The sequence below is a fragment of the Prosopis cineraria genome, unplaced genomic scaffold (genome assembly GCF_029017545.1).
Source record: "Prosopis cineraria cultivar Desert tree isolate PC_DT_omini unplaced genomic scaffold, ASM2901754v1 PC3, whole genome shotgun sequence".
In the NCBI taxonomy this organism is placed as follows: Eukaryota; Viridiplantae; Streptophyta; class Magnoliopsida; order Fabales; family Fabaceae; genus Prosopis; species Prosopis cineraria.
The window spans coordinates 33,608,073-33,679,868 of record NW_026555334.1 but is presented as its reverse complement, the minus strand read 5'-3'; the positions used below and the strand labels follow the sequence as shown (position 1 = coordinate 33,679,868).

The 71,796-nt window shown below is 33.7% G+C and overlaps 7 protein-coding genes, 1 non-coding gene and 3 pseudogenes across 8 annotated transcripts; 7 read left to right on the top strand and 4 right to left on the bottom strand.

The window, feature by feature from the left end:
* LOC129306352 (plasma membrane ATPase 1-like) overlaps positions 1-1,428 on the top strand; it is a 6,692-nt pseudogene extending 5,264 nt beyond the window's left edge.
* Positions 1,429-4,377: 2,949 nt separating this feature from the next.
* Positions 4,378-11,028, bottom strand: LOC129304619 (uncharacterized; annotated as a pseudogene).
* On the top strand, positions 11,023-11,096 carry TRNAA-AGC (transfer RNA alanine (anticodon AGC)). The gene has a single exon. It is a non-coding gene; the product is annotated as a tRNA-Ala (tRNA).
* A 48-nt stretch (positions 11,097-11,144) lies between these two features.
* Positions 11,145-11,996, bottom strand: LOC129304618 (uncharacterized). The gene has a single exon (XM_054944340.1). The coding sequence runs from the start codon at positions 11,889-11,891 to the stop codon at positions 11,538-11,540; it is 354 nt and encodes a 117-aa protein (XP_054800315.1). The 5' UTR covers positions 11,892-11,996; the 3' UTR covers positions 11,145-11,537.
* A 14,165-nt stretch (positions 11,997-26,161) lies between these two features.
* On the top strand, positions 26,162-29,741 carry LOC129305529 (protein PELPK1-like). The gene is made up of 3 exons (XM_054945533.1): positions 26,162-26,319; positions 28,442-28,671; positions 28,908-29,741. The coding sequence occupies exons 1-3, from the start codon at positions 26,162-26,164 to the stop codon at positions 29,492-29,494; spliced, it is 975 nt and encodes a 324-aa protein (XP_054801508.1). The 3' UTR covers positions 29,495-29,741.
* Positions 29,742-33,760: 4,019 nt separating this feature from the next.
* On the top strand, positions 33,761-34,839 carry LOC129307035 (protein PELPK1-like). Its single transcript, XM_054947889.1, is given in 1 exon segment — positions 33,761-34,839. A coding segment is annotated over 1 exon segment (909 nt). The 5' UTR covers positions 33,761-33,805; the 3' UTR covers positions 34,715-34,839.
* A 602-nt stretch (positions 34,840-35,441) lies between these two features.
* LOC129307033 (pectate lyase-like) lies at positions 35,442-37,198 on the top strand. Its single transcript, XM_054947887.1, has 3 exons — positions 35,442-35,680; positions 35,773-36,436; positions 36,522-37,198. Exons 1-3 carry the CDS (start codon positions 35,469-35,471, stop codon positions 36,987-36,989), a joined length of 1,344 nt encoding a protein of 447 aa, XP_054803862.1. The 5' UTR covers positions 35,442-35,468; the 3' UTR covers positions 36,990-37,198.
* A 2,039-nt stretch (positions 37,199-39,237) lies between these two features.
* On the top strand, positions 39,238-41,071 carry LOC129307034 (pectate lyase-like). Its single transcript, XM_054947888.1, has 3 exons — positions 39,238-39,451; positions 39,542-40,205; positions 40,287-41,071. The coding sequence occupies exons 1-3, from the start codon at positions 39,249-39,251 to the stop codon at positions 40,746-40,748; spliced, it is 1,329 nt and encodes a 442-aa protein (XP_054803863.1). The 5' UTR covers positions 39,238-39,248; the 3' UTR covers positions 40,749-41,071.
* Positions 41,072-52,739: 11,668 nt separating this feature from the next.
* LOC129304424 (FACT complex subunit SSRP1) lies at positions 52,740-59,485 on the bottom strand. Its single transcript, XM_054944069.1, has 16 exons — positions 59,325-59,485; positions 58,384-58,569; positions 57,979-58,084; positions 57,263-57,399; positions 57,104-57,187; positions 56,923-57,017; positions 56,641-56,749; positions 56,428-56,514; positions 56,246-56,338; positions 55,000-55,197; positions 54,754-54,899; positions 54,530-54,677; positions 54,074-54,169; positions 53,798-53,974; positions 53,252-53,336; positions 52,740-53,120 (listed from the first exon to the last, which is right to left on the bottom strand). The coding sequence occupies exons 1-16, from the start codon at positions 59,376-59,378 to the stop codon at positions 52,993-52,995; spliced, it is 1,929 nt and encodes a 642-aa protein (XP_054800044.1). The 5' UTR covers positions 59,379-59,485; the 3' UTR covers positions 52,740-52,992.
* Positions 59,486-63,904: 4,419 nt separating this feature from the next.
* LOC129305528 (AP2-like ethylene-responsive transcription factor At1g16060) lies at positions 63,905-65,800 on the top strand. Its single transcript, XM_054945532.1, has 6 exons — positions 63,905-64,040; positions 64,134-64,200; positions 64,258-64,389; positions 64,595-64,645; positions 64,728-64,804; positions 64,934-65,800. The coding sequence occupies exons 1-6, from the start codon at positions 63,905-63,907 to the stop codon at positions 65,485-65,487; spliced, it is 1,017 nt and encodes a 338-aa protein (XP_054801507.1). The 3' UTR covers positions 65,488-65,800.
* Positions 65,801-65,836: 36 nt separating this feature from the next.
* LOC129304920 (uncharacterized) lies at positions 65,837-70,290 on the bottom strand (annotated as a pseudogene).
* Positions 70,291-71,796: the final 1,506 nt, after the last annotated feature.

Here is a 71,796-nt window from a genome sequence, read left to right as displayed (position 1 = left end):
GAGACCATCTCCACATCCAGATAGCTGGAAACTCACAGAGATATTTACCACTGGAATTATTGTTGGTGCTTATTTGGCTATGATGACTGTCATCTTCTTCTGGGCTGCATATAAAACAGATTTCTTCCCTGTAAGAGCTATTACTTTCAGCAGCTTTGAAGGTCTTTCAACTTCGGAAATGTACCTGCACTTTTCTTCTTCCTTCCACCATTGACACTTACCATGCAACTTTCAGCGTACATTTGGGGTTTCAAGCCTTCAAAAGAAGGACGAGGGTGACTTTAGAAAACTTGCGTCAGCAATATACCTGCAAGTCAGTATAATTAGTCAGGCCCTCATATTTGTTACCCGAGCCCGGAGCTGGTCTTTCGTTGAGCGTCCGGGTCTCTTACTTGTAACAGCTTTTGTTGTTGCTCAGCTGGTGAGTGATATTTTCCTGCTTCTCTTAGCACTCTTACTTCATGAACATAAAGTGAAGTGACTTGTCACTTCATGGTTCTTCTACAGATAGCTACACTGATTGCTGTTTATGCAAATTGGAGTTTTGCTGCAATTGAAGGGATTGGATGGGGTTGGGCTGGCATTGTTTGGCTTTATAACCTCATCTTCTATTTCCCTCTCGATTTTATCAAGTTTGTGATTCGATATGCCTTAAGCGGCAGGGCTTGGGATCTTCTCATTGAACGAAAGGTATGAACTCTTGTTCTGATCAAAACACAGGCAATTCGATCAGTATCTGAGGTGGTGTTGCTTACTTCTTTTTCCCCGAATGAAATGTGTTTGGCAGATCGCTTTTACCAGCAAGAAGGATTTTGGAAAGGAAGAACGTGAACTTAAATGGGCACACGCACAGAGGACCCTCCATGGGCTTCACCCACCTGATACCAAAATGTTCAGTGAACGTGCAAGTCATGCAGAGCTCAATCAGATGGCTGAAGAAGCTAAGAGACGAGCTGAGATTGCTAGGTATGTGTCTGGTGTGTGTACGAGCAGAGTGGCATGTTATTATTATTATTACCAGTTCTGCTTTGCTGATCACATGCGAAGCCCAGAACTACGGAATCAATCATGGATTCATGGGATAGGACACTAAGAGCGTGTTTGGTTTCATGTTGGAAACCATGTCGCAGTTTATTCGGGGCTCTTAAATACTCATGTTGCCTTGGTGTTTGGTTGTTTCAGACTTAGAGAGCTCCATACACTAAAAGGCCACGTAGAGTCGGTGGTTAGACTGAAAGGCCTTGACATCGATGCCATTCAGCAGGCATACACTTTCTGAGATCACGTCGTTCCATCTTAAGGTTGATTCGTGCGTTGAAGGCTGCTGTATTGAGGAGTGAGAATGGATATGAAATTTGAATGGCCACTTCCAGTTTTGGTGGATAATCTGCTTACTGTTGTAGTTGTAGATATATATATATATATATATTTTAAAAAAAAAAAAACATTGGGGGTGTTCTCATTAGTTCATTGATGAGCAGTTATGTGTTTAAATAATATTATTAGCTTATTGCATGTATGTGAGAATGTTCTTTTCTATAACTGGGGTTATTAATACATTGTGTGATTATTCAAAATTTCCAATTTTTTTAGCCCAAAATTTCTAGAAGATTATTGGATCTTTGTTCATCCCCTTGGACGTATTTGACTTTGTTTTGTATATATGCACGAATGAAATTTAATAGAGGAACTTGTAGCCTGTAGGCTCGTAGTTGTCCAATATCGTAAGTTCATTACAGAGCAACCCAATCAGCCTATCAGGTATTGCTACTGAAGTGAAGAGAGAAGAATTTGGTAAGCTGGGGCTCGTGTTCGTCCCAACCATTATATCCATCTCCTTTCGCTTCTTCTTCAACACACATGTCGGCATCGCCTCTGCCTGGAATTTCTGAGCCACATCCCAATGTGTCCCAAGAAAGGGGAAAATCGAAGAGGGCAAATATGTGACTGAGTGGACAACGATACTCAATATAGAACGAAAATTGAAACTATTGGCTGACACATGGAGATTTTAACTTATCGACGTGGATGATGAAGAATTCCACGCCGGGTCTCTACCAATGATAATCATTCAGGGAAAAGAAACCATAGGAAATTCAGGGGCACATGTTAAAAAAAGAAAAATTGCGAGGATGAGAGAACGAAAGAGATGGAACTGAATAAAAGATCCAAAATGAGAAAAAAGGAAGCCTTGACTTTGTTGAAATCAAGCTGCCATTGCTCCGATGCGGGAACAAGTGAACCGATACCAACCGACATTCTCCAACAAAGTCAATGACGATGGCATCACGGAGGGTTTCGGGAAGTGCTGTTTGCTTGTTAGGCTGTTTCCTAATCTCAACCCCATTGCGTTTTTTTTTTTTTTTGTAGAACCCATCACGTTTTTTTTTTTTTCTAGTGAAAACTTTTATCAAAGAAAACGAAGGAAAGGAATGCAACGAACATTAGGTATTTATACAAATATGAGTTTTTGCTTCTTACAATATGTATGTTTATATTTCAAAAAAAAAACTTAGCTTTTTTATCCCAAAAAAAAAAAAGTTACTTCTACAAGTTGCACGAACTGTGAAAAATTAGATTTGTTGAGAGTTTTTACGTGCAGAGATATTTAGATTAGTAAAACTTTCCTTGGTCAATCCTAAACACTATTATTGCGGCTCTTAAGAATTATTTATCAGGTAAGCAACATTTTTCTCAGGTCTAACACAGATGAACAAATTTCTGTCTTATTTTGAGTCAATATTACGAGAGAATAACTACTGTCAACTCAGATAAATCAATGGCAATTGAAAATCAATGACTACATTCAAAAACTTGAATGGAGAGGATTGGCTTAACTGTAGTATGAGAAATGAGATTGGAAAGATATGACCAAACAAGTTCCTTGGGAGGTGCTGTTTGGGTATATATGCTGGGAATGCAACAAAACTTTCTCAGACGAGGATGCAGAGAGTTTCCCCCGTGCCCCGGCGGGCTTGCAAGGCTACATAAGGCCAGAAATGATCTTCAGGTGCTGAAAAAGTCCTCCAGTCTGCAATATCAAATCCAACCATCTGGGCAAGGCCACATTATAATGCTATGTGATGGCTCCTATAAAGAGTGTTCGTAAGTGTGGTGGCATTGTCAGAGACTACAATGCTAATCGGGTTTGTAGTTTTAATGCAAATATAGGAAATTACCTGCCTGCTATGTTGGGAGAGAAATCTTCGTAATTTCCAAATCTTTACCAATTGCATTGAAGTGCTGAATCTGATTATTAGAAGTGATATGACTTTTCATCTTTACAAATAAATTATCAACCAAGCTACATTGTTTTTTTATAGGAATTCGAATATTTGTTTGAATTTCATGTTTAGTAAGGTTAACACTTGTGCTCACTTGTTGGCTACTCAAACTTTTAATAATTTTTTCTGTTATATTATTTTTTATCAACCTCACCTTATTGTATTAAGATGGTAGATAATAAAAGGAGATTATCTAGCCGACTTGGCTAGCTTATAATCCTTTTGTGGTATTGGATCAATTTTCAATTTAAAAAAAAAAGGTTACTCCAAAAAAAAGGGTCATCAAGATGCCACTTGACCAGTTTGGTTTGAGTGCTTATCAAATGATAAGAAATCTTTAACAAGTTTTATTTTATCTTTTATTTTATAATTATTAAAATAGAAATTATAAAAATAATAAATCTATTTCATCCTTAATCTAGATTATACATATTCCCTTGGTCCCTATATATAAGATATTTTTAACCAAATTACCTAAATCAATAAAAGTTGGTTATATAACTAAAAGCACAACCAACATTTTAATTTTTCTCTAATTATTGTAAATAAAAAAATAATTTTTTAAAGTAAATTAATGATAATACTTATCTTTTTTTCTTTTTAATTTAATAAGAATATAATAATCTATTCATTAAAAAATATATTAACAACTTCTTATATTCAAGGACAACAACAAATGCTGTAAAAGACCTCTTATATATAAAAAGAGATAAGGTATTTCATCTTATGGCCTAATTTAATATTACAAGTTTTAAAATTTTATAAATTAACTATTTAGAATCGCTTTAGACAATCCAATTTTAAAATTTTTAATTTGTAACTTCTTTCTAATTTTTTTTAAGTATAGTTTAGATATTATCTTTGTTTTTAATATTACTATTATTAAAATAAAAAATTCTAAAAAATTATGTTAATTTAAAGTGTAGCGTATGCATCTAAACAATAAATTTGTAAAAAATATAAAAATTTTATTTTTTTTTGGGTATCAAAAATAAAAATTAAATTATCCAAATTAAATCTGTATTATTCAGGTGACTGATAAGGTAGATTTATTAAAATTTTGTAATTTATTTTAATGAATATTAAATAAAAATAAAATAAAATTTGTAACATGGATTGTCCAGATTTCACATAACGAACACCATGACCCAAACCAATTCTGCCGCGGGACAGACACCCGCTGCGACCAGAATGACTACTTCTATTTTTGGACCTGAGACCAGAATGAAAACAAACTCTTGGCTTGATAAATTATAATAGCATAATTGAAGAGAAGAGCAGATGAGTTGGTCTCGCAGTTCCACATCTTTATCTTGCATTTTATTGAAATGGAACGGGAACACCCTGCTTCTTGTTCACTATAGCCATGGCCAAATAACGAGTACCCATGCCAATTGGAGCAGAATCATCAGGTCCTTCCCAGAAGGGGGCTTCACCATCACCCACAAGACGCCAATATCCTGATTTTAAGGATTCAGCTTGTTCTTCTGTGCAGTTCTGAAGTAGCGCTTCAACACGGAAATTTATTCCAAGGGAACCAAGCAATTGAGATTGAGTAATTGGCCCATGGACAGACACAGCCCCTGCATATGTGTTATATTAGTATGACCTCAACTCGTTCCCTCAGTCTATCATACCTGTTAGCACTATTATTTGCAGCACAAGGACAAGCACCTGAAGCTTCCTCAGCAGAATGTCTGATGGAAGCGAAATCAACGTACGCACTAAGATCAGCTGATCCTGGATTGTCAAGAATGTTGACAAACTCGTGTTTTCTGATTGCCTGTGAAAGTGCAATATTCATGAAACTATCAAGATAGCATGAAGGAAGTGCACGCAAAAACATTTTGACACATTTACTACCAGACAGAAGAAATGTTCACGAGTCATTACACATACTGGGAGATAAAAGGAAGATAATTTCCTAATACAGACACCTATTATTTGCCTATACATACATACATACATACATACATACATATATTAACAAAGGAAAAAATATAACTTTGGATCCCTGCAATTTATTTGAATTTTGTTATAAGTCCTTGCACTTTTTTTAAGTGTTTTAAGTTCATATACTTTTGTTTTTTGGTATTCTAAATCCTTCCATGAGCATAAAGGGACTTATGGCAAAATACAAGTAAAATACAGGGACCTATAGCAAAATTTGAGCAAAGTACAGGGATCCAAAATTATGTTTCCTTTAAAAAAGAAAAGAAAAGAAAAAAACAACCTTGCCTTTGCTTAGGCCATTTATGTACAGTTTTCCAACATATAACCACATGGACTTTTTTGACAACTCACCATTTAACTTGCTTATCCTCCATTGGCTATTAAAATTTTACAAAAATTTAGAAACCTGTCTGAGAAAAAAATGCCAATCTTTGTATTTTTTCCCCCTCCCTTTATCATTTTCTCTTGCCCTGCTTCTTCTTATGCTGTTTGTGACTAGGTTCTTCTCCAGCACCGATAGCGCCTCTCAGATTGAATGCAACCAAGTAATTTATTGGAAAATTATGAACATGAAGACAAAACAATGAATAATCTAAACTCTTCATATACCATATCCTCACACAGCAAAGACACAACGAAGGCAAGATGCAGAGAATAATTTGATGATTTGTGGAGATTAACAAGTAATCCAATAGCATTCTTTGGTGGTCAGTTTTGTTTATTAAGCCATTGGTGATTGAATTAAAATGTTTCAGAGTTCCTCTTCACTCAAGACAGTTGCCCTCTCTTGTTTCCTTCTCTAAGATTTATCCTTCAATAGACCACAGTTCTACATCTTGCTGCCAAGAAAACAATCCTGCATCTAAATATGTTCAGGTAACAGCTTTTTTTTTTTTTTTTTGGGGGGGGGGGGGCGCCTAACATGTCTGATATTGTAGACAAGTACTCAAAGACGTGGTGAGCAAATCCGCAAGCCATCAACTTGGAAGCTAAAAAAATAGTAGTGCTCATTTGACCAATTTTACACAAAGGGATAGATTGAGAACATTAATGTGAGAAAGGACTTGCAGACACAATGCTTGAGGAGGGTGAAAAGGAAGATCACAGTAGGGATAGAAAGCAGTGCAAAGATAGGTTCTTGATTTTTTGAAGTTGTTTTAATAGTTAACGGGGGATTATCATAGTAAGTAATTCAAGTGCTAACATGTTTAAAAGTATGAGCAAGTCAAGTGCTGAGATATTAAAGAAGACCATGTGGCATTATTTTTATTGGGAAACTGGACACAAAGGATCTAAGCACAAGTTTTCTCCTCTGTAAGAGTGTCAGTTGAAAAACGAGACATGAAACAATGAACCTCTGGCCATGGCCTGCCCAAAGAGAGGAGACACACAGGACCTACTTGGTACAGTATGGGAATGGTCGAATGGAAAATCTCTCTTCCATAAACATGGAAAACTCTCTACCAAAGAAAGCCCTTTTGCCATCTACCAAACACAACGAAAATATTTTCTCACTCCTTTTTACTCTCCCAAACTTCTTTTCCATATGCCAAACATAGCCTAAAAAAAGAGATACTTCAAGATTAAGCTACAGACCTGGAGACTGTCCGAGACAATTCCATTCAAGCCATAGTCAATAATTAGAGCCCCACCTCCATCAGAACTTATCCTTTTGCAATTGCTTGAGTCAACTCCATAGCTTTGGGGCAAACTTCATTTGATTAAGTTTTGCAGTCTCCCCATTTGCAGCCCACTTAAACCGCTTTACTAGGTAGAGAGTTGCAGGTGTAGGCTGGGAAGATAGTACAAAGCGAAACCTGTGCAATATATGCAAGTAAATATTAATTAAGCTATGAAAAAGTACAATTTCAAGCGGAAATGCAGAATGCACTCTAATGCTTACGATGAATCTTCTGCCACGTCAACCATTTTCTCACACCAGCCACGAGATGATTTCTTCAGACAGGAAACCACACAGGTTTAGGTAAATTTAGCGTGCCAATAATGATACAGAAAAAAGTGAACACAGAAAAATTATATTTCATTTTTTGTGACAAATAATGCATGATGGAACTCAACTGAAATAGTGTGTTTGCAAAGAATGATCCTGGACTCATTCAAAGCAAGATGACAAGCAACCATTTGGGCTTACAACATATCACTATGGGTTTATTGAATATCACCCACGTTTATGATTCAAACCTTGCTGGTTAACTGTTACTTTTTTCCCACTATTCATATCCAAAAGGGTGAAACCTGTATGACATGGTCATAGTTCAGACAGGCAGACATTGGGAGACAAAGTGCCAGTCTAGTATGACTTTATCACATGGAAAAGAATCACTGTTCTATTCTACGTATAGTTAAAATATTGCTCAAATTTGTGGTTTTTCTCCTGTTATAAAAAAGACAAACTATTACCTTGGCACCCAAAAAATGATAAACTATCAGAAATCATGGAAAGAATAATGAATAAAAGAAAGCTAGAGACAAACAGCCAGGGCACAGAATATATTGTCGGAAAAAGTATAGGCATCATATTGAATTAGCAGCTTGATGGATGTCTCGAAATTCAATTCTCCAAAGCAGCACAAGCATGCTATCATCTATGGTTCAATTGTTCACAACAGCTATACATACATTGCAGTGTCCAGGCAAAGTGATATTGTGAGACAAAATCAAGCACACAAACCTGAAATTGATGAATGGGTAGGGCATCAAAGAATTCATGTGCTATGATGATTGTTGGCACTGGAGAGTAAAAACAGAGAAAACTTACTCAGACAGTTTCTCAAATATGATAATGAGATATTTCCTGTCTACACCATACATAATTCAAACTCAGACCTCGATATATTCTGTTGGCCACTTGGCTTCTTCATAATTGACAATGATTAATACAAGTCATAGTTGCTTATTTTGTCATTTCAAGTAAGATACAAATAGCTTAAATTCTGATTCACCAGGCTAACAAACTTATCCCTAGCACAGACTGACGGATTGATTTGAGCCATCAAGAGAAATAACAGGCACCAGCTGAATGATGTCATAGAAAGTTTGAAACATAATCATCATAATTCCTAAAGTCAAACAGAATATATCTTAACAAAAATATGTAGCAGCCTAATATTCAATTTCTTTGCCCAGCATACTGCATCTCTATATTTAACTAAAGGATAACACACAGGTGTCCATAATGCAACACAAAAATAACACACTCCATGATCTCCCTCAGAACTTTTGATTTACAGAAATTACTTGATTCTGGAAACTATTTTCAGTAGAAAACAGCTGAAAACATGGAAAACACTTTATAGTTAACCTAAATGTTATCAAGAATGAAATTAGAAACTTCACATGAAAATATCTTCAGCTAAAATTCAGTAGAAAAATCTCTATTATGAACTTCCAAGTTCTCCTTCACCTCTTTAAAAGGGAAATAACGACTAGCTGAAAATATTTTCTGTTTTCATTTTATGGCATGTAAATTGATTGATAAATATTAAGAAAAAATTAATATTTTAGTCCTTCAACTTTAATTAACTTAAAACTCAATTCTTTAACTATAACTTGTTGCAACTCAATCGCTCAGCTTTTGACTTGTTTATGAGTCAGTTCTTCACTTTTGTTTGCTCTCTTTTTTCATGTTAACTTAGATCTCATATCAAAGAACAAGAGGAGGGTATTTCATGGCAGGTATGAGCATTCTTTTATCCCTCTTATTTGGTAAGGATACTTTTAAAAAAATTTTGAAAAATAAAGACCGAGTTATAAGTAAGTTAAAAGTGAGAAACTGAGTCGTAGCAAGTTATAGTTGAGGACTGAGTCGCAGCGAGTTATAGTTAAAAGATTTAGTTACAAGTAAGTTAAAAGATTTTTTCAATATTAAAACACCACTGTGAACATGCAGAATGTTTGTCCTGGCCATGCCAATTCTGACATGAAAACTACATTCAGAGAAAGCAAAGTGAAGGAAACAAAGAGAAAACAGATTTCTAACTAATGCATGCACATAATGACAAAATGAAATGTCACAATATGGTGACAACTGCCAATTAAAAAAAATCGAGGTCCTTATTTGTTTCTCAAACTAGTTTTTCCGTTCTATAGCACGGTTTTTGGGAATAAAACTTCACATACATCGAGGCATAGAAGGACAAGAGACAAAAAAATAATGCTACTCTACTAGAACAGTAGTGTCTAAAGCCAATATTCATTGGATACGCAATACATACATCCTGAAGGAACCTGCTCCATTGTAAGCATGCCATGATACAGGGTTACCAGCCAAAGAGCTTACAGTTCTTCTCTCAGTAGGTTCAGCTGCATTATCTTGATCAATGCATTTCAGGTTTTGGTGTTTTGTGTTGAAGCTTCTGCAGTGTTGGACTACACCCACCAGGTGTACATGCAATGACTCAGTGAACTTTTGAATTTGGAAGCACCCTACGTGAAAGTTACAATTTCTTCATCTATCATAATATCGGAGCAGCTTCTTCGTAAAACTCAATTGACAAAGTAAAGAAATGGTCTAGAACCAGAAATTCCAGAATTAAATGAAAAAAAAAAAAAAGGATTGTGGCATCATACCGAAGAAGATCAGCCATAAGAGTTCTCGTCCTGGGCCTAGCTCAATTAGATTTACTCTTTGTGGCTGTCCCATTTGCTCCCATAGACATATGACCCCACACACCAATAATCTAAATTCACATAAACAAGCCATCAGAATCCTTCTTTCATCAAACAAAATTTTGAATAAACGAAGAAGATATAGAAATTCAAACTAGTCCATGACTCAGATGTGAGGAATTAAAAGTGAATAGCTCGTTTACCTCACCAAACATCTGGTTACTTCAGGAGATGTTATAAAATCGCCTTCAGCTCCAAAAACATCCCGATTGATGTAGAAACCAGCTCTAGGATTAGTTAAAACTTCTTCCATATACTCAGCTACTGAGATTGGGCCTCCACGAAACTGAGAAATCATAAAAATAAGTATCTTCTGGACATGAAAATTTTATCCGCTGGCCTCAGAACACCTTTAGGGCAAATATCGTACTTGTAGTTGCTTTGTATAAATGATAATAGATTTATCAGGCCAAGTGCAGTCACATAATAAAGACAGTTCAAACTACTTAAAATGGGCTCCAAGTACAAAAGCAATGGCAGCTCAAAACTGTCTTGGAAAAAGTGCAGAAACAAACCTTGATGATCCCTTTGAGATGCTTGACAGCTCGGATCCACAGTTGGCTCATGAGAATGCTCTGCCACACATAACAATAAAAAACAAAAGGGTAATATACACACATACAACATATATATACCCGAGCCGAATGTGACTATAGAAGAAAACATGGAGGCCGAGAGAGGAAGAAAAACTCAAGTAGCTAACCAGGTGGATTGTACAAGCCAGAGCGATCGATAGAAATTGCAGTGGCAGTGGGCGGAGACGGAGGCTCATCTGCATCGTCCAACTGTTCGACGAAAGGCGCGTTAGGATTTTGGGAAGACGAATGAGTAGAAAAGGGAGACGAAAGCCCAGAAGCCACCGAGGGTGCAGCCAGTTGCGAAGCCAAGTGGGCATGGGAGAGCCGACGATGAAATGCGAAGGATCGAGACAGCAGCAGTTTCCTCAGCATTTCTGTCAAACTGTTACTTTTACTGCACAGACGCGAGCCCGCGAGATGGCCGAATTCCTTTTGACGTTAATTGAACTGGGACTTCAAATGAGCCTATCCTGCATTTTTGGTTATTAATATATTCACTTAAACAATAATCAATAATCGGGGATGTAGCTCAGATGGTAGAGCGCTCGCTTAGCATGCGAGAGGTACGGGGTATCGATACCCCGCATCTCCATGTTGTTTAATTTCCCACTTTTTTTTTTTTTACCAATTAGTAATAAAATAATAAAAGTATATTATATTAAACTGAAAGTAGTGTACAATGAAATCATAATATAATAGCCAGGCTCACTTAGCATCAAAAGCCAGTGTAGTAATTAAAACAAAAGCATTAGGACAAAAGGCTTGAAGTTGAAGGTTACATCCTTACATGAGTTTTTTTTATTTTTTTTGACCAAAATCCCTTATATGAGTTTTAGATTCCATTATTTTATATTGTGACCAGGAGTTCTAGACTTTAGCTACAGGCTCCAAAGGCTTCTTTTCCTGTTCTTCCGCGTTTGCAGCCTTATTAGCGTGTGCGCTCTTCCCCTCACCATCCCAAATGAAATAGACATAGAAAGCAGGGAATTGCCGCAGAGTACAAGAGTAAAGAAGGAGACAGACATGGCCAGGCTCAAAAAAGTCGAGAGTTCGTAAGCGAAGAGCCAACATGATGGAGCTTACCAAGACCCATATGCCGATTTTCAGGTAATGGCGTTCCGAGGGAATGCTCGGATGGGGAAAGCGTACTGTACAATCGGAACCAATAATCCACCAAGAAGGTGCCGAAAAACACGTAAACGATGAACACTATCATCGGAATGTCTCCGTTTATGTAGGCGCGGTAGATTGTTGTGGCGCAGCTAATTGTCATGTTGATCACACCGAAAATTGGGAGCACGCTGCGAATTTTGATTTCGGGATCGGAATTAGTGATAGGGAGAGGAGCTGATCTCTTTTCCTCAACGATTGCCATTGTTCTCGGCATTGTTTTTAAGGAGAGTGGAGCAGAGAGATGGTTATGAGGGTTTGGCTATGGAACTTGTGTCTGTGTGCCAGCAGGGACAGTGTGCTCGGGGACGAGCCTTTCGTTGCCTTTTAAGAGTGCCAAGGTGAGATTTGTTTCAAGTATCTGGAAATTGCAACGAAACTTAACCCGACTTTCTCAACAGAGAATAGAAACATCTCAGAAACCCGCGACACTCGGTAGTCGAAACTGCCAGGATGCTTCTCGGGACTTTTGAGTTTGACGAGGACCATAGGAGGGCCCACCAAGGGCATTTCGGAGCAAGGGCACCGCACAGATTGATTAAATAAAGTTCGAGGATGTTTCTGCTTTTAAAATATTTTTTTGGAGGGGCATTCAACATTTTAATATTTTTATTAAAATAATTTTATTTTTAAAATTATTAAAATAAAATATTTTTATTTTTTTATTAAAATTTTATTGTTGACCTTAAACATTAAGTGTTAAAAAATTTAATAGAAATGACAAAAATACTCTATTTTAATAATTTGTTATTTTATGGGTAGAGCTAAAAAGTGTGAACTGTATAAATTAATAATAACATTGATTAAATGAGATAAGGGGCTTTGGTGTATAGAGAGGACGTCGCCATTTAAGAAGTAACCGTAAAAACAGTGAAATTCACTATTTGTTTATCCATTTCTATTCAATTGTTAATTGAGTATGCTTTTTGATACCGATTATCAATACATTTCTTATTTTGAGATTAAATGCTTAGAAATAAAAAGAAGAATAAAACTGCTTCAACAAAAATGTTAAAGTGTTGAGTGCTCCTCAAAAATATTTCAAGAATAAAAATGCATCTTTACCTATTAAAATAGGGACAAAAGACACTTATGTCTTGGTATTAAATTAATGACAGATAAGTACTTGATAAATTTAAAAAAAGTCAAAAATATTAATTCAAATAATTATAAATTTAATATTTTTAAATGTAAATAAGTATTTAAATATTAAATATAACTCTTAGATTGTAACAATAATTTTTATTTATAATTATTTAAATTGATATTTATAATTTATGTTTTAAAACATTTTATCAAAAATTTAAATGTCATTAATTCATTCTTTCATAATCTAACTATCATTCTCTCCCAAACAATAAAGGAAGACAGCTAACAGAAGACTCATAGTTGAATGCCACCTCATATTCCTTTGAAACAAGAAGGTTACGAGTTCTATACCTCATGTAATGAAAAAGGTGGTTGCATAGGATGTTTGTATCTGCTCCATTTTAGGGGGGAAGGGGAGAATATAGTTAATAGGGAGAATTATTTCATATTTTATTGGGCCTATAAATATGCTATCTTTTGGGGCTTGCAATGCAATTCTCCCTAGTTAATATTTCATGCTTCTGAATATATTATTAAAATCAATAAAAGATAATCAAATCATTAATATTATTAAAAATAATAGGCAGAAGGGAAAAAATGTCCTAAAACTTTTCTTATACAGGCGCTGTAACATCCTAGGAAAATTTGACCCTAATTAATTAAGTTTAATCATGATTATTGGTGATTTGACATGGTGTATAGTTGGAGAGGTCCAATAAGTGTATTCAAAGGTGATTTCAGCCCTAATTATGCGTTCGAAGTGAAGTCAGACTACTCGAACATTGAAAGAAAGAGAAAACATGAAGGAAATATCTTTATGCCACATGTTGCAATACACAAATGACAAACGAAAGAGAATGACCTCTTTGTGTCATGCATCACGGCTTATGGCCAAATTATATAATCTTTTAGTCATGAATAGATGTGAAATTCAGAAGGGAAAGAAAATAAAAATGAAGAGCAAGCAAGAAGCTTTAATCTCCCTTTCTCTTCCATTTTCTTGAGTTTTTTTATTAGGTTTTAATAGTGGGAGGTTATTGTCAATCCATATAAGTTATGAATTTGAATCTATTAACCTAAATGGAGTTAATGGGAGTTATTTATAGTATTTAAAATAATTATTAATGGTTTTAAGGTTGTTGGTTGGTGAATGCCATAAATATCAAAAAATGGCATTAATGAAGGTTGTTGGAGGAGTTGAAATGTCATTAATAGAGGTTTAATGATTCATTAATGATAATAAAAACTAAAGAGAGTTAATAAACTTAATGGTAGGCATAAATATGAGAAATATGGCATTAGATATTTTAAAAATGGAAATAAGAGTTAAAATATATTTGTAGCAATATTAATTGAGATTGAATTTGACTAATTGTAGATTAATCATCCAAGCACCACTTTTGGCTTAAGAAACAAGTTTGGAAGCTAATTATTAAAGAGTAAACTTTTAACCTCTCAGAGGTTTGAGATAACTAAGGAAATCCTATTTTGAGTAATTGTTTGTTAATTGAATGTTAATTATGAAAATGTGCATATTGGCATGTATGATTTAATTGTGAACATGAGAACATGTCATGAGCCTTGTTGACTGATTGAATTGTAAGTACGCAATGTTTTATTTTGATTTGAAATGTGCAATTAAAGTTAAAGTGATTTTCAAAATTTTGATTATGTACATGTTTTAGGATGAGAAGTATGATGTTATGTGATGTGATAATTATGCAATGATGGAGAAATTGATGATGTAGTAAAGTGAAAAATGTTTGTGAAAACAATATGGTTATCATCTTAAGCTTAATGTGTTAATATTGAATAAATAGAATTGTGAAAATGAGTGAGTGTTGTATATTGCATGATCAATTGGTGAGAGTTTGCCTAAAGAGAAAAGTAGTTAAAATCTATATAGTGTTTTTGACTGCCCTCTGGTGCATGAAAGTATAGCCTTGTCCCATAATTTATCAAGAGATTGTTCCATAATTTGTTGATGGACTAGAACCTAGCTGTCTCTACCAATTTATTGAGGGGGTTAGCTTAGGGTATGTGACATCTAAGAGATTTGAGAATGGGGGAAATTATGGTTCGAGAATGAGTCTTGTGATCTTTAGTTAGGTCATACCTCACAATTGATTAGCTTCAATAGTCTAGTCATACGGACAGAGCCTTGTTTGACATTACAAGCCATAATTTCAGTGAGAAGATATAAGGAGGGTATAAAGTGGTTTGATCATGCTTATGTAATCATTTGACATGTCACATGATCGTTTAAGTTTGTGACAAGTCGTCATAATAATTTGAGTCATTTTCATATGTCTGTGTGTCTTATAGCAATGTACTCTATAACAGAGATTATGCATGTGAAATTGAAATGAATTGTGAGATTATAACTTGTATCATATGCAATTTTATGTTTTTGAGTAATTAATTCACTTTATGTGTATTTATTCAATTGATATATAATTACATAGAGTAAGTGTACCTTGGTTGCTAAGTGACTAGACTCACCCCTCTATTTCAATATTTTTTAGGCTCTTGCTCATGTGTGGAAAGGGAAAAGGCTTTAAAAGGCTTAAGAATCTAGGGTTCCTATTGTAAAACCTCTCATTCTTAATTATTTTATGCAATGGATAAGTATATAGATCAAGCTTATAAATTCTCCCATTTTCACCCATTAAATAATATTTAAATACTTGAAAAGTTTCCTTTAAATTGTCAAGTTGCAAATATTTAGTTATTGAGATCTGATTATGAGTTATTAAATGGTAAAATGAATAAAACTTTGCAACTTGAAGGGCTATTCCTAAAGGGCCTAACGAATTCCTAATTGGAATGCGTTTTGTTTATACTTGAACTATATAGTTGTTTATTATGTTTAGAATGTATTTTAAGCCCTGAGATATTGTTTATGTAATTTGTAAATATTTATAGGTTAAAATAGTAGTACAAGTGTATTAAGATTGATTTAAACATAATATGGATGACTTATTGTAAAATGCAATGCCCAAACCTCCTTTTTTTGCTTTTGGTAGTAAGGGGTTAAGGAGTGAAAATTTGATATGGTGGTATATACATGTATATGGTGTATTGTATAGGTAGTTCTAGGTTCAATAAGTATGGTCTGGGTATTAGGAATAGCTTTTGACACAAGTTTAGGGTTTTGGACACCATTTAATTGTGAAAGTTATGAAAATATATTTGGGTGTACAACTTCATTGTGTGACTTAATTTGGAAGTAAAATCCATGCTATTATAAAACAAAAATCTATGCCATTAGCTAGTTTATGTTGAGAGTTTTTCATAAATACATAGATCATCTCATTCAGATATTAAATGAAGAAATGGGGCACACCAAAAGTTGTTTATTGTGTTGTTTGATATCGTGCAACACATCGTAGTGCTTGACACAAAGAGTGGCAATCCACAGTGCACTGTGTACAAGCTGTGGCACATTACTCTGTTTTTTTTAGATTGTGATGTTTTTCTATTTTACCCTATTGCATTCTTCTAAGGTATCTCATGCTTTTGAAATATTATTTTACTTTTATTAAAAGTTTAATGAGTGATCTTGATTTACTTTAAAATATGAAAAACTTGAGATCCCATTATTTCAAATTACAAACATGATAATCACTTAAGGGTTAATTCCTTGATTACCACGAATTTTGGAGTTAATCATGATATGATTAGGAACATATTTCAGGCGTCCGGTATTCTAAACTTTGTTTGGAGCAATGTCACCTAAAAACTTTAAAAAATGAAGCAATTTTGCCTTGTTGTTGTGTCACCATTTTACAATAATTTCTTTTGACTTTATTAGCCATATGATGCTCTATTCTCTCTAACTCAAGGTTTCTCCATATGGTAGGTGTTTTCTCTTTCTCCTTCTCTCCTCCTCTTTCATCCTCCTTCCCCATCGCTCTTCCCCTACTTTCTAGTTCAACATCAATAAGTGTGTGTGCATGTAAATGTTCATCATAGTGCTGCCTACAATCTCAATTTAATATACCAAAATCCTCTTCTTCCTCCTTCATTCTTTCCATATGTCACTGCTAAGTCTACAAGGAGTCGATCTGTTGCCACTAAGGGGTTCAATTTATGAGCTCTTCCCTTCTTTATTCATGCCAACAACGTCTTTCTGATATTTCATTAGTATTGTTTGGGTAAGTGAAATGTCAAAAAATTTTGAGGCTTCACACTTTGAAATCTTTCCCCATACCCAAGCATTCAGAGATGCATTGCAATATTAGAGGATCACAAGATCACAATGCATCGCATTGGAGGAGGAAGGTAGTTCGTGTGCATGGCCTTGTATTCATGAGAAACCTATGTTTGGGGAAGTTTATTTAAATAGGAGGTGGTATATGTTGCGCTTCGCAAGTGCACAGGTCATGGTAAGTAATATAGAGTAAGTAGAGTATCATTCCTATGGAGATTTTTATTAAAAATATGGTCAAATAAAATACATTGCAAATTCAATTAAGTTGAGCAAATTCAAAATGTGATTGGTGTTCAAAATATAAACTAAATGAGTGAAAAAAATATGAAAACAAAGACAAGACTTTTTGAAAGTAATTAAGCTTAGGATTATTTATTCTCCCTTATACTTCAAGAATACTTAATCAACCCCTATTATATTTTGCTCTTAATGATAAATTATGCTAATCAAAGATACTAAATTACCCACAAATGCTCTCTCAAGTCTCCAAGTAAGTATTCATTTTAATTAATCCCTTAATCTGTTCATTAACTAATTAAACTCTAATTTTCCTTGCAAATCCTATATGACTACGTGAGGTTAATAAGTGTATCTCTATCTCATTAAAAAAAAACCATCCATTCAACTTGTAAACTTTAAGTTCTCACACAATTTTACCCGAGCTCTACATCTAAACTAGCTCCTTTAAGCATTACCCAAATGAACCTAACATCTAAATTATGACCAAACATTTAGAAGCATTAAGTATAGAGAAAAATTAACATAATCACATCATTAATCACACACAAAGAGAAAATGAGTATCTAATCCATACAGAGGGTTCAAAATAATCTCAAAATCAAGGGTTTAGCTATAAATGTTTATAAAACCCATGAGAAAATACAAATATATCAACACAAACATTAAAAAATAGAAAAGGAAGGAGAATGGAGAAGAAGAACTAAGATATGCAGCCAAAATCTCTCTCAATCTTTAAACTCAAGCTCACTTTCGATTAAAATCCATGCCCTAGCATACCCAAAGCTCCCAATAAGTCCAGAATGGTGGCCAAAGTAAAAAAAAATAGGTCATATATACTCTAAAATCTTAATTTTACTAGCTAAATAAAATGTTTTGTTTTGTTATCATGTCAAAAGTCATGACACAAAGTTGTGACTTTGGGATGACTTTAATAATTTTACACTATTTTCACTGTTAATTAAACTTAGACTTTATGCACTAGATTTCTTCATCCAAAAGCCTTCCAAAAAATCAACAAAATCCAAAATGCATCCAACTAGACCTTAAACCAAAAATATTAATAAATTAGCTTCAAAAGCCATGGTTTGATTTTTCAAAACAATATGCACATTTTTCTAACTTGAATATTTAAAATATGTATAATTATGCCAAAGTATATTAAAAAACTAAGGAAAATGTGCTTAAATGATATGAAATTTAAAGGTTAACAGTACGTGAATGATAACTTTTACATATCACCCTATTGGTTGCTCGCGACTTGATGTTTTGGTTCTTGCTTGATCTTAGCCAAGGTAACTCTCCCTTGCTATTTGCATCTATTCCATAGGCCTAGGTTGTCTCTGCATGTTTTATTTTTCTTGCATCTCTGTTGTTTAATCCTTTAAGCTTTAGTGTTTCACTTATACTTGTCTACATTTCCTTTGGCTATAATAGTTGCTCGTTGCTTGCTCTATTTTATCTTAGTAGTGCTTATGCCCTTGATTTATCTTATGGGGCTATTTTTGGCTTACTCTTTAGCTGGGAAAGGTGTTGCTAGAGAATTTTAGAAGTAGGTTTTAGAAGTTTCAATTTTGCCAAATGAGTTGTCTAAAGAAGAAGGTCCTATTAGACCTAAGTTGAAGACAAATTAGAGTGGAGATAAATGCTGAATTTAAGTCTTAAGCTTTTTATAGCATTGCATTGCACTGAATTCAATATTGACTCGGGAAGAAGAAAAAGAAGAATGAGGGAGGTGATGAATGAAGAAGCCTATGACATGTGTAATTTATCGGTCAAATCATTTGATTTAACAATCAAACATTTGTTTAGGTTAATACTGTAAGGTCTTAGGTCTTCCTTACTGATTCACATTTATTTATGACACTCCTAGGTAATCATGGGATTAATCCCAATGAGTTACCCTACTATGGTTACTCATTCTCAAAATACTTTTGAATTCAAGTTATATTCTTTTAGAAATTGAGATCCCAAGTTTTCAAACCATTCAAGATCATTTCCAAGGACATCAATTGATCTAAAATAGAATTTCAGATAATTGTGAAAGCATGGGATATCATTTTACATCAAAAGTATTGCAAGAAAATTTAAAAAGTCAAGACTCTACGAAATAAAGGCAGGCTCTGCAACATGGCAAGCACATGCCATGACGTGCTCCTCTCTGTGTAACATGCCACGATGCGCCTCACAAAATTGATAGCAGCAAGGGGCATTTTTTCATCCGACATCTGATTAAGGTGAAATAGATGTTTATAAAAGTTCCATTCAAAACCTAGCTAATAGCATAGGTTTTACTCCTAAATAAATTTACACAAGAAAGTTGGAAATCAAAACATATTTTCTCCACTCCTCACACTTTTCATATCACCTAGGTGTCTAAAAAACCAATACATGTGCCAAAAACTACCACTAATACTTGAATCATACTCAATAGACCTAGATAAACTTGTGCAAAACACCATATACATAAAGTAACATATAGATCTTATTTTCAACTCCATTCCTCACGAACATTAAATAGAATGAGAAGATCTAGCATTACATATATGTTATAATAAATTCTATTTCATGCATTCACATTCGTACCCATCTCTCATGCCTTACTTGCACTAGTAATTTTGCCCTATCGATATTATCATTTCACATTACATAATACTAAGGGCCTAAAATATAAATATCAACTCAACAAGTAATTGATGCAAGTAAAGTGCATGAACTCAAAACATGAAATCCTAGTTAGCAATATCAATATTACATTACACATAAAATAAACTAAGTTAAGGCCTACTATAGGAACATATAGTCCTATGCCTCAAGTGCTTTTCCCTTTTCTCATCCTAAGCTAGAGCCCATAAAATGTTAAAAGAGAGGATGAGTACAAACATTCAATAACCAAGGTTTTGCTATCCTATGTAATTGTATATTAATTAACATTTTTAAAATAAATAAAATATGAGACGTACAATCACATATCAAACAATTTCACAAATATCTCAAGTAATTTCATATAATCATCATATTTTCATCTTTCCATGAATCAAATCACAAAGTACATTGTCATAATACTAATACTTATATGACAGTAGCTAAATCAAATATACAATGCACATTGCTACAATAATAACAATCATATGACAATGGCCAACTCAAATATTACAACCCACTACAAACTTAACAACCATGTGACATGTTGGATAATATGTATAATCCAATCAACTTTATATCCTCCTTATATCTTTCGACTGAAACTATACGCTATCAATCAAATAGGGCTCTGTCTATGTGAATGGACTACTTAAGCTCATTAATTGTGAGAAGCAAGCTAGCTAAGGTCACAATTCTCACTCTTGAACCATGGCTTCCCCCATTCTTGAATCCCTAGGATATTGTAAACCTTAAGTTAGTCTCTTTAACAAACAGGTAGAGATAGCTAGATTTGAATCCCTCGATAAACAATGGGACATTCACTCAACAAACAATAGGACAGTGGTTACTTTTTGATTCCAACAGTAGATAGTTAGGCTAGCTTTTGATTTCAATAATAAATCACTAATACCAAGTAGGTTTTTATCTTTACTCCTCTAGCTTGGCAAACTCTTGCTAATACAATCATGCAATCACTCATGCTCACATATCCACATGTTTACAAATCACAATAGTAAGCTTATTCTCATATATTCATCAAGCTACAACATGTGAGCATCATATACAAAGCCACATATCATCATTGCATCAAACACATATACTACACAGCATTCCATGCGTCATAAGTTCATTTTTCATTTTATCATCATATATTCACATCATATCGCCCACAATATCATATCATCACTTTTCTCACATACATATCAAGTTTTTTCCCAACAAAGTATAGCTATTCATTATCATGATATAAATTAAAAACTTATTATAGCCTCATTTATGTTTTTCAAAACATGATACAAATTAGCTAATAGAAACACGAAGGAACCCTCTCTGTGTTATATGCTACGTCATGGCACACTTACAAAACTTGATAGTAATAAGGTCATGAATCAGCTCTAAAAAAAATAAAAGGAGGTAAAGAGGTCTGAGACAAGGAATGAAAAGCATAAGTTTACTTTATTAGGGCTTAGAGATTCAAAGCTGTGGCACATGCTGCGGCGTGCCATGCACACGCTACGACATATGACACAAAGCCATTTTCTCTTATTTTTCTCCCATTATGAGATTCGAGTGACCGACCTCACTCCGAACCTACATTTAAGGTTGAAAACACAACCTAAAATACTCATTAGTCCTCTTTGTCCACACACTACACTAATTCTCATTTAATTATACTTAATTAATTCAATTAATAGGAGGTTAAATTTTCATGATGTTACAAACAGTAGATCAATATAAAAAAAGCATGGTTATTGTTTTAAAAAAATTATTTATATATAGGACTGAGATTTTTTTAATATTTCTTTGCATAAAACAATGGGTAAAAATAGATTAAGTTGAGTTAGACTTTAGCCAAATAGGCTTAACTTGTGTGGTCAGTAAGAGGCCTGTGTTTAGGCTAAAGCTTATATAAGGCTATTTTTTATGATTTAAGCATGAGCCTACCTATAACTTGACCTGGCTTGAAAGTCTATTTAAAAATATTCTTAAAAGTAAGCCTTTTAAACAAGCTTATGTATTAGTTTTAAACATCTCAAATATGTTTTAGGACTATTAAAATATATAAATAACATGATTTATTAATTTCAATATATTATAATTAAGATGACTTACCAATTACAATACAACAATAAAGTAACAATGTTAACATTAATATATTAGTCCAATCTAAAACATAATTAAAAATAAAAAAGAATATATTGATTAAAAATCAAATAATGAAACTAATGTATATGTAATATATTACATAATAATATATAAATAGGCTCGTCTATTAGGCTTGTAGGCTAGGTTTTGTAAAAATAGGCTTGGCTTATTAACTAAATAGGTCTAATAAATTGCTTGAGCCTGACCTGAGTTTATTTAGTGAATAAGTTAAGTTAGATTTGAAGTAGGTCATGTTATAGATCCTTAACAGAGATCTAGCACAGTTATACCCCTACATGGGACAAGTTTTATAAGATTATATTGTAGCATGTAAGTATTAAATAATATATTTTCTTTAAAAAAACCTTTTTAAAATTGTAATTAATATATTTTTTAGTTGTAATTAATATATATAATTAAAAGGACAATGTGATGGTACTAAATGTATTGAATATGTTAACATCTGACTAACATTATTAATATATACTGAAGTGGAATTGTGATTCAACATAATAATATCATTAATTATTTACTGTGTTCTGTTTCATGTTTCAATCCATTCAATAATATTTCCACTATTTCAGCATAAATATCAATCACGTTAGTTGCGTATCATCATATTTAATATTGTTAGCGTCCTTTCACCGTTCTTTTGGGCATATTCATAGATAAAGAAACTAAAGTTGTAGATAAGATAAATTAGAAGGACTAGAAGTAACACTCCTATCAAAACATGTTAAAACTACGAGACCAATAGTTGTATTTTTCCATTGAGAAAAGTGCTATCTAGGAAAAGATGGGATGATTTAAAAACATAAATTTTTTTCTTGAATTTAAACAAAGTAGGTAATTTTTTTCCCTTATGAAACAACTGAAATCTAGTAATATCAGCAAATTAATATTACTAACTTTAGATGTAACAATCGGGATTCTTTATGTGAATAAAATTACAAGTGTGACATTACATTCTCTTGCTAATAACTTGAAAGAATCGATTGCTTTCATTAAAAGATTATATTTTGGCCAAAAAGAAGGAATTAAAAAAATTATATGTAGGGATGAAAATAGGTTAGGTCAAGCTAAACTTTAACTAAATAGACTTGAGTCTATATGGTAAATTAAAGGCTTAAACTTGGTCTGAAACTTGCATAAGCCTTTTTTCACAGCTCAGATTTGAGCCTACTTAAAACCTAATTTAACCTAAAAGTTTATTTAAAAGCCTACTTAAAAAAAACCTACACTTGCATTTTAGTTTTAAATGTCTTAAATATATTTTAGGATTATTATAGTATACAATATATAACATAATTTATCAATTATAATATATAATAATTAAAAGGACTTATCAATTATAATACAAGATAACAAAAAAATAACAACATTAAAATTAATATACAAATCCAATATGATTGAAAATATAACTAAAAATAATAAAAATAAATTAATTAAAAATTAAATAATAAAATTAATGTGTTTGTAATATATTATATTATATGTGTGTAAATAAGCCGGCCTATTAGGATCGTAGGCTAAGCCTTAAATAGGTTTTGAAGTAAAAGTCTGAACTTGCCTTGAGCCTATTTATTAAGTAAGCTACGTTGAGCTTGGAATAGGTTAGGTTATAGAACCATGTTAAGAGCTTGACTTACTCCTACCCCTATTTATATAAATGTTATCAAATAAAAAAAAGATTATATGAATTATTTCAGTGACTTTTATAAATTGTATATTCTATTAAAATAATTAGATAATTTATAATTAAACTTCCAGAGATTCTGGATTAAAGCTTTTAACCTGAAACATTAATATGTTTTCATTTTTTGGGTGAGAAATAAGGTTTTTTTTTTCTCCCCTTGGCCAACAGAAATAAGATTTTAAATGCTACAATTTATTAGACTCTGTACATAAAAAATTTAAAAATATACTGGGACTTTCGAGATACGAATCTAACCTTGAACTCCAACAAGGGTCGAAATTTGCCATTGCATGTCATATATATCTACATATGTATACTCCTTTTTTTATGAAAAATAACTTACAAAAAAGATTAAATTTTTTTCTCTAAAAAGCGATTTATAAATATGACTAATATACTTTCTCCAATCCTATTTATAGGATAAAAAAGATTTTTTTTCTATTTATAAATCATTTTATTAAATTTTTATCATAATTTTTTATTTATAATTGCTCAATCATCCGCATAACTTAGAACTATGTCAAATAAAAATTTCATTTTTTAAGCTTCAGAATTCATCCTTTCATGTTCTGAAAATAAATAAAGTATTTTAAAATTGAAAGTGGACACTGAATTTATAAAAATTGATTAATCAGGTTTTAAAAAAGGAATTTCATTGGATAATAATTTTTTTATCAAATCTATTGATATTTACACTCCACTAAATGTTAAAAATAGAATATATTATTAATATATATATATATATATATATTTAATAAGGATAAAGTTAAAAATTATTAAATTTATAATTTATAAATAAAAACTAATATATATGTATATATATATTTATATATATGTATGTATACATAAAAGGGCTTATAAGCCCATGTCATGCCTTGTTACGAGCTAAGCAGCACCATGCGGGTCCATTTTACGAGTCTTCAATGTGAGAGTTGAAATATTTTATTAAAAATGTTTCTTATGACCGGCCATACTTATTCCTTTATAAATGTCTTGAATTTGGAGATATACGGTGATCTTAATAATTTTCAAGATTCAACTAACCTAAATTTCTTATTATATTAAAAAAGTATAATTAGCTCTTCATTTATTTTCACAGCATTCCACAAATGGGACTAATGTTTAAAAATAGAGTTATTGATTTTTTTGCTCTTCAATTTTATCTCAAAGTGATTGAAAACTCTAAATTCAATTATAATTCAACTCTGTCTTTAAACGTTAAAGATTTTTTCTCTCATCACTTTACGTTAAAAACACTTAACATTCTTTTATCATTAATGAATCCCACCAGTTTTTATTTGATTAATGATCATTTTTGCCTTTAACTTTTATCTAAAGAGTTAGTAGGTATCATCAACTCAAATTGTATAATAAAAATTATTAAAAAATGTAATATGAAGCTTACCAATAGTGAAAAGACGATGATAAAATAATAATGTGATAAGAGAAAAGAATCTTTAATGTCAAATGATAAAAATCAATTCATAATTGAATATCCATTGACCTTTCAAGTAAAAGTAATAGACAAAAATAATTTTAATTCTAAAAATGTAATAGTATTTTGTTCAATGAAGTAATACTTTAAGCCAAAAGTCATATGCATATACATAAGCATCAAAAATGTAAATCTAGATTTATTTTATCCCATAATGCAAATCTAGAATCTAAAATGGACGTGCGACGTCCTGTTAGGCCAACACGAAAGCCAGAAGAACAAGGCTTTAATCTATTATCATAACACCGATTTCACACGGCGCTGAGCTTGAGTTCCCTTCATCCCTTCTAAATGAAGTAAAATTATCTCTTTCCTGCAAACGATGATGCATATTCTTCGTCTCTATTTCTTCACCTCAGCTGGCGGGAGCGAGATTTCTTCCTATTTCTTGATATTTCTCCTTATAAAACTCCTCGCCGTAATCTCTATGAAACATCACAAAGCCTTCCTCAAAGCCTCTTCCATCCACAGTCTCATCCTTTCTCGCACTCCTTCGTCGTTTTGGTGGTGACTTCCAGATGACGACAGGGTAATCCTGGAACCCCGCCAATCTGATCCGAACGAAGCTCCATTGTTTTCGACGGAGGTCGAGAGGATGCGGCAGTTGATGCTCCGTTGATGTAGAATTCAAACTACTCGGTTAGCTCTTGTGGGCGGAAACCACATCGCCGCTAGGTTTTTGCACTCGCAAAGTTTTTTATAGCCTTTTTCCCCCCACCATCTTATAGCAATCGTCGTCTCTTTTCTGCATATCATTTGTCTTCATTTTCGTCTTTTGTGAAAGGGTTTCGCTCGGTGGTTAAGGGTTTAAAGGAACACTATGGATTTAAGTTGTGGGTTTGTTGAATCCACGAACAGAACCCATGTGAAGAAGCACTGCATGGTGGGAGAATTGCTTTGAATTCCGGTATTGTTTTGGGAATTAAGATTCCTTGTACACGCTTCTTCCACATTTTGTCTCGGGCAATGCTTATGGCTATGATTCTCGTCGCTCTGCCTCTTTTAGGGTTTATCCTCAAGGAGGGATTTTCATCAAGCTCACGTCATGCAATCTATTCTGGGGTTGAAATTGCCATGAATGGTTCTGTCAATGCCCAAATGCTGAATTCGGAATCAGTTTCGCGGTGCATAAACACTGCCGTTTGGCAGTGTTTTTTTTTTTTTTTGCTTTTTTAAACTATAATTTATTATAATAATAAATAAATATTATACAATTATTATTTTAATATTTAATAAACAAATAAATATTAAGGTTAAAATTAAATATGAACAGATTAACTCATTAAAATATAATTTGAACAGTTTATATATAAATTTTGATCTGAACAGTTCAAAACTGTATTGAAAATATTAAAATTATAAATAAAAATATTTTTATTTTATTATTTTGCACAGTTATTTATCTATGAAAGATAATATCATTCAAAACATAGTCAGGTATTAAATATAAGTACTTCTCTCTATAAAAAAAATTCAAATATTGATTTATTACAGTGTAAGAATTAGCTTATTTCGCTAGATTCAACTCTTTTTTAAATTATTCAATTATTTTATCATTCAAAGTATAGTCAGATATTAAATATAAGTACTTCTCTTAATAACAATTCAAAAATTAATTTATTACAATGTAAAAAATTAGCTCATTTTACTAATTCAATGCACTTTTTTTTTTAATTATTCAGATTATTTTGTTTTTTTTTCAGTACAGTTTTCAATACTCAAACCAAATTTTCATTCAAACTATTTAGGTTCAATTTTAAACATCGTAATATTTATTAGTTTATTAAATATTAAAATAATAATTTTATAATAATTATTTATTATTATAATAAATTGTGGTTTAAAAAAAGGGAAAGCCAGGGGTGTCTGTGACATGTCAGCCATGTAGGGCCACCTGTTTATATTGTTTGGTCAAACAACTTGTTTAACATCAATGTGAGCTTGAGACTGCGGGCATAATTGCTCCATTTTTTAATTCTAACGAAAATAAAGTATCCAATTGTCCCTCCAAAAGAATTTACGAATATTTTTACCCCTCAACCCTTAAAAATATAAAGTGCGCCACTACTTTCAGTGCTTATTTTAATTTGTTTATATATATCCCTCCTCCAAATTGCTATGTGGTATGATGGATTATCTTGTATAATAATTAACATCATGGAAGATCTATATTGATTGATATGATTCCCGTCTGATCCTTTTTGAATTTCGGATTGAAGATATTGTTCAATAATACGCCTATGCTAATAATGTTCATGCAGTTGCATATATACAAACTAGAAGGGAAAGGTTCAATCAGGATAGATGTTTACTCTTCAAACCGTTTTGCTGGATATTGACTTCATGAATTCATTTACAGGTTGAACTTAAAACTGAGTGCCCATTTGAATTTTAATTGGGTATAATAAATTATAAAAGTAATTAATTAAATGATAAATTTTAATTATAATTAATTATATTATAATACAATCTGTTTGGGATATTATTTTTTAAAATTAAATTTAACAGATTAAAGATATTTGATAATTTATTATTAATTTTAATTATATAAATTATCACAAAGGACATTGCATTTCAATTAAATTATTAATAAATTTATATTTAATATTATTAAAGTTGTTACATTTTATTTAAGAAGTAAAATATATTATTGGTTTTATTTTTATTATTAATTTGAACTTTTTTCTATAATATTTTTGAATCATTTTTTTGTAATCTTTTTCACGCTTTTGATCGATTTTCTACGGAAGCTCAAATTACCAGCTTTTAAGAAAAATTGATTTTAAAAAAAATTAATTAAATGAAATTATGTGTTTGGACATTTTTTTTGGTTAACTGATTTTTTTACTGAAAAATCGATTTTGCCTAACCAACAGGCACTGATTTTATTTTTTTTTTTCTGTGGGAGACTATAATAAATTAAAATATTCATATACACAAAATTTAGTAAACTAAATACATAATATAATCTTTTTTTTTTGGTAATTCATTGAAGTTCTGTCAGCATTTGCCTGTAATATTTTACAAACAGTAAACACATGTGAAATGTTATTGCAGCAATCTTATTATTATTATTATTATTATTGTGAGCAGTAGCAGCAGGAGCAATAGGAGTAGTAGGAGGAGTAGCAGGAGCAGCACCACCATTTTTTACAGTACATTCAAATTGTGGCTTGAGATTAAGAAGGAACATAGACTTATGCCTTGTTTATTGCTGAATCTGACTGATAATCAGTATGTTTGAAGATTCTGTCCAACTACGTTACCTACTATGCCCCTTTCTCTCCTCCTTCACATTGAAAGAGTTAATCCCTTCTTCACAAGAAATGAACAGATGAGAAAGTTGGTGGAATCATCTCCTCTGCACTTGGAACTGGAAAATGCAAGAGTCAAATTTTGTTCAACAGACAAATCGACAAATCGACAATATGATTATTTAAACAGCTATTCTGGAAAGGCTGTATTTCCAAGTAAAGGTTTATAATTGTCAATACAATATTTAGATAAGAAGTTGAACTACCACTTATAACCACGTATATATCCTTCATAACTATCAATGTGCTGCTGCTTCCATCTATAAAAAGCCCCCATGTATCACCTCAAAATCACAATCACAACAACATCGAAAACATTCAGAAGTCTGAGTAATTAAGAAGTTGGAAATTCCAATACCATGGCTTCTCGCGTTTCATCATTCATTTTATTACCAAAGTTCTCTCAATGACCAGCCATGTGATGGCTGAAGGAGCAAGAATTCTTCTTGAATCATCTTTGCCAGAGCCAAAATTACCTGAGTTGCCTCCACTCCCTAAGCCAGAGGTGCCTCAAGTTCCTGAATTGCCTAAACCAGAGTTACCTCATGTGCCTCCTAAGGTTGAGTTGCCTCCACTTCCAAAGTTAGAAGTACCTAAAATCCCAGAAATTTCCAAACCAGAATTGCCAAAAGTCCCAGAAATTTCTAAGCCTGAGTTACCAAAAGTTCCTGAAATCCCTAAGCCAGAGATGCCTAAAATTCCAGAAATTCCTAAACCGGAATTGCCCGTGGTGCCGAAGATGGAAGCATCTGAAGTCTCAAAAATTCCTAAACCAGAGTTGCCCGAGGTGCCAAAGGTAGAAATACCTAAAGTCCCAGAAATTCCCAAGCCGGAATTGCCTAAAGTCCCTGAAATTCCCAAACCTGAGACACTGAAAGTTCCGGAAATTCCAAAGCCAGAATTGCCTCAGCTTCCCAAAGTTGAGTTGCCACCTTTACCCAAGCCAGAAGTACCTAAACTTCCTGAAATTCCAAAGCCACACTAAACTGATGCACTCTTCACTACATTGTGTTGTTTGAGATAATAATGGGCAGCTACCTAATAGCTTATACTATATGATAGATGGGTTTATAGCAGCTATTCATGGGATTATTTATTCTTCCGGGTTCCGATCTCATTAGCTCTATTGAGCTCTGTTTGTACTTCATATGTCATTAAATTACACGCTATGTTCTCTACTGAGCTCTGTTTGTACTTTACATGTCATTAAATAACACGTTATGTTCGTTTGAGATGTTTCCGTCAATTTTATTGCAATATATGTATATTGATTGATTACGAATTTGTAATTCATCATGCAGCAGACTAGCAGTCTTTAGTATAGTGAAGTTGAATTCAAGGTTAATTGCTGTATGAATTTTGATAACTTCTCCAAGCCCTGCAATTTTGAAGCTTAGATTTCACCTCCTATAGCCCGAGCTGAATAAACTAAAATACGCCTGAATTGTTTTTGATCAAAAATCATGGGAACAATATTATTATTACTATTATTATTATTATTATTTATTATTATTATTTATTATTTCAGGGAACCTTTTCCCTAAATTTATCTGACAAACAGGAATATTTATTTTTCTTGAAAGAAAATCGGGTATAAGTGAAACGTGAAGACTACTATATGAATTTAATGAAAGCTTGAGTTGAGGGCTTGAGGCAGACAAATAATGAACTAGAAGATTGAGTGAGGATAATCAGGACCATGCTATACACCCTCCAGTCCTATTGTTCGCCACGTTCTAAAATATTTTCTTGATCCTTTATCTAAGCCGCCTTTTCTTGTTTTGTTTTTTTTAACTTTTGATGCATAGTGTCGAAGATTTTTTTTTTAACAAATTTTAAAAAGAAGTGTAATTTACTAATTTTCAAAAAAGTTCTTACCACATATCAAATCATTTTGTTGAAGAAATTTAGGGACAAACTTAAAACGTAATTTAGTTTTAAGAAAATTTTATTATTCTAAAATGTGACTTATGATTATAAAGCCTCTGTAATACCCGTCAAAGGCTAATTTCAAATTGCGTATGGCCCACGCAAACTTCGTTTCTAGTGTGCCTGCAAGGAGAGAAAAGTGTGGTGAAAGAAAAAGTGGGAAGAAAATGATACTGTTTTTGCTTAGAAAGAAAAAAGGGAGAGAGAGAGAGAGAGAGAGAGAGAGAGAGAGAGAGAATTGAGAAAAAAAATAATATGTGCGATTCACGTGTTTTTATTTTCAATTTTTTCTCTTTAGATTTGTTGAGATTCTGGAGGAAAAAAAATTCAATTTTAATTTATTTATAAATTATTGTTTATATAAAATTAACAATTTTTTACTATTTTCTCTCACCTAGCCAAACATAAGAGAAGACAATTATGGCCCTGTTTAGAAATCTGATTTGAGAACAGTTTTCTATTTTTCAGAACAAGAGAATAAAAAAATTTATTTGATAATATGTTTTCAAAAAGTGTTTTGAAGAACAAAAAAATAAAATATTATTCTAGAGAAGAAAAAAATGAAAACAACTTTTACGTGTTTTGTGATTATTGTTTTAGACAATAAAAGAGAATGAGAAAAACATTTATTTCTATCATTTTTTTGTTCTTAGAACATGTTTTACAAAACATTCAATTTTTAAAATAATAAAATAAAAACAGTTTCAAACAGCCCGAACACCTTTTTTTTATTATAACTTCACTTTTCTTTTCAGAAAAATGACAATTAGGGACCCCATAAGATTATCAATAACAATTATAGACATTAAATTATTAAAATCTTAATAAAAGATCATAATTTTTACATGTAATTTAAAAAATATGAATATTCAATTAAAAAATATACTAAACACACTTGAAATTATTTATGATATCAATTGAGAAATTATGAAAGTTAGTTAAGAATCTTAATTTTTTATTGTTACTATACAAATAAGTCATTTGAAAAATTAAGTAAATATATTTAAAATTATTTGTAATGTTAGTTAGGAATTTATGAGAGTAGTTGTGAATCACAAGCTAATTGCTTACAATTTTTTACTTTCAATATATAGATAAATTACTTGAAAAATTTACTAAATACATTTGAGATTATTTGTAACATCAATTAAGAATTTATAAAAGTTGGCTATGAACTGTAAATTAATCACTTGTTATTTTTTTCTATTGCTTAAAAATTCAACAAAAAATAGTTGAAAATCTCTGTAACATTAATTGAAATATTATTAAAGTTTGTTGTAAATCTCAAATTAATTAATAAAATATAATTTATTATAAATAAGAACCATGAACTATTATTAAAATTTTATTAATTTAAAATTTGTAATTCTTATTAATATTTTTATAGGATCCCTAATTATCATTTTTTTTTTTCTCTCTATTTTTTTTCATTTTCTTTTGTAAGCTAAGCATGCGATCAAGGTCATTGCTAGAGCCGTCAATTAGGGCTGGTCCTTTTAAGTTCAAAAAAATTGAGAGCCAAACTGCTGCTTTGATCTTTAAAAAGGTAAATTGGACTTAAAAGGGTTAAGTCCGAAAATAAAAGGGCCTGCCTTTTAGGGTCAGGGCCAGCCCTTTTAAGTCTTAATATATTTTTTTTGAAAAAAACAACCTAAAAAAATAAACAAAAAGAAGACATCACATTACTCAAACTCAGCACTCACTCTCTAATCCAGATAGTAGACACGCACATTATTATTTGCTTACTTTGAATATTTTTGCATTCTTTAAATACATTAAAATTATGATTTTGTTTTATTATTTATTGCAAATAATGAGGATGAAGAAGGAAGATATAAAAAGCTTAATATATTTGCCACTGGTGAGGATCCACAAGAAGAAGGATCAAATCATATTAATGTTGATGATAATGAAAATCATCAAAATTTAGCTGATGATGCTACCAATGTGTAATTGATTTTGGAATGTTATTTTTTTTTTATTAGACTTAAAATTTTTTTCTATGAATTGATTTTATTTTATTTTTCTAGACTTAATGTAATGTGTAATAACTTTGTTAAGATTTTAAATATGTTTTTAAATTTTTAAATTAAAAAATTTTTTAAAAAAATAGGACTGAAGTCCTGAGGGCCGGTCCTTCAACCCTTAGGGCCAAGACCGAACTGCTAAAAATAAAATCCTAAGATATAATCAAACTTAAAAGGGTCATCAATTTAAGTTTTGACTCCTGAAGGGTTAGCCTTAATTGACACCTTTAATAGCCATTTTTGTTTGTGTTAGGTTTATCAACATGCAATTGGGTCTGCACACGTGTCTGTGTCAACATAAAATGTATACGGAAAATATGCGTGTACATGCATACATGTATTTGAATTTGAATAAAAAAATTCAGATTAAAATATCAGATGACGGACGCAAACAAGACTGATATGTGATTCCGAGCTGAGCTAAGCCGGACGACATTTAATGATAAGGTCGACAAGTGAACCAACCCAATTACCGGGTCTAAAGAAAGTTCGTGTGGATCATGTAGAGTTCGGTATCCCGATGGCCATGATTGATGATAACCCATTTGATCTAAACTTCTCCTTTCAATCCTTATTATAATAAAGCCTTTCCTCGTGACCCTTTGTGTGTGTGTGTGACACCTTTTATTTATTTTGAAGTATTGATTTTTTTAATATTTTTTAACCTGCTAAACAACCTCATAACTAACTAGTTAACCAACCTCATAATTAATATTTTTTATTGATGGTAAATTTTTAAATTTTCAATACATTCTGATGGCATTTTAGATCATACTCATGAAAAAGCCATATATACATATAGATATATGAACCAAGTGCCAAGTGTGGATGAGGTCAAATTCCTTTTCCCTCCTGTGAAGTTCCTCACGTTTTAGTTTCCTATTGCACTGTTTTTAATAAGTAAATATTTTATATTGAAATAACCCCACTAAAATATATTTCTCTAGCATGAGAATATTGAATTTTTCTCCTCTAAACCAGAAGTAGTTGTAGATGTCACAGGTCAAGACTGTTCAACTACACAAACCCATCACCTGATCAATCCCATGCATGTATGCAAGCGTAGTCTCAATTGCTTCCAACTGATATCTCGTCGGCTTTACTATTTCCAAAATCTATGATTAAAATTTACAAGCCAATTTGGTTTCTGGAAAATATTACACTTGTAAGTTTTTCTCTGTGTGCATGTTCAAATGATATTTAGGGCGAGAAGTTAAGCTAACAGTTTATCACACGATTTTTAGTACATGTGTGCTTCTACTTCATCTATAAAAGGTCCTCATATATCATTCCAAAAACATAATCACAAGCATAGAAAAACCAATTGGGAAAACGATTACATGGCTTCCGACAGTTTTTCTTCTCTCGCCATATTGTTACCCCTTCTGCTTTTGAGTTTCTCTTCAATAACCAGCCATGTAAAGGTTGAAGGGGCAAGAATTCTTGAATCATCTTTGCCAGAGCCAAAATTACCTGAGTTGCCTCCACTCCCTAAGCTCGAGCTGTCTCAAGTTCCTGAACTGCCTAAACCAGAGTTATCCCGTGTACCTAAGGTCGAGTTGCCACCATTTCCAAAGCTACAAGTGCCTGAACTTCCAAAATTGCCTGAAACCCCTGAAATTCCTAAGCCTCCAGAGTTACCAAAATTTCCTGAAATTCCAAAGCCAAGGATGCCTAAAGTTCCAGAAATTCCTAAATTACCTGAGTTTCCTGTGATGCCCATGGTAAAAGTACCAGAAATTCCTAAGCCAAATTTGCCTGAGGTGCCAAAGCCAGAAGTAAAAAGAGTCCTAGAAATTCCTAAGCCAGAATTTCCTGAAATCCCTGAAATTCCTGAGCCAGAGATGCCAAAAGTCTCTAAAATTTCCGAGCTAGAGGTGCGTAAGGTCCCAGAAATTCCCAAGCCAGAATTGCCTAAAGTCCCAGAAATTTCCAAGCCAGACATACCAAAAGTCCCAGAAATTCCAAAGTCAGAATTGCCTAACGTCCCTGAAATTCCTAAGCTAGAGTTACCAGAAGTCCCTGAAATTTCCAAGCTAGAGATGCCTAAAGTCCTAGAAATTCCCAAACCAGAATTGCCTAAGGTCTGAGAAATTCCTATGCCAGAAATGCCAAAAGTCCCCGGAATTCCCAAGCCAGAATTGCATCAACTTCCTAAGGTTGAGCTGCCACCATTACCAAAGCCTGAGTTTGCCGCTGTGCCAAAGCCAGACGTTCCCAAGATTCCTGAATTTCCAAAACCCCACTGAACTATCATTTCTTAAACAAGGATATTACTTATTTCCCCTAGCTTATATTCATCAGATGTAATAAATGGGTTAAATTGCTCTCGTGAGTCAATTTAGTAATATAATTTCTGTATAACTTGTCGTTACATCTTCTCACACAGTGTTCATGTAGTTTGCGATCATTATTTGAAAGTTTAGTTGAGCTAATGTTACTTAATTCAGCTTCTTGCTGCCGTCCGTGTGTTACTTTTTAGTTTATATCTGTAAAGACGTACGAAAGAGAAATACACTTGGATGGATTTTGAGCAGAGGACGTACTATGCATTGCCAAAAACTTCTGGAAAGTGTTCTATTGTAAACTTTTTGGAAATTAAAGTCAGACTCTAGTTTAGCATTTGAATGATGATTTTTCTTCTGCCTGTATCTGATTCTTTCCCCCCTCGTCTTCATCTTTAGATTTTCTTCTCAATTAGCAGTAGAAGACGATTCCTTTTGTGATTCTTTGGGGAAACTCGCGCGTGAAAGTGTAAGATTCATTACGTACCGACCTGTCGCTCTCGAAAAATAAGGATAACTGTACGTACACTAATACAAACTTGTGGGGATCTTATCCGTGATAAATTTTAAGCCAACAAAAAAATAGTAACATGCTTCTAATGCTCCATCCATAATTAGGAATTCTATACTTAATTGATAAAAAAGCCGCGCAATTAATAAGGAAAGCAAACAGCCTCTTAGTCTCAAAAAATATGATCAAATTAACAACAACGAAGGCATGGGAAAGATAATGACAGAAAGTGCAGCTAGAGTTACGTTATTGTTAATGGCCACATTGGCCATTACTGTTCCATGCCTCGTCGACGCTAACATTGGAGATTTTGACGATTATCTCCGAGAAAAAGCTAAGCAGGCCCGGAGAGTGGCTCTTGAAGCATACGAACCTAACCCTTTGAAGGTCACGTCAGAGCTCAATATGCATGTCCATCTGTACGTAAGCTCTTGTACGTAAAGCTTTTGAATGTGGAAATTTAGGGTTTTCTTTAGTTTTCACAATAACACGTAATGAATGGATGATGCAGGGCGATGAATGAGGCCAAAAACAGCAGTAGAGGGAGGGACTTGAGCGAGAAGAGACACAAAGGACCGTGCTTGACCACCAACCCAATCGATCGATGCTGGAGATGCGACAAAGACTGGGAGAAGAATCGCTTTAAGCTAGCCGAATGTGCCATGGGTTTCGGCCGCAAGACCACCGGCGGGTTGGGCGGTAAGATCTATGTCGTCACAGATTCTTCCGATGTCGATGTAGCTAACCCGAAACCGGGAACTCTGAGGTACGCGGCGATCCAGAAGGAGCCATTGTGGATCATATTTGCGCACAGCATGGTGATTAAGCTGAAACAGGAGTTGCTGGTGAATTCCGACAAGACAATCGATGGACGAGGAGCCAATATTCACATAAAAAGCGGTGGCGGCCTCACCCTGCAATTCGTGAAGAACGTCATCATCCACAATCTTCGCATTCGCAATATCAAAGCAAAGAAGGGAGGTCTGGTGAGGGATGCTCCGGACCATGTCGGGTTGAGAACCAGAAGCGATGGCGATGCCATCAGCATCTTCGGATCCACCAACGTCTGGATCGATCACATCTCGATGTCCAACGCCGACGACGGGCTAGTCGACGCCATCATGGGTTCCACCGCCATTACCATATCAAATTGCCACATGACGAGACACAACGATGTAAGTAACTAATTACTTGCTTCAACGACATGATAAATGAAGGAAACGAATTCATTCGTTAACAAGGTAGAAGAAATAAATGCAGGTGATGCTGTTTGGAGCAGGAGACGTGTATCAACAGGACAGGGTGATGCAGGTAACGGTGGCGTTCAACCACTTTGGGAACGGATTGATACAGAGGATGCCGAGGTGCAGACATGGGTGGTTCCACGTGGTGAACAACGACTACCATAACTGGATAATGTACGCCATCGGAGGAACGGCGAATCCGACCATACTCAGCCAAGGAAACCGGTTCAGTGCTCCGAACAACGAAGCAGCGAAGCAGGTTACAAACAGAGTGAGTGCGCCGGAATCGGCGTGGAAAAACTGGCGGTGGCAGACGGAGCATGACGAGTTTGTGAACGGAGCTTTTTTTGTACCGTCGGGAACACCTATAACTGAATCTAAATTCGACAAAGAGGGTTTGATACCACCCAGACCAGGGATTGAAGCTCCCGAACTTGCGCGCTTTTCGGGTCAGATCAAGTGCAAGGTCGGCAACCCTTGTTAGTATATTATCTTTGTTTGAAGAAAATGAACAAAACAGATAGGATTAATCCTCTAGCTAGGACCAATTGGAGCTTTAGACTCACAGTACTTAGTTGAAGTTTTTATTTTAAAAAGCTCCGTCTGTTTTATTTTGAAACGAATGTATTTATTTATCTTTGTTTACAATTAGCGTAACCATTTTTGTGATTCTAGCGTATATTTCCATGTACTTTGTACGCTGCAGGTCAAATTCATAATTCTCATTTGTAAAGTAATGCTAGTTTTTTGTTTTTCGTTAAAAATTATTTTTTATTCCAACCTTTTCCGAAACGTGCGTTATCCGTTTAATGAGAAGGACCAAATAATTTTTTATCTCATTTCAATTTCAAGTGAATAAATTAAATGATATGATTGGAGAGAATTCTTTGCAAAAAGTTCTTATTCTTAAAATACATTATCAATTTATGTGCTAAATAGACCACAGTAAATGTCCCGGCACACACACAAACATACAGATGATATGATAAAAACTAAAACTGAGAATTCAATTGCTATAAAAAAACTAAATTTTATTATGAATATCATTAATAATATTTACATTTAATTATTAACTTTCAAGCATTTTAATTTGCAAATGACACTGCAGATTAACAAGTTACGTTCATATTATAAGCAGTAAGTCAGCTTGGATATTTAATTTACTATATATAGATTTTTTTTTAATTATTATGATTAAAGTGATTTGGTGGTTTGGTAACCAGGGCGATGTTTCGATCACTACTACTCCTAACTTCTCTGCCGTTACCCTTAAACTCCCACATAGTTGTCCAAATTCAGAGAACTTCGTACTTGAACTTGCCTTTCATCAGTCCATCAGCCACACAAGGATCGTAATATAAGTGGAAGATCGTCGACTTTTCGAACAGGAATATTAACGGACACAATTATTCGTAGCAAACGATTCTCTTGATTAATATTATTAAAACTTTGGCATGCATGAAACTGTATCAATCACTAATCATCAAACACCAAAACTGGATTGAACAAAAAGAATATTTGAAAGGAGAGGAACCTTAAATTGAATACTCCTTTCATTTAAAAATATAAAATATTTTTTAAAAAATTAAATATTTAAAAAATATAAGATATTTTTAATCTTTTAAAATATAATTATTATTTTTTTAAAAAATAATTCTATTAAATAGATGACTTTATATTTTTTTAGAGTGAAATACTTTATTAAATAAGAATACATATAAAAAGATAAAATTAATTTAAAAATAAATAATTATTTTATTGTTAGATAAAATTTAATTAAAAATATTTTATATTTTTAAACGAAGAGAGTAAATGATAATTGAACCTTTCACAATATCCCAGCTAGTTTACTTCGCAATTTGGAAAACAAAATAATGATAATAATATGATACACGTGTCTTAGGTCTATGTCAGATGCACCATTTTGCCAATAACTAAAAGCTACGACTTGAATGGAAGCAGGATCACAGATCAGAAGGCGAAGGCTCTAGTTTTAATCATTGCATTGTCAGGCACCGTCGGACCTGAAACTACGTTCAAGGGTTGCGGATTTTTGCCCCATCCTTTTATTTGCATCACTCCATTTTTCCTTCTCTATAGACAACAGAACAACTCTGGGAATTAACAACTACTCTGAAAAGGAACTCAGGCAACAGAAGCACCATGGTCGACCATTTCACAAGCCTTTTATCTATTATCGTATCCGCCCTTGCAATTCTTTTTTTTTTTTTTATGTTTTAGATTTATGATGAGTTATATTTCATTAATTTATTTTATACATACAAATAAGTTTCTAAAGTAATTAATAGTTTAGTGAGAGAATAACGCTTTCCTCCGAGACAAGGAGGGGTTCCACGAGGTAACAAATTAAATCTCTCTCTTCTCTACTTGGACTGTTTTGGACCCCGAGAGAAACTTGGGTACGATGAAGAAATAACCACTCCTTTCTTCTACCTTTAATTTGTGTGAATAAAAACAAACCTTTCACCTAATTTTTCTTCTTTTCCATCTCCACCTATGTACATGTACACGAGTAACTTTACAAGACAATTGTGAGAGCCATAGCCATTCACGCTTTTAAGCCAACTAAAAAATAGTCAAGCCCTCCGTCCCTCAATCTATAAATACAGATGATCCTTGCACTTCCAGGGGAGGAATTCAAAACAGCAATCAGGAAAGCCCAGAAAACCCCTCAGAACAATAGATTATTATTATTATTAATAAAAAAAAAAAATAGAAAGGCATGGAAAAAGAAATGGCACTTAGAATTACAGTATCGTTAGTCGTCGCATTATTGGCCATTACAATTCCATGCCTCGAGGCTAACATTGGAGAGGTTGATGAGTATCTCCAAGAAAAAGCAACGCAAGCCCGCAGAGCAGCTCTCGAAGCCTACGAGGCCGATCCTTTAAACGTCACGTCCGAGCTTAACATGCACGTTCATCTGTATGTGATCAATCTCTTGATAATTCTGTGAAAGATTTTACAATGTTATCTCTCAGTACATAAACCTCTTAATTGCTTTGTTTGATGCAGAGCGATGGATGATGCCAACAGCAGCAGAGGGAGGGACCTGAGGGAGAACAAGAATCACAGGGAGAAATGCAAGGCCACCAACCCAATAGACCGATGCTGGAGATGCGACCCAAATTGGGAGAAGAATAGATTTAGGTTAGCCGAATGCGCCATGGGTTTCGGCCGCAAGGCCACCGGAGGGTTGGGTGGTAGGATCTACGTCGTCACGGATGATTCCGATCTCGACATGGTTAACCCGAAACCCGGAACTCTGAGGCACGGGGTGATCCAGAAGGGGCCTCTCTGGATCATATTCTCCCGCAGCATGGTGATCAAGTTGAAGGAGGAGTTGATGGTGTCATCGGACAAGACCATCGACGGTCGCGGAGCCAATGTTCAGATCAGAAATGGCGGGGGCATCACTTTGCAGTTCGTCAATAACGTCATCATCCACAACCTTCGCATTCGCAACATCAAACCTAAGGCGGGTGGCACGATAAGGGACTCCGTGGATCATATCTCTGTGAGAACCAGAAGTGACGGCGATGCCATCGGCCTCTTCGGGGCCACCAATATTTGGATTGATCATATTTCCCTCGCCAACGCCGAGGACGGCCTCATCGACGTCATCATGGGTTCCACCGGCGTTACCGTCTCAAATTGCCACTTGACCAGACACAACGATGTACGCACGTAATCAATCAAATCAATTGCCTGATTGTAATTAACTATAATATTTAATGAGACAAAAAAATAATAAATGCAGGTGATGCTGTTCGGAGGTGGTGAGGTGTATCATCAGGACAAGGTGATGCAGATAACGGTGGCGTTCAACCACTTCGGGAACGGATTGATACAGAGGATGCCGAGATGCAGATACGGGTTCTTCCACGTGGTGAACAACGACTACACTCACTGGATAATGTACGCCATCGGAGGAAGCTCGAACCCCACTATACTGAGCCAAGGAAACCGATTCATTGCTCCGAACAACGATGCGACGAAGGAGATTACGAATAGGGTGGGGACGCCGCCAGCAGTGTGGAAAGACTGGCAATGGCAGTCGGAGAATGACCAGTTGGATAACGGCGCCATTTTCGTTCAATCGGGAAGGCCGATAACTTCCATCGATAGAGGGAGCTTAATCACGCCGAGACCTGGGATTGAAGCTCCGTTGCTTGCACGATATTCGGGTGCGCTCAGGTGCAGGCCTGGTAAGCCTTGTTAGTCTTTAATTGTTCGTCATTTTTCAAGTGTGAAACAAGAAAAAAATAGTTAGATGAATTCTCTAGCTAGCTTCGATGGGATGTTTCGCTTTATGATCACTTGAAGCTGACACTAATGCCGCCTTCACCAGTAGCAATATGTCATTTTCTTTGAGTAGCGTTGTTCAGTTTGAAATTCTCCATGTAATATTATTCACAAGAACTTTGTTTTAGAGGAACCTATTGCTTTAGAGTGATAGCACTTGAAGCACCTCGTTTTTAGTAGGATGTCATGTCATATATGACATGTTGTATAGTTATGTAAGATATTAATTTGTTAATTTAATAACAATTACTTTTAAAAGTTCAATTTCATTTTTGAATACTATTAAGTCCTTGTCATCCTCATAATTTCTACAGATACTATATGATGACGTTGCTTAAGATTTAAACAGAAAATATAATTCAGAAAAAATGTTCCATCCATTTTATTATATGCATAACCTTTCTGTTAGTTTAGCCTTTGATGTTCAAAGCATTCGATGCAATTCTATATATTATCATAGGGCATACAATGGTACAAAATAAACTAACCCAACTACCTTTCTTCCCCTCGTTTTTTTTATATGTAGTCATTTGTCCTTTTCAGATGGCAGCAAGCAATAGTAATAACTCATAATAACAAAACGCTTGAGAAATGGCTAAAAAGAAATCTGCATGAGCTTATGGCTCATGATATTGCTTCAGCTAAATTTCCCAGTAGCAATGCATATTCTCAAAATCAAGTTAGTGATATCATATCATGTCCAAATCTTAAGTTTTGACAAAGTTTCACATTGCAGATAAAATCGTAAGATAAAAAAAAAATCTAAATAAACCATATATAAGACCAATAAACGCGCATTAATCAATGTTCATATCATCTTTCTCTTCAGTCACGCCTGAAATATCTGAAACAATCCATAAAATAATGAGGGGGACATAAGAGCGAATGTAATTGGTAGAATTAATATGCAAAATATGAAAAACATTACCAGAATCAACAATATTGCTAGTCTCGTCGAAATAGCCAGATTGCGCATAGCAGGAGCTGAAGTCGGAGTTGGGGTTAGATTGTCCAAATACTAGCCAATTTTGGGCACATATCAATGCTTTAGTCATCTGAGGAGATAACGAACTCCTATAAGAATCAAGTACACGGCCACCAATGCTAAAAGCTGATTCACAAGTCATAGTAGAAATTGGCATAGCCAACACATCACGTGCAATTAGGGATAGCACTTCATATCTTGTTGCATTTTCTCTCCACCAAGACAAGATATCAAACGAACCATCATCCTCAACTAACTCTGTTGAAAGATACCTGTCCAACTCTGTCTGATATGATGAGAATTTTTGTATTGTTGATGCAAACCATTCGTTAATTTGATCATAGTTGTGAGATGATGGCACCTCTGATCTGCCAACATCTACAAAATCAAACCCCCAAATAGTATCTTCAGGTTGGTTACTTGCTCTAGAGTACTCATCAAGCAAACGATACAAGATATCTTTGACCTTTTGTTTCATCGCCATAGATACCTCAAGATCATGGCAAATATCTTCAAATACATGGTTCACATGAGCCAATTTATAACGGGGATCTAAAATCACTGGTATCACCAGCAATAGGTTCAAATTTTCTAGCTTTCCCCAATATTTATCATACTTACTTTGCATCTTCTCAGTCAATTTCATAACAAGAGGATCAGGATTTAAACTATTCTCATTCAACATGACCCGAATGTGAGCAATTTGATGGAAGTATATATCAGATGTCACATGAACTTCTCGGAGTAAGAACCTTTGCGCAATATCATAAAACACCTTGAAAAATCTGAGGAACACATTCGCATTCCTCCAATCATGCGTCACAGGTGGGCCAATAACATCTTCCCTAAAATGTGCATTATATGCCTCATCTTCATCTTTCATCCTATCAAACACCTTTTGGAACTTCATGGCAGTTTCCAGCATCGCATATGTAGAATCCCAATGAGTAGAAACATCTAGGCTCGGAAAGCTTTCATTCTCAAGTTTTTCTGCTTTAGCAAAACTTTTGAATCTTTTAAGTCTTGTAGGAGAGGACCGGACATATCTAATAGCATTACGAATGGAGCTAATGTTGTCATGCAAGTCCTTCAACCCTTCATAAACTATTGAATTCAAAACATGCATGTAACACATGACATGTAGATGATCACCTCCACAAACCAAACCATCCCAATTCTTCAATCGGCTTTTCAAGTAAGCCAACACTGTGTCATTGGATGTAGAACCATCCATGGTTATTGAGAAGACTTTATCTATTTCCCAATCCAGCAAACACTTTTCCACTATCCTCCCAATTGTATCATCCCCATGCTTTTCAACCATACAAATATCTAGAATTCGTTTCTGTAAATCCCATTGATGGTTAATGAAATGAGAAGTGACGCACAAGTAATTAAAGTTTTGAACTGACGTCCATGTGTCTATAGTTAGGCAAACACGCCCACAAGATTCTTTCAAATACTTCTTTAACATTTTCGCCTCTTCAAGGTAGAGTTTCCAACAATCCCTGGCAACTATTGTCTTGGAAAGGATAGGGAATCGAGGCTTCAAATGGTTAACAAATTGTCGAAAACCATGGCCTTCAACCACTTGAAATGGAACATCATCACATATTAGGTACTCTGCCAGATCTCTTCGATGTTTTTTACGTTTATATTTCTGGCGGACCAGGCTTCTTGCAAGACCAACCCCGACACCCCCAAAGTAACTTGACGTCGACCGTTTTAAACCTGGAGACTTGTTCGGGTCAATGGTTGGGCAAATTCCTTCATCCATCATTTCAAAATCACCTGAAAAGCATAACTAATTTCGTCATACCTGTGTGAGTTTACTAAGCATGAAATAAAGTGATCCAATATGCATTAGGCGCCGTGATACAGCTCATTAGTCATAACAATCACTACATATACTACTCTCTCAATTTAACATAGCTTAAGGTTTTGAACAGATTAAGAAAAATGCGGGAAAAAAGGAAGATCACGCGCTAGCTCTTGAGCCACAAAAAACAGGAACCATTTACAGCTTTGAAAATAAAAAATAATTGACTGCAAAAACATCAAAATTTTAAAGAACTATCTGCAATTCAGACTCAAAGGCTCCTAGTGACCAGTGCATCAAACTGCATTCACGATTTAATTTAAGTTCGATAGTTCAATTATGCTTACCGATCTGAATTAGCTTATGAATATAGTTTCAAAATCTTACGTTACTTGTGGAATGACAAGAGAATAAGCTCATTCAGACACGCTTGGCAACCGCGTTAGTGTGTTACAGCTACTAAAAGTACTGTTTATAATCACACCACATACACTCCACAAAAGAATCAAACAATACAAATCAATAACAAGATAAAAAATTCTAAACTGGAGGAAGGCAATTCCTTGTAAGGAATCTCACTTCCTTTTATTTCCCGTTGAAGCCAACAGAAGCCAAAATGAAACTAAAATTCAAAATAAAAAAAAAATCGCATCAACACCAATATTGCTCATAAAACTCTTACAGCTTTTCCAAACAAAACCAGGAAATGAGAAATGCATTATTCACTACAACTTGTCCAGAAGAACAAGTACGATGGATTAGAAGCAAGATTTGACTTTCAAGATTGACACTTGCCCACTAAGTGAAATCACCAATCAAGAATCATTTTTTATGGATTAAACTATTAAAGGTAAAAAGACAAAGCAGAATTTTGGGAGAGGCGGTATATGAAGAGGCAACTTGTCTCTCCCAAGACAAGAACGGTGCAAAAGAGAGGGTACATTAAGGTTCAGGCGAGTTGTAAGGTCGCTATCGATGTCAGAAGTGGAAAATCCCCACATTTGTCATCAGGGAATGGGAATAAAGGTTGTGAATGGGAAGAGAGGAGATTACCTCAGGCAAGATGACCGTTACTCACGGCGGTGGTGGACGACAGAAACTTGACGACGGTGGCTGGGCTGTAGTTGACTCGTTTCTGTTGTGGAGGGAAGCAGACAGTCGCGGGCGGGAGCATGAAAATGGCTTTTGGATTTTGGTCACTCATTTCATTTTACGATTTAATTTTTATTTTCTCCGTATATTGTACGGTTTTCGAATATACGGATACTCCCTCCATCTCCTTTCGATTTAGTTGCTAACCTCGCCCGTCGTCACAATTCTTAACCGTTCATCCGAAATTTTACAGACAATTAGGGCCTGCCAAAGAAGATTAATCACATTCAAGACCCAATAAATTCTTAAACTTTTCTAATTTTCTACAAGTGCAAGGAGCTCAATTGCAATTAATTTTTACCTAATTATTAAAATAACTTTGGTTTATATTAAAAAAAAATAAAGAAAATCTCCCTCGTCAACGGCAGCCTGACCACCACTACATCGGAGGCCCTGACGATAGCAAATAGTCAATGGTGGATCAATTCAAAAAAGTAGCCAAGAAAAGTTTAAATCTTCAACCCCTTTATCTCCAAAATGATGAAGATCAATGAACCAACAAGCAATTCAATATGTAAGGTGCAAAAATAAATGCTACATGTGTATATATAGACATACTATAACTCAGTTATTGTAAACTCTAGACAAATTATTATTTATATCTGAATAATCATTTATACATAATCAAACTTGACTTATTTATGTTTAAAAAAAATTGTCAATTTTTGAATGCCAACTTATTTATTTTTTACAACTTGATCAAATATTATACTAAATAATATATACTTGTGTGTGTCTTATAAATTCATTTTTTAAATATTTTTATAGGCTTTTGTTGAAGCTGGATAAGAAGTTGTTTATATTCAAATAATCATTATCCGTCATTAATTATTTTAATAGACTTTGAACCTGCGATCTTGTAGTACTTATGGCACTTCATAGCTTGCAAATCATTTTTTATTAGTTTCACTGATTTGAAAAGTAAATTTCCATTATTATCTTGTTCTTGTACGGTGAAGTTTAATGGTAGTTAATTCGTCTAACATTGATTGAATTAAACATATTATTATAATTGTATACCTTTTTAAAATTAAATTTAGTAAAATTATTTTAATAAGTTTAATTGTACAAAACTTGCGATCTTATAGTACTGATGACATTTTTTGCTTACAAATTATTTTGTATTAAAATAACTTCTTATTAAATTCATATAATCTAATTTTATTAACAAATAATATTTAAATCATGGCTTATTTTTAATCTCTTGAATGCCTGAATTCTTAAATATTATTTTAGTTTTACTTTTTTAGTTAATTTTAATTTTTATTCTAAAAAAGCTATTATTTTTCTTACTTTGATTTCATCTTATTAATAATAAATAAAAAATTGAGATATTTAGATTAAGTTCATTTAAATTTGGGGATAGCATGAATTTCTTCGGGGCTAATTACGACAGTTTTAATAATCCCAAAGTAAAAAAATATTTTATACTCCCAAATTCAGCTCTAAAATTTTTCAAGCTTCCCTGAGCTGATATCTTAAGTTTAGCCTAACTTTCCATCTCCACATATAACAGATTGAAATATGCAAGCTTTTACACAGACGGATTGACACCCTTATGTTTATACTCATCAAAATGCACCAGAGGATAAAAACATGGCGTAATAAATCAGGGTAAGGGAACATAATATTATATTGTAATCAGCTTTAAACAGCCCCATCAGGACAAGAAATTGCAACGTATTACAGATTAAAAAAATATATATATTATTCAATGTTTTAAATCATAAAATTAAATAAAAAATTACAATTTTGAACATCCTGAACCACTTAATCTCTCCCCGAGCCTGAACCAACCTCAACTATATTAAACCACAGACATCTTCACATGAATTCTGATTAAATTAAATATAAATATAAAAGACAAGTCTTATATATTTATCCTTATATATTTAATATACTTTTATCCAATTAAATCAAAACATGTGAACTTTAATATATTAATAATATTAATAAAAAATTTATTATAGAATAAATAATTTACCATAGATACACATTTACTTATCAAATGGTCCCTGGTAACAAGACCTTTCATTATTTGAGCTATCCTTGCGTGGTCCGTTATATGATTTGGAATACCATCATTAGAGCACTCTCCTGAACGACTAGTCTCATTAAAGATGAGCATCAATGCAATTTTTACTGGCTTCCTAAGTTATTTTTACTAATTTTATTAACACCAATATAAAAAAATAAAAATGTGTAAAATTTCAAATGTACCTACATATAATAAATCTAAAAATTGATGTTATGTTATTTTTTTATGAAGGATAATTGTATAAAACTTTTTAATTATTATATAAAAAGCTGTACCATAACTTATAAAGAAAATCAAATTAACCTTTTAAAACGTATTTTATAAATGAAATTGGATAGAGTATAAAATAAACTGTCGCCTCCCCTCGTACATTTTTCGCCATCTTCCATGTATGACAATTTGCTTCTATTCATTTTTTATAAAACATCAAATTGATGAGCATCTATACGCAATCATGACAAAAAATTACATATTGGAAACCAGAAAAATTAAGTTATCAACTAACCTCGTCGTTGACCAAAATTAAAGAGACCCATTTCTTGCTTTGATCTTGTTCCTGTTCTTTTTCTGCGTAAATTCTCAGGATTCGTACCCGAATTTGAGCTCTCGTATCACCATTGTTGAGTGCCTTTAGAACAAGCACTTCTCTAATAATAGGCAACGCCTACAAAAAAGTAAGAGTCAAATGAAAATACCTCTGCCACGAAGAAAAATCATTCGTATTCAATTACAGATTTCTGGATCAAACCCTCAAATCAAAATGCCTTATCAGTCAATATTGAACTCACCATTGTAAAGTTCTGGAGAGGAGTTTTTCGCAACTTGCTCGAGGAAAAGTTGAATTTTTTCAAGGTCGGTGAGGTGAGTGAATACTAAAAGCCGACCCTTTTAACCCTCGCAAGAATAAAAAAAAATCTCAAAAAAAAAAAAAGGCTTCAGTTAAAACAAAAAACAAAAAAAAAGAACAAGAGGCACTCAACCGAATGCAATGGATAAATACAATGTATAGACTCTCAACTATACCAAAAAGAAACTAATGTTTATACTTAGAAGAAGAGAAAAGTAAAAGGAAAAAGGAAGAAACAACATTTTCCCCTCCTCAGCTACGGAGAGAAAAGTAAATGAGAGAGAAAAGTTAAAAAAAAAATATAAGACCCACATATTTTTGCCTCCAACTTTCTCTCTAAATATAAAAAGATTTTGGGAAAAAAATTATTTACTAATTTTTTTTATTTTCACCTCTTGCTTTCCTTTATTTTTATCATATATATTTGTAGTGTAGTTATATTTTAACTATGAACTTTTGTGAAACAAATAGGATATTTAATTTTTAGACTAATTAGACAAATACTAATTCTAAATTTTCAGATTAATTTTTCATTAAATACCTTATATTTATTAAATTGTTATATATTTAATAATTTAATAATTTAATAAATAAAATTTTGAATTGAATAAAATATTTTTTGTCAGTATTGAATAAATAATTTTTAATTATGCTTTTATTCAGTCAATAATATTTGATAAAATTTGATATATATAATATGTTAAAGTATTAAATTTTATTATATAAATATTTTTATAAATAATAAGATTATTTTATTTTCATATAAATTAATAATCTCTTGTTTTTTCTTGTTCAATCAAACATAATAAAAAAAATTATACTTTTGACTTTTTTCTTTTTCAATTTCTTCCTCTACGAACAAAAATTTAGTTATACTTAAGCCAACCTTTTTACCCAATGGTTATACTTAAGCTCTTCATGCTGCTTGGAATTTTCCCTCTATCCCATGTTTATTTCACATGAAGATGTATTCCCCTCTCCCATGTTAAAAAATAATTTTAGACAAAATTTCATATCCTTATAAAATTTATTAAATATATCTAAATTTTTTAAATAAAAATATAAACTTTTAAAAATACCTTTCATTTAACATATTGACAAGACAACAAAAGATAAATTAAATAGGAGGGAAATGATAATACTGGAAACATTTTATTAATAAAATATTAATCTTGTCAAAGTCTCTCATATTTTAGAATAAAAGAAATAGTAAAAATGAAACAAACTCAAAATTGTTATGAAAATAAAAAGAATATAAAGATTGAGGTCAAAGAAATAAAGAACACGAGAGAATTGGAGAGAAAGTGGAGTAACATTCACTCACTTGAGTATCACTGTAACATACCAAAATTTTTTTTTTAAAATAATTTAACTCAACTATAGTTGGGTTACAGCCACCCAACACATTTTTATATCAATAATTTCAATATAAAATATTTTATAATTGGCTTCAACTCACACACTATAACATTTCAGATAAATTTTTACCTCCCACATACCATTAGGCTAAATCACATTTGTCCATCCTTATACTCCCAACAAGTAAAATAAGCAATTTAGTCAATTTTCAACACAAGCCAGTTATTTGGCCTTATAATCATGCCATTTTAACCAATCCAAAGTAAACTAAATATTAAAATTACAGTCATCCAAATTGTACCAAAAATAGAAATAGTTTGAAAGGCATGATTACATTTATATATTCATATAATTGACAATAAACAAAAAGCCCTAGTATTGGCAATATAACACATTATAAATCATAAATTAAATACCCAAAAGAGACAGTGGATCTATACCACTAAGCCTCTGGGACTCCTCCACGTGTCACTCGTGGCTCTTCTCCTGAAAATTGTTAACCACATAATGAGACTCAAAAGTCCCAGTAACCAAAGCCAATTTATGATAGTGTATACAAACAGTTAAGTGTGTGCTTACTAAGTGAGAATTAAAAATAATATAATTCCAACAAATATAAGAAATATTACAATACACACAAACAACCATCCTTATATCCCTCCATTAACCTCGAGCCGTAGCCTCACTCGGTGCTAAATTACCCGGCCAGAGGTAGATTAGCCCGAGCCCTTACAAGCCACCTATTGAGCTCCAATAGGGGCGTACCACGTGGCACATAAATACAACAATAATAGCAAGTCTCCCAACACCTCCCACAATAATCAAATAAATTTATAATAATATTGCATAATGATATAATATTACAAAATTTATAATTTTCTCAATAATCACCCAATTAACATGAAGTAACACTAATCATAAATTAAAAGCATGGTTACCTTGTGGCTTTTTCAATAAATTATTCCTTTTAAATTTCTCTCTCACCACAATCTTCACCAGTAATACAATCTACAAAATAACATATTAGTATAAAATATGGAGTTCAATTTTTGAAACTAATAAAATAATTCTAATAATAGAATTAAAAAAAATATAACCTAATTCCTAATCTCAATCTTAATACAAATCTATAGTTAATACTATTAAGTATAATTTTAACTCCTCTTTAATTATCAATAAATATTAATAATCTAAAAATCAACTTCTAAACTAATTTTTATTATCAAATTTTCTTTTTATTCATAAATCGTACCTAAAATACCCAAAAATTAAAAAATAAGTCTCTAGCTTAGAATCATAACCTATAGCCATAATAATTCATTTCTCATCCCAAATAATCATCTAAACCTCAATAAATCAACATATATTTTCAGACCTAGTCTAGAATTTGATCCATAAGCCACAAATTCAAAGATCACCAATAAATTTATACTCTAGAATATTATTATACTACTAACAACCTCAAAAACCATATTTATTCAACATAAATTCATCCCTCTTCCAGATCTTAAATTTTCTACCACTACAAAATTAGAAACCAAAGAAGAAAGATGACTAAAAAATTTTTAGAACACTTACTTAGTCTTAAAAAGCTTAAAATCACACCCTAAATATCCTATTAAAAACTCTTACCTTAAAAATTTAGATATTTCGCATCGGCAACTCGCTTCTCTCCGCCTCAGCTCGCGCGCAGGAAAGGAATTGAAGAAATGAAAGGAAATGGGTGAGTTGTATAAAAATTTAGTGGGTCCCACATATTTTTTTTTATTATTTTCTTCTCTCTCCCTCTTTTTTTTATTATTATTTATATTTACTATTCATGCGGCGCCGAAAGCAAATTCGTTTTCTTCTTCTTCTTCCTTTTTTTTTGGCATACCTTTTCCCCTTTTTTTTATTATAATAATAATTTAATAATTTTTTTAATTTTTTAATTAATTTTTTTTAAAATTTTTTTTAATTTAGAATTATATCCTAAATTAGATTTAATAATCATTTTCTACTAATTTTCTTACCTCTAAATATTATTTTTTTTTAAATTTTTATTAACCTAAATTAACTATTAAAATTTTAAATTGGGATGTTACATCACCAATGTGGTACATAGTCTCTACTTATAGGCCCCTAACCTTACATAAGAATTACAATTTCTTAAATAAAAGAATTATTCTACATTATGATAAAACATAAAAACCATAGGAGGTTATATGAATAAATATTAGAAAACCACTAATTTAAGAGATATAAGGTAAATGGAATTAACCATAAGATGGAATCCTTGGAGACTATAGAGTTGTAGACATCCAAAAATTATAAAAGGCGAAAAATAATATAGCATTAACTTTACTCCTCCTAATGAGGATATCAATTTAACTCTCCCTGATAATAACATCATTTTTTGTTATTGTATCTCAATAAAAAAAAAACTAATTTCTCAAATATGATTGTTGCAAATATTCTTCTTTTTGGACAAATTATTCATGATGCATTTTCATCATTTATATTTTTTTAACATATCTTTTGGATATGTTGAATTATATACATATTCTTCTAACATATTTTTTGAATATATTGAATTATTAATATACATACTCTATTTGTCTTACAAACTATGAAGATTACAAAAGAAAAGTTCCTGTAAAAATCATCATAAAATATCTTGTATCTGCATGTTTATATTTGTTTACATAGCAGAATCATCTCATATAATGGTTTCGATGTAACTATAAATCCTTCATTTTAATATCCATCCATTTACTAGAGTAAATGCAACATTAATGAAATATGTAAATATTATCATAGAAAAAATGTATGGTATTTAAAGACCATTAAGTTCAATATATTTTATATACAAAATTATCATTAAAAAATAATGATTTTAAATTATCAAGATATTCAATAATTCAACTTCCAAGTCAAGTAAAATGCAAAATTATACATTATTTTTCACTGCATATCCACTGAGTTAGTTATACACACACACATATATCCAAACTACTTTAACTATTTTAATCCATATAGCATAACAAATAATTATCTTGGTCATGCTTTTGGTATTTTTTATCCTTCAAGAAATCTTATAAAAATTTCACTATTTAGTGTATTATGCACATGCTATAGTATCCAATAGATACATCAATCATATATACAATATTCACCGCAAGATAACATACTTGATCATTAATTAAAGTTGTATATTAACAGCAGGTAGTTTAAGTTATGGTGTTATTATTTTATTATATCCCATTACCATGGTCTATCGACTATCGATTTCCTTTCACAGCCTCATCCTCCACAACTATGGTGAACACGTCTCAGGGTTCCATCCTCCTACTTTAGAATCCATACACTTATTCTTTTGATAAACAAAAATCTAAAATCCAATTTACTTGCAATGAATTAAAAAAATTAAAAATAAAAACAACAAGTGCAATTAATTTCACAAGTTACAATATATACTAACTAATTAATTAATTTTATCACACATATACTGAGAGGATGGATTTAATTCATTTTAATTTAGTTTACAAGTCTTGTCATGTTGACCACTAAAAGAAGAATGATCTAATCCATTTTTATTTTATTTTTATTTACTTAGTTTGTTCTAAAATCTCCAGTCAAGGCAGATAGTCTTAGCAGACCACGGATCACTCGTTGATTCAATACCCTCAATACCCTCGTGTCATGTTTAAAATGCTTGGTCAAAACATGTACGCAAACTCGATCCGACCTCTCTTTTTGTGGGTAACTTGCCTCCTTTTCGCCCGAGCCAATCTGCGCGAGCCGCATTGAATTAGCCGGGCTAGTGCACACCAACCAACAAAAAATGTAAATGGTTGATATTGCTGTGAAGCGCGGAGGATACGATTTAATGATACAAATGATCGCTAAAAACTTAGACCTCCCAAGTGAGCACTCCAACAAGAACCGACAGGAATGCCTTCACATTGCACTTACAATCACATCAAGTACTATCAGATTCGTTTCCTGAGTCTACGTTCATAGGTTGCGGATTCTTGTACCCACTGATCTCATCCTTGTAACGTTTTTTATCTGCACGAGCTTTTGCTTCATACGGTTCCTTCTCGTCCGCTGCAAAATTCAGCCAAGCAAGTAAAAAGAAAGCAAGCTTTGCTTAGTCGCAAAACACATGGTAGCTTCTCATCCCATAAGATGTGATGCCAGTGTTGCAAGCTCATGGAATAATTGACTTGGCAATCAACCGTACCTGATCTTCTTCTTCCATTTCTCTCCAAGTACTCTTCCCACATCCGTAAATGAAATTCCAGGATTACTTTTCTTCAGATTCTGCAGGAAAAGGAAAAAAAAAAAAAAGGAAACAAAATATCTTTTAGAAATATAACTATTCCGTGAAAACTCAAATGAGACAATGATCACCAATACAAAATGCCAATCATTACACATGGATTTATAAACTTCCACAAGGTTCTTTATAACTACACGAACCTGACCTGAGAGCCTTGCCCCCCCTACCCCTATTGTTACCTTGTCCCTCAATATACTTGCTTCTACATAAGCCTACAATATACTTATTTCCACATAAGCCTACACTATCTATATACCAATGTCATAATATCAATATGAATATAAAATCAGCAACAATTAAAATTCTTCAAAAGCCTTAAACTCAGAAGGGTAGGCACTACATGGTAGTGATTAGTGAAGCACCACAGCCCCCACCAACCACCTCCCAAATCCAAAGAAAGTAAAGTACTACCGCCATAGACATGCGGAAACAAAGAACGAACCTCTCTCTCCATTTGGGAGAAGAACATGAAACCAGACAATGCCCTCTTTGGCGCATTAGGATCCTTTTTCTTCTTCTGTTTTTTCTTTTTCCCATCTTCGTCTCCATCTTTAGGTTTCTTCTTTGAAGTAGATGCCTTAGAAGACAGTTCCTTCTTTGATTCCTTTTTGGCGGGCTTCTGAAAATGCGCATTGAGGAGCCGGACACATCAAAACGTAAATAACAAAATAAGGGGTTATCAGAAGACAAGGAAGGCGGATGTAAACAAATCTTTTACCTCTTTCCCACCACCTTCACTTGCATCAGACTCGTCTTCTCCAGAATCATCAGTCGGAGAACCACTATCATCCTCATCGGCAACAAAATCCTCATCCTGTAGGCATTTATCACTGAATTAAGATATTGTATGTAGAAGCAAACCAAGATCAAAACATAATGCAAGGATAAAATATGGGGAATATAGGCGCAAGCACTCTGAATGAAAGGGCATTTGCCAAATATGAAAGATAACATAAAAGTGTGACCAAAACAGGAAACACTGAAACACAAGAAGAAAACTAAATTAACCAAATACTTTCAAGAAGACTTTCAAACTTAATAAAATTCTTTAAAGTACCCAAACATTTTCAGACACTGGTAACCATTCGGCACTTACATAATTAAAGAGGAAAAGAAGCACATTAACTAAATACTAAATGATCAACCAGGGATAAAAGAACAACAAAAACAATACCTCTTCATCACTCTCATCTCCACCAGCTGCATTTTTTATGCGCTCAAGATGTGGATCAACAGCATCATCATCATCTTCTTGAAGAACAGCGGCGACACCATCAGTAGCTTGGACACCTCCAAGGTTCATAATTTTCAAGCCTTTTGAACTGCATTGACAGGCCAAAACCGAATAGAAAATTATTTATTACTCTCTACCACAAGATGTGGAAGACAAAAAGTTACCTGATAAAGTCAAAAAGATTGTGGTATTCATTTCTCTGAATATTACGGAATAGATGCTCCTGCTCAGTTTTTAGTCTGATAAGAAGGTCAAAATAATGCATATTTGAACCCCCAGCAGTATGCCTCTCAAATTCCACATAGTCAATCTAGAAGGGGAGCAAATCAAATGATCAACTTCAAATTAATAATCTCAAGCAAAATCAACAGACAGCTATACTGATCATCCGTAAATCAATTGGACTTTACCTCTTCATGAAGAATGAGGGTAGGAGGTTTAGGTAAAAAGAAGAAGCTCTTCTCAAGGGGATACAAAATTCCATCTTCAGCTTTCAAAGACGATTTCACAGCATAACCATCTTGACAGCTCCTGAATTTTCCTGGCTTGGTAACTTTGGCACCAGACAAACCACGCAATATTGTTGTGAAAACTTCATGGATGAGCCCCTAATAATACATTTGAAAATCAAACATTAATTATAGCATTGTCGTGTGTATAATAAAACAGGTACAAGAAGCAATCCACCCCACCCCAAAGAAAAAAGAGAAAGAAAGAGAAAAAGATAAGAGAAGGAAATTCTCAAACTCAGCCAATTTTGGTAAAATCAAATTCCTCAAAAGTTAATTACTTTAGAAATTATCCACCAAAAAAATTGATCAGGGTAATTTGAAAATTCATCAATACAAATTTTTTTTAAAAAAATATAGAGCCACACTATTTAGAAGCAGTGAACAATGCAGTTCATCTCAGACTTCAATACATGAAGCCCACTCTAGTCTTCTCCTCAATCCAAAAATTAAATTTCTAATGACATAATTCAAACAAGGCAGTCTAAACATAAAAGGCATCAGAACCTTCCAGCACCTCTCATCTAAAGGCACTAAAAAAGCCTAATAAATAAGAGGAGGTTTAAATAAAAAACTGACAATATGCTACGTAAATGGAAACATAGGAATTATTGCGACACCATTTGAAATAACTGCAAAAAAAGTCCGAAATTAAGTCATCCGGACATAGGTTTACCTTAAAATCCAAAAAGATGTTGCAAGCTGGCTGGTAGCCATGCATTATTAAATTAACAAAAGATGAAGTGCATCAGCCCAAATTCATTGGCTTTACAGTTTTCATATGCTTAAAACACTTGCGATGTTATAGGGTGGACAAGTGATGTTTATCTATATCAAATTAACCCAATAACTGCGAGGCGCATGAGACAAGCCCCCCTTGTATCAATAAAAAAGCTCCAAAGCACTAACATACAAGAACCCAAATGAAGGCCAATTCAGTCAGCAATAAGCAGGGGTGACTACCTTTGACAAGACTAATTTCATATACCTCGAAAGTTTGCTTTTCCCTCTTACACTACCACATCCAAACCACACCAACTATATTACCAATGAATTTTCATCATCCCATATACCCTAGGGATGTTGAGGAGCATGATTCCTCGTACTAAGGAGTTGAGACAAAGAGGGAGTGGCAAAAGGGAACAACCTTATATGAAAGCTCCAACTTGTCCTTGTACTTACTGTTGTAAAGATCTTCACCCATTGACAACGTGCTTTGAACTACGTAATCAGTTTCAAACTGCAAAAAAATTGAGAACAAGATGTTAGGCGCAGAATTGAACCCTAACATAGTACAAAGCAATGTCAAGAAGAAAGCACAAAAAATACCTGCATCACAATGTGTGGGTACAAAGTTTGTCCTTTACGAATTGGCGGATCAAGACTAATAACAACAAAGGTGTGTGGCTGATTTGACTGCAGGTACATAAAGGGAAGTTGACATGAGAATTTTTCACCGTCACTAAACTAATCAAGGGTGTCTGTTTTTTTCAGGTGTGATACAACATCCATACTAAGAAGACATTGGATCAGTAAAGAAACCTTGGGAAGTAAAAATAGGCGAACAACACTGCTATACTGGATTTTGAAATCATTAGCTTGTCCTTGAAGCCGCAAGAATGACAGATGTAGTTCAACACTGTACCGCCCCCTACATAAAAGGAGATTCTTCCATTAATAAATATTATTAATAATATTTCTTTTTCCTAAAAACAAGGGTATGAATGCAGGCACCATACAAGATAATAATAAGTAGCCAGAAATACGTTAATGGTTATGTCATATCATGCATCTGTGAATTATCTATGCATTTTAAGGCTTTACCTTGGTGTTAGAATAGCAATACCCTCAAACGTAACAACAGCATCTTCACCTCCAGCACCGACGTCCGCCATAGACATGATTTTATCACGGAAAACCTGATTAAAAATTTAACAGTTAGTTAAATATTTATGATGGCTTTCATGGAATATATTAATTATTAATATTTAATGAAGAAATTTACCTGAGCAGGAGGACGATTTTCATCACCAACAAATTGGGTGTTGGAATTTGGTATGTGAAAACTTATCTCCATCAAAGAATCTTTCTGAAACAATGACACAACTGATGTTAGACATCCAAAGTGCAACCAAAATATTATTCATGATAGGTGCCTAAATACCTCATTAGCCCCAGTCGTGTCATCCACATGAAACTCCAAGATCACATCATTTTTCCCTTGAAGCTGTGTTTGAGAGACATCTGCTAAAGATACCTCAAAAGCTTGCTTTGAGCCAACCATGAAAGTCAGCATATTTCCTAAAAAAGGAAACAGAATTTAAGGAACACCCAATAGTGACACACAGTAGTCACTCAATTCAACAATACAAGCCCTAATAAAATGACAAAAGTAGCATTTGTTTGAGAGAGAAACTCTAGATATGAAACAAGGAAAGTTTTCCCTCCTACAAGATTCCTTTCCTTCCTTTCATGCCCAAGCATAAGATAGTATTCACTTTGACTATACAAAAATAGAAAGATAAAGAACTCGTTCATTAAAACTTTGACCACAAGTATCAAAAATTTTAGTAGTGTAGCTTTAAAAATAAGAAACTTAAATTAAACCCAAAAACAATTCATCTAGACTGCAATTACACACAAACTACAATAAACCAATGATGCATCATATTTCCCACAAGTACAATGGAAGGAGAGGAGCACTCACAAACAAACGACGTTACAGAGTCACGCACACATCCACATAAACCAAACAAAAAATACCAAAATATAGAAGAATTGCATTCAAGATTTGACAGAGAGTAGTCTGAGAAATGCACAGTTCATGCTCTGGGGAATATCAACCTCAACAAATAAGCTGGTTATGTAAATATCACATACCATTTAGATCAACTTCTCCCCAGTTACGCCCACTAACAGAAAGCTGCTTTTCCTCTGGTGTAATCCCACATGTATTTTGGAAAAAGCTAGTCAAACTTGCCACATCCTATAAATAATCATGAGAGAAGAACAAAGATGGAAGTTAGCACATGCAAACATTCCAATATTAGTCATGCCCTGGAAAAACATTTGATGAGTATAGACACCAACATGATGCTTAGCTATCAGTGTTTCAAACACAGTTGCAACTATTACATTCATTTGGCAGAAGAATAAGGCAATTATATATTTGGATCAAACAAACTAATAATAAAGGCACAAAAGTAAGCAATCAAATACAATGTTTAAATTCCTCCCTCGAATCCAAATATACATAATGCACATCTGTAAGGTGAAGAGAGCAACCTGGTCACGGAACCCAGTGAACTTGTAGAACAATCCATCTTTGATTCGAACACCAAGCTGATTAGTTCTTGGGACCTTCATCCAAGTCACTCCCATTATGTCAGCTTTATCAACCTCAATTGCTTTACCGCCACCCTGTCTTTTCCATAAAATCCCTCCAGAATATATTTTCATCTGCCCTGGATTCTGTAACCCCCACATTTCAGAAGAAGTACCATAGGCACTTTCAGTCATCTACTCATAAATTTAGTGGGAATTTTCTCTTTTATTTCCCTTCTAGAAAAGACAATGAACGAGTGTCCTAAATTCCATTTTAGACACAACAGACCAAAATTTGATATGAACTGGCAGATGCCAACCATGTATGGGACCATATTGCTCAGATTCATTAACGATAAATAAGTTTAAGAGAACACCATATTAAATCAAACAATAACTTCCGTTCGATCCCGGCTGGAGGTCAGGGAAAATAGAACAAAAACAAAAAACAGAAATGAATTGCCTTACTCACTTCCTCCCTATTTCACTTCAGAATTAACAACGATGAGTAGCCTTCTAGGGCTTTTAAAAAAAATGGAAACAAAACCCACAGAGTAACGAAATGACGTTCCCATCAACTGTTTTCGTTTTCAGTTTATAAGACAACAAAATCAATAATGTTATATCTACTCGCCAAATTTCATCAAATTTGACGAATATACTACTAGGGTTTTTAAAAAATCGGCGAGATGACAAATTTGACACGCTCTAAACTTTAGCTCAAAATCAAGGCCACTGAAAAAAAAATTGGGGAAAAAATATAGGGCTCATTGAACCGAAAGTATATTAGGGTTTCCAAAAAACCAACAGCTTTAGCCAAAACCCATGTAAAACTAGACAAATAAACGAAGAGAGGAAATCGAATAACCGGTAAGTGATGAGGGGGAAGAAAGAGAACTTACAGTTCCTCCACGGCCACCGAGAGCGATGTTGTTAAAGAGATGACCATCCGTCATGGCTAAGAAAGTGTGCAAAGCCGGGAGCCAGGGAACACAGCCCGATGGTCCAATTTATAGGCTGCAAAACGATGTGCAATGGGCACACAGGGTCGTGGCGGGAAGTCTCGTTTGGTCGGACGATGCGTGACGTGTCCAACGCCCACCATTTGTCTAAAATATTTGGGCAATTAATTTTTTTACTCTCTGGAATTTATCTTAATTTACACGTTAGTCCATGTGCTTTAAATTCTTTCAAGTCGCTCACTAAAACATTGATATATTTACAATTTACAATTAAAACCAGTAATTTGAAGGAGACTAACTTCAAGTTAATCTGGTCCCAAATACTGCAAAACACACTTAGGGCTGTTTAGATTTCAATTAAGTATAATTAATTATAAAAAATTAATTAATATAATTGATTTTGATTATAATTAATTATGTTATAATATGATCTATTTAAATATTATTTTTTGAAATTGATTTTGACAGAATTAAAAATATTTAGATGACTTTAAACAAAATTAATTTTATATGTGTAAATTATAATAAAGGATCGAAATTTTCTTTATAATGTAAAATTTGAAAATATTGTTTATAATAATATGAGTAAATTTGTTAAATTCCATTTAATAAATAAAATAAAATAGTACAATAGTTATTATTCTGACATGATTAATAATAATTTTTTAACACACACATATACTAATTAATAAAAGTCACTGGTTTACTCTGAATCAATAAATTTATATTAAATGGATAGTTAGTATTTAACACGCACACATATTTTCATCTATCCCACTCCTATGTTGCCAGCCACAAAAAGCCACAAGCAATACCAATAAGCACCATTTTTGGAGGTGTTGAGGAGGGTTCACAAGCATATAGTCTCAAGTTAAAATTACTTTGGCAATAATAATGACTCTAACGTGGTAATCAATTCTCAAAAGCTACTAAGATTAGCTTCCTTCACAATGGAGGCTTTTAACCAAACACAACTATAAACAATTTGAGGGTGTTTCGGTTTTGTTTTTGTTTTTGTTTTTGTTTTTTGGGTTAAAATCATGGTTTAGTGGGGCATAATTGATTAATTTCGGGTATCCAAAGAGGCTCCTAGCAATTTAGGCTTTCACTCTTTTAAAATTTCAAATTGCTTTTTAAAGCCTACTTTATATTTTTCATGCATAAAAAAATGATATATTAAAAAAAAATAAGAAATGAAATTACAAAATTTAAAAACATAGCAAGGGCCATGATCTGTTTGACGGTCACGTAAAATAAAGGAGGATCAGCTAAGAAAACATTAAAAGTGAGGAAAGAAGCTAAGGTGGGAAATATCATCCCAAATGACATTGTTACTCTTGCTTCCTAAATTATCCAGAGAAAGGTTTCTTTTCTCGATGCAAGTTACATCCAGGCGATTATTATTTTCTTGGATCAAAGAGAAAAGGGGTGTGGTAATGAATCCTAGGTGTTATTTGGCACAAGGGAAGTCCAAAATTAGCATATCAATTTTAAAAATAATTTCAACTTTTCGGAAGATAAATTAAGGTACCAAACAAGCAAATTATACATGGATTTTTTATGAAGTTAATTTCTCAGAAAGGTTATATATATTTGGTATGCTAGCAAGTTAATCTTCCGATAAGTATAATTACTAAAATCAAGCAAACTTATATGAATAAACAGAAGAAAAAACCAGGTGCACAATGATTCAGGCCTCCTCGCAGGAACCATCTGGCCTTGTAATTAAAAAAATAAAATCTTTTGTACGTGTCATTTTGCTTTTGATCACAAGCACCCATTTATCCATTTGAATTTTGCATGGTTCGTCCTTGACTCGATCCATGGGATCTGACTAAGAGAATTCTCTTCTGCGATTTTGATCACTTAGCATATATCTTAATGTTTCCACATAGCTTTGCATCACATTTGCATTTGATGTCCTCGTGATATTGGATAATGGTCGCTGTGGAGTGAGAATTTTGTGAAGAACCTTTCAAAAACAAAAAAACAAAAAGAGTTCTGTGCAATATCTATCAATGTATTAATCTTTTTAAAAGTCTGTGTTGTGTCTTGATGGGATGGCATTTTTCAAGGGGGCCTATACTTCACAAGCTCAAATAAACTAGACTACCTAGGGGAGAAGCCTCCCAAGTTTTAATTTTTTTTATATTATATAGATATTATATATTTTCGACCATGAAAATTTTGTAGTTACACGTGTTTTTTTAATTTTATCCTCCTCATAATTTTAAGGGTAGTCAGAATGATGGATTAGTATTGTCGTGCAAATCAAACTATCTTCCACTCGCTTGTTTGGGCGCAAAGAATGAATAATCTAATCCATTGAATCTGGCTTGTGGAAGCAGTTGTAGCACGCCACTGATTCAAATTCTAACATCATATTTTTGTCTGAGAAGGACAGAGAATATGGTTCCTTGTGAACTTAAATTAACGACTTGATCTGATCCCAGACTCGAGACGTGCGCGGAAATAGTTCATCTAAAGATAAGGGGCTGTCCTAGTTTGTATTGGGCCTACCACTGAGTTCGAAACCAGGTTTATATATTTAGGATAATGCAGACTCGGGTTGTATCATTTTCGTTTTTACCCCTGTTCAATCCCTGAAGGTCTTCATCGTCCTTGAAGCTCTGTTAATTCTCTCAGGTTCACAACAAAAATAGAATGCCAAGCCTTTCAGCTGTTAAGTGATATAAGTCGAGTGGAATGATTTTATATGCACCATTTTTCATCGAGAGCCACGTCAATACGTGCACAATTTGGGGAAGCAAATTGTAAGTGGCAAGTCAGAGTAATAGAATATAACCCATTCAATTCAGTTTCAAGAGAAAACAAATAGCGGCATACAGCAGGAGATGAATCCAACAAAACACCAATCTGCAAAAGGATATAATTATACATATAAAATATTTTGTCGCCTGTCCTTGTCAAAATTACGCTTACCTCCTAATTAAGCAAGCGTTTGGAATAATTTCTGATTTCCTGCAAGTCCAACGAGTCCTGTATCATTACATAAAGTTTGTCGGCACGGATCAACCTTAACAAATCATTCTCAGAATTTCTTCCCGGCATTTAATAATAATAATAATCATATCATAGTTTTGGTCACTATTTTTGCTCACTATGAGAAGGTTGCTAAGAAACATTCGCATTAATTGGTTAAGCTCACAACAACCAGACAGCAAAATTCAACTCTCATTGAGGGAGGGGATTCGAATTTAATGACTATGCACTGACTGTAATATTTAAATCATTAAAATTCAGATCAACCGTTTATATAAATTTATTTATTCATTAATTTAAGTGAAATATGAATTCAAAATCATTGATCTAGATTTCAAAATTCAAATGCTACATACACTCAATACTTATATTAAATATAGTCACTTAATCCAAATTCCATTAAGGGGAGCCATTCTGACTTGTCAAGTATCAACATGGCTACAGTTATTGCTCATTATCCTCCTACCTTTCGACCACAAGTTTAGTCCATAGATTATGACTGATAATTAATGAAAATGATGAAGGCTTAAATCTGCTTTCTCAACTAGTATATTATTACCATTAAAGTGATCATTGCCTAAAGAAACAATACAGCATTGATTAACTTTCTTTGCTTTGCGACACATCTTGAAGATTATTATCTTGACTTCTTTTACATTTGGTGTCGATCTGTACAATTGCCAGTGAATACTAGTAGTATAAATTAGTGTTATTTTATCGCTATCATTTTCAAGGCTGGCTTGGGACAGCTGTAATGAGACCTCTCTTAATTATTATATATATGAAAAACCGTAATTATTTAAGATCACAGCCAACAAAGTGAAGCAAATTCAAATTGTTCGGATGTTAGGCTGGTAAATAGGACAACCTAAATGTGAAGACAAGTTTCCCCGTTATTATCGTCCCCCTTGTGATAACTCCAGCCATGTGTATAACAATAAAAACAAAAACATGATAGAGCCAAAAGAAGTGAACACTATAAAAAGAACCCATACCTTACAAACATCTCTCAATAAGGCGAGCCATTGCAGAAGGAAAAGAGTGTACCTAAGAGACCTGCAAAAGGACGTTATGATACAAAAAATGGAAATGATGATAAATAATGAAGAAAGCATGGGAAGAAGTATGATGTGCATGGAAAGAGGTGACTTCCAAGGAACTCGCAGTTTCAAGAGACGAAGAAGAGAACCTGGAGTGGCCGCACCTAACTGTGATGATAATCCAGGTCAGAAGCAACAGCAAGTTGATCAAAATTCTACCACCCATACTGTGAAGAGAAGTTCAAGATTTCGAGGTGTCAGCAGGTGATAAGGAATATCTTGCCCTATTTATAGCTTCAAACAACCATTAAGTTCCAACGTCTTCAATTGTTCTGCTTGATTTACTAATCCATCTCAAACTGCGTATAAAACAGGCACAGATGGACTGGTCGGTACGAGGCTCACTTGTGGGACAAGCTCTCTTGGAATGTAACACAGAAGAAGAAAGGGAAGCAAGGTATAGTTCTTCAATTTTTAATGTTTTATCAAAATGACAGGAAACTTAGGGTTATTGCATACTTTTCCTCATTCATTTCTTCTTCATTTCTAACATACCTGTGTTTCGTTTATTTCATTCGGTGGGAACGTGGATTGGAAATAGCAGTCTACCTTGGTGAGTGCATAACAACCCTCGCTATGGAGTCAAGAATGGTTTAATCCCTCCTCTAGCATTCATGAGATGATTAATTAAATTCCAATTTTGCAGGAGCTTATGATGAAGAAGAATCTGCGGCCCGAGCATATGATTTAGCTGCACTGAAATACTGGGGAACGTCAACTTTCACCAATTTTCCGGTATGGTATTAGTCATGATTTATCACCAATGGAAGGAATGATCTTTATCCTTGCTTGGATACTGATCATCTCATGCTCCTCATACTTCCAACAGATATCAATTACATGAAAGAGATAGTGATAATGCAGACTATGACAAAAGAGGAGTATTTGGCTACTTTAAGAAGGTAGGATTTCTTACCCTAGTCTTATGTCCTAACTCCTAATGGCACAGGGTATCTCCCCCACTATCCAGGAAAAGTATCCGGAGGGTTGTCATTGTTAATAGTATTTAGTGCTTACAAAAAGTAACCCAGAAATCATAAGATAGGTTTGAAGAGCACTACCAAGGTAAGCACACCTATATAATTCTAACTGTTTTTCCTTTGACAGAAAGAGTAGTGGCTTTTCAAGAGGCGTGTCAAAGTATAGGGGTGTTGCAAGGTGATAACCTGATGAATATGTGATGACTTCTGAACCGTCATTATTGGAAATGATTGACAATTACAAAGCGAAATTGTTGCAGGCACCACCACAATGGTAGATGGGAAGCAAGGATAGGGCGGGTTTTTGGAAACAAATATCTCTACCTTGGCACATACTGTAAGTTCTATCTCTAACACCCATCAGAGGACTACAAGATTAGACCAAAACAATAAGTCAAGAACAGCTTATCTGTATCTCATGCACAAACTTCTTGAGCTCATCAAAGCTATGCATGCTTCCGATCAGGCACCCAGGAGGAAGCTGCCCGTGCCTACGACATTGCAGCCATTGAGTACAGAGGGATTCATGCTGTAACCAACTTTGACTTGAGCAACTACATCACACTGTTAAGACCTGCAAGAGGAAATATCCCGGAAGCAATGCTAGCATCGCAGATCGTACCAGAGTTTCAGACAATGGCATCTCCATCTAACAATACTTCAATAGAGGAGTCCAAAACATTGTCCCTTGACAACAATTTTTTCAACACAGATTTCCTGAAGTCTTCACAAAAGCAAGAGGTCTTTGAGAACAAACCCGCTTTTATCTCAAGCAATAAGTCATCTTCACCCACTGCTCTTGGCCTTCTTCTCCGTTCTTCAATTTTCAGGGAATTAGTGGAAAAGAATTTGAATCTATTTGGAGATGAAATTGATGGGGAAGACGTGATGGATCAACAACCACATATAGCTGGTGATGATGAGTTGAGTAGAATATTCTATGATAGTATTGGTGATATCCCGTTTGCCGCTGATCCTAACAACTATGATTTTGCAAGAGAGCTCCACTCCATCATATGAACTGAGAAGCGTAGAAGTTTTAACTAGATGCAAGAGGCCTCCACTCCATTTTCTAAATAGAGAAGCTAGTTATTTCTAAAGAGCAACGTATTGCTAGGATGCATTTATATCCTAGAGAATCCAGTCTCACTGGTGGGGACTTGTGGGTTACCAGTATTTGTGAAGTTCTGGCTTACCAATTCCTCCATTTTTGCAGAGACAAACAAGCTTTCAGTTTTGGACTAGTAAATAATGATGCATGCTGCATACTGTTGTATGATCGACATGCCTCTTTGCAGAGGGAGATTAATATATATGGAAGCCATAGTTAACATATCTTTTTCTTCAGCGAAACACCATCTGGTTTAACCACAAAGACCTACTCATCTTAGTCCATTCATAATCTTTTTTAAAGCTAACTCATGTTTGACATATTGGGACCAGTAAAATATAATATGGGTGTTATTTACAAGAGCAACGACTAATCAATCCACATTTTTGTAGAATGAAAAAAGCGTTATATGTTCTCCAGAAAACAAATCAAGCACGGGGAGGGGGCTCACTGTCTGCAACAAGATCACCTTTCAAATAGTAACAAACTTTACCTAGTTTCAGAAAACTAGTCCTCTAATCAGGATTCACTGTTTCCAAGGAGGATAACTAATTTTTAAGTCCAAGAAAAAGAAGCTGCTGCCCCTGCAAAGAGGCCGGATTCAATTAATTTGAATCACAATAAAATCCTTTAATATTTCATGCAGTAATTTATCAGCACCTCACAATTTTAACGAATTAGTCGCAGCTTTAGAAACAGATATAGTCCATAGTGTTGCTTGTCTTGCACGCCATCATTACAGTTAAGCCATTTTACATTACATTTAATACAACAGGGTGGGGAAGGGTGAGGTGGACATCAGATGAAAGCCATAACCTCGACCCCTGGCAAATTGAAAGAAGAATGAGCAGTAAAAGACTTCCAAATTACATATTGCATTCACCAAGGGTGAAACATTATGCACTTGCAAGCATTCCTCACTAAACTGGACCCTTAATCTATAGTGTGCTTGCAAACCAAAATTCAATTACTATTTATAATCTGAAAATGAAATTTAATTTCCTATTAATGATATAGAGCAAGCTAAACTTTCCTTTTGTTAAAGCTTTTTTTTTTTTTTTGGATTCTGCAAAAATGACCAGTGACAGAACATTTGAAGTTTAAACAATGAAATCCTCCAATGATTTTCACTTCTTCCAACCTATCTATGTTGCCAATTTTTATTTGTAAATGATCAACTGATATTGAATTACAGAAAAGAAGAGACAAAATGTAGAAGTAAACTGATTGCATGGTAAATGAACAAAGCTACAAAATGACCAGTTGAACTGACGTTAAATGCAAGCAATCTAAGTACCAAGTCCATCAGCATACCTCTTGTATAAACGATACATTTGTTGCTTTTCCTTAAAATCATAAAACGTGATTTCCTCTGAACTCTGGAGAGCATCAAATTTGCTTCCTTTTATTTCTATTAAGTTTATCCCTTCTCGCATACACTCAAAAAAGAACAAACAAAACCCCAACAGATAATGAGACCGAACCCCATGGAAATGGAGGACCTCTGAAGCACGCAAGGGATGCTTCTATTTCTTGGGAGGCACGATGGACAATAGAATGGATGGCAGCCAAATCATGATCAGAAGACCTTAAGTAAGGAAAAAAAAAATCCCATTTGAAAATCCAAACGTGACAGTGCAGACACCACTTTGTCCAGCTTGTATTTGAAAAGTTCCATCTCTGAATGAACTCGAGATGCTCCATTTGTTTGAGTAGATCTCCATCTCCTCCATATGTTTCCATGGAATGAAGAACATCTACAGCACTTGATATGCTGTAATTCAAGGACGTCAACAAAACATTTCTCCAGGCTGCATCTTTCTGCACGAAAGACACAGATGCATGTGGGAAAATGGCCCAAATGGAGTCTTGCCTATACTCCACGTAATGGAACATGGATGAGATTTAATTAGTTTTATTTTATATATTTAAGATTATTTTATTAGGATTGTTTGAATAAGGACATTAAATATCCATTAGATTATTTAGGATTTAATTAGATTTTTTTATTAGCATCTTTCTTATGATCATTTTAGATCTACTTTATTTTCAATAAATAGAATATCTAGATTATCTTTGTTACTTGTTAGGATTAGGTTAAGATTTAATTTATTATTTTTAATATTTCTAGGGTTCTATAATAGTCTTAGGTTTTTCAATTATATTCAAATTAGTTTTGAATAAATTGAGTTGAATATTGAATTGTCTCATTTCTCTCAGTTTCTCCTTTCTCCCTAATTCTCTCTTCTTTACTATATTTCTATCTTTTTTCTCTTCTTTTCTTCTTTCCCCCTTCCCATTTTATATCAATTTGGTACTAGGGCCTAGTTCTCACTTCCTTTTCCTGTGTTACTTTTCCTTGTTTGAGATTTATTGAAATCCCAAAATCAATTAGGGCATAAAGAAACTCCACCCTCCAACATCATAGCCATAATCTATTTACACCTCTCCAGACGTTAGTCACTGCACCACCACGCTTACAGTTACCTTCAACTCCTCAAATTTGCCTAAACCTCAAAGTTATCAATGTTGACCGTGACCTAACATGCCCTCGCATGCCACTATCTCCTCCTGCTTGTAGAATTCACACACAACACATACAACACACGTCAAGAATATCCATTAGATTATCTAGGGTTTAATTAGATTTTCTCATTAATATCTTTCTTATGACCATTTTAGATTTTTTTTATTTTCAATAAATGGGATATCTAGATATATATGTCTAGATTATCCTTGTTATCTTTAAGGATTAGGCTAAGATTTGATTTATTATTATTTTTAATATTTCCAGAACCCTGTAAATAGTCTTAGGTTTTCTCAATTGTATTCAAATTAATTTTGAATGAACTGGGTTGAATTGTCTCTTTTCTCTGAGTTTCTCCTTTCTCCTTAACTCTCTTCTATACTATCTTTCCATCTCTTTTCACTTATTTTCTCCTTTCCCCCTTCTCGTTTTACTTCACCATGTATAGTCCACTAGAGTATTATCGTGTATAGGACTCCAATGCAAATGTGCTAGTGAAACTCTCCACATGCTCTGAAGAATCGGCCCAACAAGTGGTCTTTCAAGTTCCCTTGTTTTTAAGAATACAGGATGGCCATTGTAGCTATAACTACAAACAGTCTTAGGGTTCTTTATCCCAACTGCAATAACCATATCCTTGAAAGCAACAGACTGGTGATATCGATCGAGGAACACAATCGTGTTATAATCCAAGTCAAAAACAAACACAGAAGTAGTCCAACCAAAATCCTCTTCAGGTTACCCTCTTGCTGCTTTCCTGAACTCATGAGCATATTTAGATAATATCTGATACAAACGCTTAGAATCCAAACACTTACAATAATAGTAGAGTTATGAAACAAAAACTTGGAAGTATGTGAATTAAGAGACCTCAAAATAGCAAACGACCATATTGGGCAGTCAGAGTATTTAACTTCATAAGCCCTAAAACTCAACCACTGGCCACGCAACAAGAGCTCGTTATCATCAACCTCACCCTTGAACTTCTCAATTAATCCCCAGTCAAAACCACTGGACTCCTTCCCTCTAAATCCATAACGATGTATGAACTGAACGACCAATTGATTTTCATAAGGAACAGGAATTCTCAAAGAAGGCACAAGAAAAACTTGGTTGGCACTCCAAATCAATGAGGCCAAATCCACAAGAAATGCCTTCCCGGACTTGGTCGACCATGGAGTGCCCCCAAAGGATGAACCTCGCCCCTAGGCAAAACCCCATCCCCTATATAAGCCGGCCCGTAACTTACAAGTCCTGCATTCAAATCAATCCAGACATACCCCTATGTTCCAGTGAAAAAACTCCCCAGGCACCAGGGAAAAGCAGGAGAAGAATCAATTGACTCGTAGCTATAAGAATATGGCCTTACCTAGGCACCTAAATTCATCAGGTATAGATACACTTCTTCAACGGGCTTTTCCTTTTCAAATTCATGCTTAATGATCTGATCAACAGAAGTATAGGAGATAAATAGAAGAGGAAGTCTGGGGTTCGTTAACCTTTTGACTACTTCAAAGTTGATTGTATTAGATAGAATAGAAGCTAGAGAGGGAGAATGAGATACGCCCAGATGGAGCCCATGTGATAACGAGACGGTGGTTATGGAGCAGAGAAGGGGAGATAACATGGAGATGGCGGGACGGTTGGGAAGCCAAGAGATAGGAGAATAGGAGGGAATCAGCATCGGACGGGAAATCACTGACGAGCTGGACATTGACCGGGAAAGAGAAAGTGAAAGAAAGGAGGGAGGAAATGAGAGAGGGAATGTGAGGACGAGAATGGGAAAGAGAGAGGGATTTCTTGACAGAGGAGGGGATAGAGAGGAAGGATTTGTTGGAGGCTAGTGGACCAAAACAGGCGTGATGGGTGAGAAAGGAGCCAACGCCAATGACAGGGAAGGTAGTGGCGGCGGCAGTGCTAATGACGGAGATGAAAAGGGCGGCGGCGGCAGCCATCTTCGGCTGCAAAAGCCAAAGCAGTAATCGTAATGGCAGAATGAAATGGAATTCACTTGAACATTATGGGTCAGAATTCGTAAGTGAGAAACATTTCGGTGTTAACAGGAACTTAGGGAGACAGTGAGTGAAGCACCGAGGAGCCTAACCGCATGCGTTCTGCTGACAATTTTTACCGCCAGATATACGTTGTAGAAAGAACCAGACCTCAATTATCTGCAGTCCCTACATGATTTCACAAGGTGCAATTAAAATATTTTAGCCGTTGATTTCATCCCTTCATTCTTTTTTCTCCATAAATGAAATTAATTTTAATTTTAATTTTTATAAACTTCTTTTTTCCCTTCATTCCCCTAAAACATAAAGGATAAATAATAACCTTCTAAAAATTTGTCGTTAATTTGATCAAAATTGAGTTAGAAATTTAAAATTCAAATGACAAAAAGTAGAAGGTAAAGATAAGAGTAAAAATAATTGTATGATAAAAGAGATGTTATAACTTTTAAATTTAAGGCCCAGTAAAAAATCGTCTGTAATTTGTAAATCGCTTGCATTAATTGTATAGATGTATAATATAGAATTACTGATGATAATATTGATATTTTTATAGTGAAATAATATTGCTTTTGATTGAAAATTTATGAAAATAAAAAGTTTGTAATCCTAATGTGAATGTCTCTTGTAAAATACTTGTAACACTTACCCTGAGTGTTATCCAAAAATCACATAATTCAAATAAACTAAGTGTGGTTAAGGAATTAATCCTAAAACTAACTTAGGAAACAAACCATTTAAAGCTTTAAAAAAATTTATAGGTTCTACCTATAGCACGCGGAAGCAAGCTAGACGAAAGTGAAATAAAAAGATGCTATCATGACAGCATTAAATTGCTGTCATGACAGCCCTCCTAGGCCAACTTCTGAGAGGTATCGTTTCGTCATTCGACCTCCGATCGAAGTGATTTTAAAACTCACACGTCACATTCAAAGGGTACTATAAGTGTACCAAATTTCAAAAAAATCCAACGATTAGATTGAAAATTAGACATGTTAAAAAAATAGTTATTTTTGCTGTCATGACAGCTAAAGCACTTCCGGACCAAATTCCGGAGTGCACCATTTCATCATCTGATCTCCGATCGTAGTGATTCCAAAGCCCACATGTCACTTTTAAAGAATACTATTAGCATACTAAATTTTGAAAAGATCCAACGAATGGATTAAATTTTATGCAGGTTATAACATCAATACTGTAGCTGTCATGACAGCAATTTAATGCTGTCATGACAACACCTCCAGATCAAATTATGAAGTGCGTCATTTTTTCGTCCGATATCCGATCGACGTGATTCCAAAGCCCACACGAAGCTTGTAAAAGGTTTTACTTGTGACCCAAATTTTAGAGAAATCCAACGGTCGGATTAAAATTTGGATACCCGGATGCAAAAGTGCAGCTTTTTGGTAAAAACCATTTTCAAAATTGTCCAAATCTCATCCTAATGGTCACAAACTTGTGGGAACACTTTGGACACGTCAAATAAGACTAAAAACACCTGAAAGAACATTCAAATGATGGAAAAACCTCATACATCAAAATTTGACCACCCGGGTGCCATTTCCCAAAATGGACCCTAAACCCCCAAAATGCACAAATCATACAAGAGTGGTCACAAATCAATCCAAATACCATGTATTTATATAAATACATATGCTAAAAATTTTCACTTGGCTCAGAGC

What these genes read in the sequence shown, in the direction of transcription:
- LOC129304618 (XM_054944340.1), bottom strand. Translation starts at nt 11,891, where the DNA reads ATGCCGAGAACAATGGCAATCGTTGAGGAAAAGAGATCAGCTCCTCTC.
- LOC129305529 (XM_054945533.1), top strand. Translation starts at nt 26,162, where the DNA reads ATGCTTATGGCTATGATTCTCGTCGCTCTGCCTCTTTTAGGGTTTATC. An exon ending in AATTCGGAATCAGTTTCGCG is followed by an intron (nt 26,320 to 28,441) that starts GTGCATAAACAC and finishes GTATGTTTGAAG; the next exon opens with ATTCTGTCCAACTACGTTAC. An exon ending in GGCTGTATTTCCAAGTAAAG is followed by an intron (nt 28,672 to 28,907) that starts GTTTATAATTGT and finishes TTATTACCAAAG; the next exon opens with TTCTCTCAATGACCAGCCAT.
- LOC129307033 (XM_054947887.1), top strand. Translation starts at nt 35,469, where the DNA reads ATGGGAAAGATAATGACAGAAAGTGCAGCTAGAGTTACGTTATTGTTA. An exon ending in CTCAATATGCATGTCCATCT is followed by an intron (nt 35,681 to 35,772) that starts GTACGTAAGCTC and finishes TGGATGATGCAG; the next exon opens with GGCGATGAATGAGGCCAAAA. An exon ending in ACATGACGAGACACAACGAT is followed by an intron (nt 36,437 to 36,521) that starts GTAAGTAACTAA and finishes AAATAAATGCAG; the next exon opens with GTGATGCTGTTTGGAGCAGG.
- LOC129307034 (XM_054947888.1), top strand. Translation starts at nt 39,249, where the DNA reads ATGGAAAAAGAAATGGCACTTAGAATTACAGTATCGTTAGTCGTCGCA. An exon ending in CTTAACATGCACGTTCATCT is followed by an intron (nt 39,452 to 39,541) that starts GTATGTGATCAA and finishes TGTTTGATGCAG; the next exon opens with AGCGATGGATGATGCCAACA. An exon ending in ACTTGACCAGACACAACGAT is followed by an intron (nt 40,206 to 40,286) that starts GTACGCACGTAA and finishes TAATAAATGCAG; the next exon opens with GTGATGCTGTTCGGAGGTGG.
- LOC129304424 (XM_054944069.1), bottom strand. Translation starts at nt 59,378, where the DNA reads ATGACGGATGGTCATCTCTTTAACAACATCGCTCTCGGTGGCCGTGGA. An exon ending in TCGGTGGCCGTGGAGGAACT is followed by an intron (nt 58,570 to 59,324) that starts GTAAGTTCTCTT and finishes TGGGGGTTACAG; the next exon opens with AATCCAGGGCAGATGAAAAT. An exon ending in TCACTGGGTTCCGTGACCAG is followed by an intron (nt 58,085 to 58,383) that starts GTTGCTCTCTTC and finishes GATTATTTATAG; the next exon opens with GATGTGGCAAGTTTGACTAG.
- LOC129305528 (XM_054945532.1), top strand. Translation starts at nt 63,905, where the DNA reads ATGTTTTATCAAAATGACAGGAAACTTAGGGTTATTGCATACTTTTCC. An exon ending in GCACTGAAATACTGGGGAAC is followed by an intron (nt 64,201 to 64,257) that starts GTCAACTTTCAC and finishes CACCAATGGAAG; the next exon opens with GAATGATCTTTATCCTTGCT. An exon ending in AAGTATAGGGGTGTTGCAAG is followed by an intron (nt 64,646 to 64,727) that starts GTGATAACCTGA and finishes AAATTGTTGCAG; the next exon opens with GCACCACCACAATGGTAGAT.